The sequence below is a fragment of the Ascidiella aspersa genome, chromosome 6 (genome assembly GCF_963924565.1).
Source record: "Ascidiella aspersa chromosome 6, kaAscAspe10.2, whole genome shotgun sequence".
In the NCBI taxonomy this organism is placed as follows: Eukaryota; Metazoa; Chordata; class Ascidiacea; order Phlebobranchia; family Ascidiidae; genus Ascidiella; species Ascidiella aspersa.
The window spans coordinates 17131649-17203737 of NC_139452.1; the positions used below are offsets into that span (position 1 = coordinate 17131649).

The 72089-nt window shown below is 36.6% G+C and overlaps 2 protein-coding genes, 1 non-coding gene and 1 pseudogene across 4 annotated transcripts; all 4 read right to left on the reverse strand.

Annotated features, from left to right (window-relative positions):
• Window positions 1-1685: 1685 nt before the first annotated feature.
• On the reverse strand, window positions 1686-16932 carry LOC146140529 (sprouty-related, EVH1 domain-containing protein 2-like). The gene is made up of 6 exons (XM_083393125.1): window positions 16647-16932; window positions 9817-9973; window positions 9157-9325; window positions 5723-5772; window positions 4902-5288; window positions 1686-4248 (listed from the first exon to the last, which is right to left on the reverse strand). Exons 1-6 carry the CDS (start codon window positions 16682-16684, stop codon window positions 3325-3327), a joined length of 1725 nt encoding a protein of 574 aa, XP_083249251.1. The 5' UTR covers window positions 16685-16932; the 3' UTR covers window positions 1686-3324.
• A 5784-nt stretch (window positions 16933-22716) lies between these two features.
• Window positions 22717-22791, reverse strand: Trnaa-ggc (transfer RNA alanine (anticodon GGC)). Its single transcript has one exon. It is a non-coding gene; the product is annotated as a tRNA-Ala (tRNA).
• An 11741-nt stretch (window positions 22792-34532) lies between these two features.
• On the reverse strand, window positions 34533-45103 carry LOC146140531 (uncharacterized). Of its 2 annotated transcripts, none has more exons than XM_083393140.1 (6): window positions 44683-45103; window positions 36244-36428; window positions 35935-36183; window positions 35391-35552; window positions 35107-35205; window positions 34533-35036 (listed from the first exon to the last, which is right to left on the reverse strand). In XM_083393140.1, the coding sequence occupies exons 1-6, from the start codon at window positions 44759-44761 to the stop codon at window positions 34890-34892; spliced, it is 921 nt and encodes a 306-aa protein (XP_083249266.1). In that variant the 5' UTR covers window positions 44762-45103; the 3' UTR covers window positions 34533-34889. The 2 variants fall into 2 exon arrangements, with proteins under 2 accessions (XP_083249266.1, XP_083249267.1); XM_083393141.1 differs by having other exon boundaries at window positions 35107-35243.
• Window positions 45104-49128: 4025 nt separating this feature from the next.
• On the reverse strand, window positions 49129-50101 carry LOC146140532 (transaldolase pseudogene; annotated as a pseudogene).
• Between the last annotated feature and the right edge of the window lie 21988 nt (window positions 50102-72089).

The window sequence follows — 72089 nt, forward strand, 5'->3', positions numbered from 1 at the left end:
AATATTTTATAATTTTACTATTCAACTAGAAGAGCCACAAAAAACCTACCGGAGAGCCGCATGCGGCTCGCGAGCCGCAGTTTGCCCACCTCTGCTATAGTGTTAAGACCAACGACATAATAAATCCAAATACGAAGTAGCCTAGTATTATGCATAATTAAACCTAAAATCGTCGAAATTGAACATTGACTTGTCTGAAAAAGTTTTGAACTTATCGGAAAAATATGTAAATAAAAACTGTAAAAAGGGAGGGTAAGAGACGGTTGAGGGGGCACCGGTTGGGTATTGGGCGTTTTGGTATTGACGTTTGGGCGCCCGAATTTGAACGGCGCCATAGCGCTGCTGTTTTATCACCGGACAGTTTCTCCATGTGTGAGTTTGGGTTCGAATTTGGGTTAGGGTTGAATTTTTTAAGGGATTGGGTAAAGTTTTGGGTAAGTAAAAATGTTCTTTATACCTTATTCTGGCGTTTATAGGTCTAATTCCTACAGGATTAGGTCTTCTTCCGACTGTAGGTACCGTACTAGTCGTATTTTGGTCTTATTCGAAACTGTGTATGATTCCGCCCTTGATCTTATACTAACTTCGGTCTTATTGCTGAAGTCCTTGCGCACCACTTCTCGTACAACCTTGTGGTAGACTACGTGAACCACTGGCTGATAACCACTGGGTAAGGTATCAATATCCCGGTCCAAGCAACTAAGCCATAGAATCTACAATAGGCCTATGCATATTGTGATCTAGCCATAGTAAAGTAGTGACCAACGATGGCGGTATACTCATAATAATGTAGGCTACAGCGTTGCTTCTGAAATGCTATTAGGCTACCTAAATCAGTTCAGTTTGAACGGTAGGCTTATATTATTATCAAACTGTTAAAAACTACGATTTCTGTTTCTTTAAACACAAAATAGTGTATCAAATAGGCCAACAGCAATAAACATGTTGTGTGTTGTACTGAACCGCGTTCTTAACCATCTGACCTTATTTTCAATGGTTAAAACTAAGAATATAGGATGATCCAAGACTGCCAACATCTAGGACCACCATTTTGTTTTGTGAATTCCATTTTATTTGTGAAAATCGTATTAACTAATAACTACCGTGCTGATATTATTCAAAATGTTCTGGATTTATACCTGAAAGCTGTACGAAACCTTTAAATGTGAGTGAAAAGCAAATTTCTGGTCTTCGTTTGCACTTTTCCATTGTATGTAATTAATTTCAATTAGGGATATTCGATACTCACCGAGAAAAGAGGTTAATAAAACAGCAAGTATCACGATCCGATAACAAATGATGTAATTGCTTTGCTTGAATAAGTAAAATGGATTGAATTTGTTCAAAGCCTATATTTCCAGTTTTTTAGACTAAAAAATGGTTTATCGTTAAGAAGTTGAGTTACCTCCAGTTATTAAGCTAATATATTTTCGATAAAAGGTAGAAATCTCTGCGTTCAATTAAAAAATCTTGGCTAAATTCCCTATATTAATTTAATATCGGATCGGCACCGATATATCGGACATCCTTTATTTCAATTGTTTACTGTACAAATAAAAAGTCCGATAATCGCAATTCGCAATTGGATGACAGGACCGTGAAATTTTACGCATCAATGAAATCCAGTTAAAACTTATTACTGCTAAAAAGATTTATATACATTTGAATGGAAATACTTTTTTCAGCGTTTATTTTTCACACTGCTCAAACAAGGTTCTACAGGGGCGAAAGAACGAACGAAATCATAACACAAGTAAAATGAAACTTTTCCAGATTTCGAAATGGAGAAAAGCAAATAAAAACAGCCTCGAGGCAAATACGTACCAGAAAAAAAAAACTGTTGCACTTTATATTCATTTAAAAAACGCACGTACTCATTGACAACTATTAAATTATAATTAAATTTATTACCATATAGAGTGGCCTTCTCATTTTCCGAAAATACACTTTCACCTTGATTTAAATAAAAAGGAACGAAGGAGTCGAGCACCTGTATCCCACAACGAAACAGGGGAACTTCGCGGGGTAGATAGGTCTTTGTGGGGCAATACTGCAGTGCCGTACGCGAACAATATGTCACATGAACAAAACGTTTTACATAACACACACCTTTATCATGGGCTTGTGTACTAAGGGGCCTAAAAATCATCGCGAAATCAGAAAAAACGCGGAGAAACTTGGTCAGTAAAATGCCAAAAGAACGGGCGCCTTTATGGTGGACAAAGAACACTGCATTAGTTTTGTACCACTTGACGACTGGCTGATTGTCTATTACATTAGTCTGCAGTACACGATTGTTGTATGACAACCGCGTACAATAATATGGTCGATTGTTGTTGCGGGGTAGGGAAAAAATTGTACACTTTGTGGTTAACTAACATTCACCATTCTTGTGCTGCTGAAATATCGATTTTTAAAATTCTTTAAAACAATTGGGATTAGACCTACAAAATTGCAATCAAAAACGGAATGTTCAGTAAATAAACGTAAATCCAAAATAGTTATTTACGTTCTAAAAGCGTGATTTCAAGGTGCAATTTGTAGAAATTGCTGTCCTAGGGCTGTCTAGTTAAATCTTAAAACTATGAAGGGTACCATCTCAGGGACATCATCCATTCTAAAACGACATGAAAATACAACAAGTTTACGATGTCATTGGCAACGTGACGTCACGAATAAAAACTTGACAAAATAATTGGACATAAAAGGTCAAAGGTATTCGCACAAAAAATAAGATGTCAAATATAACATGATAGAAATGCGCACGCAGGCGGCGACGTAAAATAAATACTTTTCAGTAAAATGCTTCAAATTATTGTCAACAACCAGGAAAAGAGATAAATAAAACAACATGACATCACTTCAGACTGGCGTAATTAAATATTATGACATTTTTGTAACGATAGGGCGTTTTTGGGCACTTGGAACTTTTTATATATTATAACTGTTCTTGGTTAGAAATACGTAATCGATCTACTATAACCTAACTACTTTGTAAAGAGTTTGACAATACTTAGTTTTTTGGGAAAGCCTTGGAATCCCCGACAATTTCCTTTGCATCATGTAAAACGTCAACCAAATTGAAGATTAGCGTTGAATGTACTTGAGGTAAACAGTGAGCGAGTGATAGACGCGCGCATGTGTGATGTGTAGGGATGGAACATACCATCGGGATACAGTGGTCGCTCTAATTTAGCTGGCATTAGCAACTGTTACTAAGATGGGTCACTGTGACCCAAGTTACCCAATTGAAAAATGCCAACTAGAAGACATTATTCCAATAAACTTATACTTGTCCTACCGAGCAGCGGTCAATTAAGTTTGCTAATGCCGTCCCGGTAGATTGTGGCTTGGGCTGTTTTTTGGTTGGACGTTTACCTCGTGCCTACCGCCACAACAATGACACAAGACCCCACACCGATGGCAAGCTCTTAACAGCGGGTAGACGCACAGACACGGCACGAATAATGCAAATATGCCAAGTAGGAGCCAACGGCGCCAACACGATCGCGTGCTGTTTTGTGGAGTGCATGAACACATCTCGTCCGTATGGTCGCTTGACGTGTTCGGAAGGCAGCGCTTAAGGCAGCAACCGGCACATGAAACGCAACTAATCCGTTCAATGCAGACCTCGAAGGAATCCCGAGGCGCTTCTGGGCACGAACCCGGCCTGTTCTTATCGTGGTTAAATATTGTCTGACAGTGACGACATCGCGATCGTTCGCCGAGGTCTTCTTTGCATTTCCGTCGACTTTTCTCGTCGTAATCGGATGGTGTTAGCAGCGACGGCTGTTTGAGGCACTTGTGGTCCGAGTAGCCAAATGTGGGGCTGGTCTGGTACAACAGACTCTTGGCGTGTTGGTCTGCCGACGAGTAATCCTCGTAGCCCTTCATTGCGTTAAAGAAGTTATTACCAGTTCTATACGCAGCAGTGGCAGTTCGAGAATTCGGGCCGTAATGAGCGTTCGGGTACTTAACACTGAACTCTTCCGACACTCTGTTCCCCGTCCGATACGCAGAAGGGGTTTTCGACGACGCGATTTGAACATACGAGTTAGGTTTCGTCGGCTGCAAATCTCTTTGTCGCTCCAGGTGATCAAGATTCGGCGTTTTCGTTCGTCTTGAACGTGATCCCGAGTGAGTATTCGAATCCTGGCGATGCCGTGAACGATGGCGTCGGGATGGCGTCACTGCACGACGGGGTCCGGCTGTGGCATCATTTGAAAAGTTTGGTGGCTTTTCAAGCTCCTGAAAAATAATAACGGTGTTTACGGCTAATAGTTGACAAAATGCCTCATTGTGAATATCGCCGATCTAAAAAAAAGAAACATAACTATTTTAGTTCTTGCCGCACTCATAGTCTTCTTAAATCTTTTTCCGGCCTAAAATATTCTATTGTTCCACAATTAAAAAATTAAGGAAGCTTCTGTTAAAAATGAATAACCTTTTTTTTAATTTGCTCGATTTTTCCATGCTCATTGTTCACTGTAAAGAAAAAAGGTGACGAATCAAAACCTAACTAGATCTTTATGAATCGGTTTTGAGCTATATTTTCCAAACCGTAACATAGTGAAATATATTAAGAGTGCCCGAAACTGTCAAAAGAGCGCTTCACCCCCAGCAATCAATGCCAACTTATATAAATCCGAACCAAGACTTTATAAAGCGGTTGGCATATAACTATGATTGAACCAGGGCTTAACCGGAACTTTTAAATTGCTACGAACTGAAACTAGAACTAAACCGGATTCTGAAAAAAAATCCTTAAACCCTAACCGAACCTGAAGGTGAAAAGTCAAACGATTTAAGTTTAAGCAAAAAATGACTAAAAACATTTCGTATACCACAATATAACAGTTGATAATTATTGCAGATTGTACGAAACCAAGCTTATGACTCACTTTTACCAAGTTGCCATCTTTTACCGGCGGAAAAATGAAAGGTTGCGGGGAAACTACAGGCTTCTCGGGGGCAACGGTCACTTTGACGCTAGATTGACTTGAATCATTCGGTGGAGCGGATTTATGCGCGTGGCCAGGAATTGATGAGGAGTGACGTCGCATTGGCCGAGATGAAGCAGATGGATGTTGTTGCCAAGACGACGACGAGTAAGTTTTCGGCCGGTATTGTTGAATGGGAAGCGTAGAGAGCGAGTGGTAGCACTGAGGTTTTTCTGGTAACTTAAATGAACCCGATGACGCCGAGTTTTGCGATGATGTCGAGGGTTTGAGGGGGCGCGGAACGTCAGAAGGGGAACCACCGGGAGGGATGGGTGAACCAGACGACACCTGAAATTTTCATTTTTTTATAAACAAAAATCCCAACAATAAAAAAGGGTTTCAGGAAATTTATTTTGTTGTACTAGTTCATAAAGGTGAATAAGAATTAAACTGCACAATAGGGACAAAGCTCAAAAACTAACGAAACACAATAAGCTTTAATTGTTTAAATACTGACAACTGCGGAGATATTGAATGTCAATTACAAGTACAATTTTGTCAATGCTATGTTTTGGAATTGCTTGACTAGTTTTCGGGCCGTTTTAAATAGGGTGTTGTATTTAGATAAAGGTTTAGCAGTTATGCATTTCGATATTGATAATTCTGACAACAAACACATTCTTTGAAATTATGTGAATGTTATTTCAAGAAAAAATGAATCAAATTTTTCAAAGAAAAAGTAAAATAAACCGGTACTAAAATAAATTAATAATTAAACTTACCGATTGTGGTTCATCTGAGGTCGTGCTGCTTCCGCAACTCAAGTTAATCGCTGCGAAATACAACGAAAATTAATCCGAATGTAAATACCAGTGAAAAGTAGAATGATATAGTATTAAACTCACTGGTGCGTTGCTGACACTAAAATTATTCGCGTTCGTTTACAAACATTGTATGTTTCAAAACATATCAATCCTCATAATCTTGACATATTTTGCTTGGTTTGTTCGCCGGTCGCCGGTTCGTAACATAACTTTTTGGTTACATGTGATTTGCCACATTCATTTTTTATAATCATGGTCTATTCACGAGGCTAGATGGAAGAAGGCCATTAGTTATTACCGGTAAAACTTTATTTAACCTGGGAAACGCCGTGTTAGAATTAAACTAGTAAATACCCTGTTTAACCTGGGCAACACCAGGTATTTCGTCTATAGAAAATTAAAAAGAAAGTGGAAGCTAAAAACGGGCGATTTGACTTAATTCCGCGACGCTTGGTTAAGAATAGCCAATAGTTCGGCTTAAAACACATTTCGAACAACTTAGAAACAACATTCGTAAAATAGTGCATACGCTTTTGCGAAGCTTTTTAGCGTCTAGAAGACAAAAAAAACTGCATGTGGCGAAATGGCTGTTGCAGCGAACGCTTGGCGGAACACGCGCGCTCTTCAGGAAGTGTTTATCCGTGGTGGGTGTGATTCTCCCACGAGATAAGCAACAATAAAAGGCAACCTCCAGGTCCTGTTTCATAGAACAATCGTTCGACACGAATCAATGTGCACCAAAAAAGGGTGATATCAAATCAGTGAAAGCATACTGCTCGTTGAGATGGCTGCGATTAAAATATATAAAATCGATGGCAATAGAGAATGTGTCTCTCTTGTTCTTTAACTGCTTGCAATCCATATTTTATAGACCAATACTTTCGATTATTTTGGGCATTTTACTACTTTAAGAAAGCTTTAAGAAAGAATCTGATGGACCGATCAGTTTTGTACTTTTTATGTACCGAACAGATAGTGCTGGCAAGTCGAACAGATAGCGTTACCGATTTGTTACTCAATGACATTACATTTGGTTCTTTTTTTATTTGAACATTCTAAACATAGCTCAGTGGATGCTGCTTAAATGGACCATACTGAGAAAAGCCATGGGGAAGTACAAGGCGAACAAATTTTAATAACATTTATCGTTACTTGAGGTTTCACGAAAACAAATTGTATTTCTAATGTTATTGTTTTCCGGTTTGGTTTTGGTCGAGATCAGAACTAAACCTTGATTTGAAAAAACAACAACATATTTATTCATTCTAAATGTGCAAAAATAGATGTCTGCTAAAATTAGTCCAGGACCATAAGAAGGGTGTCAGCTCAGGCAGCCCATGGACGCGGTGAAATTGTGACACAGTGGGATTGATTAAAGAATAAACAAGATAAAGAACAAAAAGAGAGAAAGGGAGGAAAACTCTATAAAGACAAGAAAGCCGCGCTGCTCCCGCGTCAGACGCTTTGAAATTTTATGAACGCCCCGAGTGAGGGACAGCCGCTTGAATTGTATGTTGGCTGTTGGATAGTACATTCCTTTTATGCAGATAGATCATTTCCTGTTTACAAGAACGACGTTTTGCCGCTTAGAATCGATACGTCTGACTTAGAAGGAGGGCGCGTTTTATCTGACGACCAGCCCGCCAAATCATCATTTTCGGGTGTACAGACGGGTGGTTAAAAGGCATCTTCTATGACTGTGACATTTATTGCAACTCCCAATCTGGGTTTCATTAAGTACAAAACACAGTGGTTAAATATTCACAATTTACAAATACGACACGTTTCACTAAAATATTTGCCATTTAGAAGCAGCATTATGTCCTTCATTTTCAATTGTTTAAATTGTAGTACAGCTCAATTAATATTACCAAAGTTTTAACATGTCACGAAAAGTGTACAAAATATAAATGTAGTGCTATTCTGACGGGTAATGTATACACTGTACAGTACACGCATGTGTCACTTAAAATATACTTTTTAGGTCAGACTTTTCTAGCGGTAAAACTTTTTAATGACGTCTTATGTTGCATAGTGCAGTGCAGTCATACGTTTACCGAAAAGTCATACTTTGTATTTAAAAATCTTTGTAATTGATTTCGCAGAATGGCATTAAAAACAGTGCAGCAAAGTACCATATGTCCATGTCAATATAAGTTATGAATGCGCTACAAAGAGGTGTATCATCGCAATAAAATACCCGTAAAAGCATGTTTATTTTTGGAGAAGTTGTTGGCCGAAATAATTCCAGCCTGTCAAAAGTGTTTACTGTACCATAACACGGCGCACGCCACGATAAACAACGTGCAGAGCGAGAGCTGTTTTCCGTTTCTTACTTCGTTGCACATGTGCAAGTCTGCGTGATAGGTGCGATTGCTGAAATCAGGATTTAGAAAGCGTAGTGCGGCATAGCTTAAACCTTTAGGAAAGACGTTAATTACAAATACCATGCAATGTTCTGACGAGTGACCAGTCATCAACTAAGACTCAGCTCAACTATTATTTTAATGGCAAAAGTTATTAAAATCATTTCTCTTGCGATAGTTGGTATTTTTTAATCGCCAATTTGGACAGTATTAATTAATATATGCTGTTATCAATTAACTCCCAGTTATCAATTTACTCCCAAACTTGTTGGGACTTAATAGGAATCAAGTCGATTTATTTAAATCACGTTCAAAAAATAGTGAAGAAGTTTATAATTGAAACTATGAAATGAAATCAAGTGGTACAGCATATTGCTTTAGCACCCTATGTGCCCGCAATAGTAAATACAGTATCAACCATACATTCACATGTCTTTCTGCGACACATTTATCATAGCGAAGAGTGGGGGGCAGCTCACGACAGGTCTTCTGGCCGACTGAATGGGAAAAGGAAATGAACGTTTCCTAGAGCATGAACTGGTGGTGGGTGCGTTTACCATATTTTTGTATCAACACATAACGATATGACAGGACGTTGCGTCACGTGCCCTCGCATGCACAGTTTGAAAGAGGCGACAATGTAATTGGAAATTCACCTGCACCGCCGACCATACCATCGCCTTACAAAACAAACTGAGGTCGCGCCACTGCCTCTAGAAAAATAGGCCGCACTTACATTTACTTAAAATGCTGGCCAACGTCGTGGTTTGTGAATTTTTTTGACATGCGATTATATTTCAGTAAGGCATTTTTCATTTATAGAATAATTAGATGAAACATTTAATAAAAACAAAAACCCTATTACTTAAAACAACTTTTTAAGTAAACTATGTTGTCAAATTAAATCAAACAAGTTTTTGACCATGTCGGTTTGATTACAAGACCGATAAGTACACATCTGTCTCTTTTGCTTTACCATGAACCAAACTTGTATTGTCTAACTATTCTACAAGTTTCAATAGTCACCTTTATCAAGGTTCTCCAAAGCCACCCTAACTCCTCGATCAAAGGAGCGGGCATCTGCAGTTCCATTAAAGGCTAGGCCCATCTTCTGGTCAGCTATCGTCCAATAATGAAATATGGCGCTGGCTTTTTTAAACGGCATGTTTATCGGAATCCTGGAGTCCAAGGTTGTCTGCAGTCAAAAAAAATTGGAGGTTGGCGTATTCTTAATGTTATCATATGCCTTTTTTAGAATTGAAATGCTTTTGACAGTACCAATTTAAGAATAGCATTAGTGCCGACCGATTTAAGAAATAACGATCCTTGTGGTTCAGCTAAACGACTAGTGTTCAGAGTTCAAACAACAAATCGATCAACACAATATTAAAAAGTGTAGTTATGGTACAATAATTTTATATTTCTAGGTGTTTTTACCTGTTTGTCTATTGCTATCATATTTTCATAATATAAACATGTTTCCTATATTAACGGTGGTACTTTCATGCAGTTATTAAATTTTAATTTTAATTGTGCGAGTAGAAGATTTGAAGCCAATACGTTGCATTCGAATATGTAACGCGGAAATGTTGGAAATTAAATATACTATATTATTCCACTTCCTCCTACATAAACAATATACAAGGCTCCATATTACACAGCAGGTTAAATTTAAAAGAAACCCACCACTTTGTCATGGATTCTATAAGCGTAAAGACGATACTCGGTGCGTATCAGATTTTCGTAAATGGATACTTTGCTGAATCCGGACCCGAGATGTGGTGACCAGCCCAGCTCGCCTCGTATCATAACGGTAGCGTCGACTCGCACGATAGGTCGGTCGCTGTTAAAGAGAGACAAAAAAACGTTACGGGGTCAATCCCATCCTGTATAAACAGTTTACGACGTCAAAATGAACAACAAAAAATAAGACAGCTAAAACATGGATTGGTTTCATCCCAAACAGCTGTGTAATGCATCACTTTCGATCCTCGCAAACCCCGAAATATTGTTTTGGAACTTAACAGAATCTTGTAAAAGAATTTGTGTTTTGTAATTAATAATTTTTGATACACCCGCCTATATAAAAATGTCCACTAGAAGTGACAAAAATGTAGCTTACTAGCAGAACTTTAACTGGGGTGTGGGGGAGACACGAGTCCATCCTCCAAAAAAAACTATATTTTTTTGCGATGTAAGGGCAATTTTTTTCTGTTTGATCCATTTAAAAAAATATTTTTAAATTAAAGGCATCGCGTACTGTTGTTCTACTGTAATATATTGATTCAGGGTCTCTTCAAAATCTAATTTCTGGTAAATTATATGGGCCGAAAATTTATTTTCGGGACATATCTTGTTTTTGCCGCTATTCTTTTTTGGTTTCCTATGGTATGTTTCAGACCGGTTTTTGTCCGAAGCTTTATAGAAAAAGTATACATCGTAGAACCTTCAAATTTTCAGACATGGCGTAGAGTGGTATGTAGGTGCTTTCTAAAAGTTTATGAGGCTGCACCCCCAGGGGCCTTTGCTTGGGGGGTAAAAACCTGAAATATTGCGTTTTAGCACTTTGTAGCTAACAACTGCCATCTAGTTACTATGTGCAATTATAGCCGTTTGCGTAAATATATTACGTCTTGGTAATATGGCCATTGTATCGTAAGCCGTAAGGAACACCTATCTGACTTTCAAAATAAGATAAACACAATGTATGTTTTTGTGCTTTGTGTACACTTTTTACGTGATTTCAATTCAGCCATTCAGGCATGGTTTTAACGGCCCACCCATAATATATACATCAAGCAACCTGTATTTATGTGCCCATTGCGACAAGTCTCCTTCCAAAGTAAAAGTTTGTGCCATCCTTACCGAAAAAAGATGCACATCCTATTGGCAAAATATTTAGTAATTGTACATATTTGGTGGTGCCGTAATTAAATCTTAAGTGCTGTGCATGAAAAATGTCGAAAACGTCACATTGTTTGTTAACTCAGTGAAAGTCTTGTAAAATGACCAGGGCGGATTGGTCATGAAGGTAAAATCGCAAATCATAAGGGGCACACGATCGATAAAAAGAACACTGTGTGACAAAGTGCACATGTCGCACACAGGCGGGGAGTCGTTGTAAAAAAGGACGATCCAACGAACCAAGATCGGCCAGGAAGCAAGGGTAGGGAGAAAATGAAGTTGGCGGGAAGTTGCGTAAGCGAACCTGGCGTGATTTGACAGCCAACAACATCGGATACCGAAACAGATTCTCTGTCAGTCCTCTATTCGTGTTTGAGTGTTTTGTGAAATTGTTTAATCCAAATTATATTGTGGTAACAAAGACATGCTTTTAGAGATTCGCATCTTCTCGATGTTACATGGGCATTAACAAATAAGCTTACAAAATAGAAATTTCTTTCGCGATATAACCTGGCATTTCTAATAAGAGTTAAAATGTCAAGCGAGTTTATGTTAAAAGAAAGTTTTGGCACCTCAAAGCTGTGATTAATACACAAAGAGCCCTTTGTATGGTATATTTTACGCGGTAGGTGTACGGTTATAATGGCGTAAACACTTTTATTTTAAGCTGAATAAGCGCTGCAAATTGTTCATATCGAAAGAAAGACGATAGCTTCGCATTTTACTGCTAAATCCTATGAGTTAATAGCTAAGTTATTGAAAAATTATTTACAAGCTTTGTTGTCTTTGGTTTACCCTGTATCTGATCGAGCTACCACTATTCACCACTTTTCACCACGTTCGGCAAAAATACTCATAACAAACTGACAATGGTAAGAAACGGTGGCCAGGTAGGTCAAGTAGGTAATTACGAAGATAAATATATGGTACTTTAAACCAGTGGTTCTCAACCGCCGGTCCGCGGACCGGTGCCGTTTAAGACAGAATACTTTCGATAGAAGCGCAAAAATTCCCTTCACAAATATTAGGCTAAGTTTGCAAAACTTTCGTTTAAAAGAGAGCCACATTAAAGAGAGCGATTTTTGTCCGTATAGACGCCACAAAACGCGTGAAATTTACAAGACAAAATAAATCAATTTTCATTTTAGTCGTTAAACATGCTAAAAATGGAGTTTGGTGGGGTCATAGATTCGTCCCTAGAAAGGGTGTATATGTTACAACTTACAACCAAACATGTAGAAAGTCGCCCTGGTTTGCATTTTAAAAAGGAGCCGAGGGACGGATTACATTGCCTAGCGGGCCGTATTTTGCCCAGGTCTGTTCTAGAATAATTTGATAAAAAGGCGAAACGTCAACCAATTAAAGCGTGTTTCTGTAAACAAAGTTTTTGAAAAGTCACTACGCGTTTTTTGAAACAGAATGTACATGCCGCTCTGGTCATATGGCGACCGGCTGCAAGTGTGACTGTCGTAATGTTTTGACTTTACTGTTAATAAAAACGAAATTGTTGGACTAAACGTTCTGCTAGATAACCTGAAAAAGACATTGTACATTCTTAAGGGTAAATCACATTACCTTTGTTCGTTTAATTTAAGCCATGCTAAACCACCCTTAACGGCTTTATTAACGATTAACGTCACATTTTGCACAAATTTCCAGCTATCATTGTTAAGAGTGTCAACCGTGTGTCTCGTGATTCGTAAACACCCGTACAGCTTGATCTGACCCGCTACTGTAAAATAATACCACAACGCACACTGGTAATGTTGCTGTGTGCTGGAAGAATACCAAACATATGGCGAACCCCAGCAAAGCTTTGGTAGACAGAAAAAAAATTAAACCGACTCAACTTAAACTATCAACGTCGCCGTCGCTGAAGAGAGAAAGCACATTTACCCTCATTTTGCTAAGTTTGAAATATACTTTAGATAAAGACATGATAAATGATGCCACTGTACAAAATAGAGAGAAACAAACGGACACATATAAGAAAGAATATCACTACGCGACCATTTAAACACACGAGGCAAGATTATATTCAACTGAATGTATTACAATATGAGGCATATGGTAGACTTTATAAACTCACTACCATTTCATACTTTTCGATAAGTTAAATATTTAACGCACGAAGGATTTTTTTTAGAAATATTGCCGAACAAGGATGCGTAAGATCTGCGTAAAAATACCATATAGTTAAATAGATGTCGAGCCTTTACTAACGCTGTTCGTCAAAAGACAATCCGAAAAATCAAATAGCGCACGTTGAATTTGCGTCACGGGGAAACCGATTGAAACTCGGTGAAGCACAAATCCGCTTGTTGCTCTAACGCCTTTATCTTACCCTTGTTAGGAACGTTGCCCACGAGTCATCAATGCTCAAAGGTGAAACGCGAACAGCTAAGTATACACCAAAACCATAAAAAAGCAGCCTACTGAAAACTGCTGGACGACACTAGTGTCCAATTAGATTGGGGAACTATATGCTACCATAGCTCTGGGTTTCTAAAACTTATATGAATGTTTTGCCCTGTATTACCGAGACTTAAACAAGGATCATGACCGGCGGAAATAAGATGATATTTTCACAATGTGATAGATGCCACTGAACGTCATAAGAATATACAACTTTTATGCCTTAGTTTGTATTTCATTTTTGTTTTCTGTAATCTAAAATGATTTTATCAATAAAAAACGTGTGACGCAAATTGGATTTGCACAAGCTACATCTCTCCTAAACTAGTTAAACGGAAACGCTTTTATAAGTGTAGAACTAAGTAAGTTAACAGTAAACTGTGAGTCAGAGCGCAGTACAAAACTTGCTTGCATTTCGGTACAGGAGAGCTACCTTGCGCGGTTGCCTTCAGCTATTGGACCACTAAACAAATATTTATTACGAAAGAAAAAAAATGAGTAAAAATACAGTCCTCTTATAAGTAAATGTCGTAACAAATGATTAAAGGCAAAACACCTAAATTGGTTTAAATCAATTGTGGCAACGTTAATTGCTTGAAATATATTTTATTGTGAACGACAAAAAATTTAAAGACACATAAAAAAACAAAGTATGTCGCAAAATTATTGACAAGCTTCGTAGCTTAAGTCGCCCAGAACATAAAATTATCTGCCCACATTCCCAAAATAAAGGGATTGGGCCGCCACGGAATTTAAAAATATTACAGAAAGTCGCACGAAAAAAATGTATTGTGTCAATGCAGTTACTTCTACAAACAAGATTTTCGCACAGCGACATTTTTTGCCACGTAAACGCTAAATTTATTGAAAACTTATCGAGTCCTTGTCAGTTGGAATTGTATCGTTAGCAAACACTGCGCCGCCGGAGTCCGGAACTGCGCGAGAACTCTTGCAATCGGAAGGGATGGGCCGAGAGACAAACAGATAAGACGGGGTAAAAGTAAACTTTAAGCGTTCTAGCTTTAACGACGCGAGTGTGTGTTTAGCTGAAAATTGTAATTATTGAATTTAGCAACACAGACAGACATTCCTTCACATGTGCGATCTTGAAAATACAATACTGTAGCATAACAAACAACAAACAAACAATCGCATGATCAAGTAGTGTTTTTGAAATAAAACTAACTATGTATATGCAAACAAGGAACGTAGGTATCGTGTTTGAGTAAGTTACATCTTTATGTAATCGTGAATTTGCGTGGCCATTTTCGTTTTACATAAGTTGCCTAATAAGCTATATTTTGGAATTTGTCAAGCAGGACGGATCAAAATACTTTCCTTGGCCCAGCACGGTGTGAAACTTAAACCTGAACTAACACACACACGTATGCGCAAACCAACACACACGCACAAACATACGTACGTCCGCAGCTGTATAGACTGCGTATATGGGTAATATATGCCTCTACATTATGTGCCACATATCCTTAGAGCTAACCGCGGCCCTGGCTCAGATTTGTGTTTGCAGTATCTTTTATCTCGCAGAGAAAGAGAGCGACACGAAAAAGTTGTTTTCTCCTCACTGTACATCTCCTGGTCATGTATTTGTACCTTAGGCATTGGCCTAGAAACTACAGTTCTACAGCGGTAAATGCTTAGCAACATGGCGGCAATGGGCTCGACGCAACAGCAAAATACACGACATATATTGGGTTACCAACATTGTTATTTGCATGTTGTGGCTTACGGATACGAACTAAACAAACTCCGCATTTCGCGACACCATTGACCGGAATAAAAAAAAAATTGTTTAATGTAAAAACCAAAAATTTAAATGGCACTAACATTTCTACAATTTTGTTATAATATTTTATTACTATTATTTTTATTTTAATAAATTGTTTTCATTCAACCATTATGCTCCAAAGTTTTCATTCTCGTGTTAGTAAACCGTTCTCATTGAACGTGGTCAAAGTCCAGCTATATAAGTGCACAAACATCAAAATCATTAGATAATAAAGAAAACTTGAAAATAGAAAATAGAAAAAGAGTAATATCAGGCAACTTGGCCGAAACAAAATTTCAATAAGGTAAAACGAACAAGTGAACTGCCACCATACCAATCCCTTTTAATAGTCGCAGTATCAAAGACGCATTTTTGAACATATAACGCGCATGCCCGGTTACGGGAGACGGGGAGCGGGAAAAAGCGTCAACGGCAATTTCCTGCGCTGTCAACTACAGTGAGGCGCATTAAACCACCCTTCCCTTGTTTGCCAGTCGGGCCGAAACGTGTCTGATGATGTGACGTGTAAGCCCTTCGAAGTTGGACCGAAATATCGAATTCATGTTTTTTTAATTTAAAAAGATAAACCATGACACTACACATATCGACGTTTGTTAAGATGCAAGTCTCTGTATAGAACAAACAGTTTCAGTTTTTTACTGGACTTCAGTCACCCATAAATTACAATTCACGTAACTAAAGCAAAACGAAAAAACAATACCAACATGGTATGTTGGAATGGGGATGTCGCTACATTTTATTAAATAAATTAAAGCATAGCAACGCAAAAAAACGTGTAAGCGGCCAGTACGTTGTACGTGTTTGCATATGCCGCGGGCCGCGGCCCCAGCAGAACAGCAAGTAAATAACGAGAAAGGTTTATCACTGTTTATAGAACACTTTATTTTACTTTTTGGTAGAAGAAATATAGGTTAGTCAAGGGGTCGCATGTAACTGGACCAGGTAAGATCGTAAGAGCATATGGAAATTGCACAAAATATTTTATTAGAAATACATTTGGTAGGTCACGTTTGTAGGTTAAAACAGAACCAAAATGTTTCCATTATCCTAGTAACAGCCAGTTGTTATTTGGTTTAACTACTTTCGGGCAATAAACTTATAAAGCAGGTTGCTGTACGCATTTTACCATGCCTTATTACAAAATAAACCAACAACAAAAATACTATCTGCGTTTCACGAACAGAAACGATGCATTTTATTCATTTTCCTAAAACGTTATGTGGATTACAGCACCCGTCTCGGGTCTCGAGCATGTCATTGGCGGTTAGTCATTGGAAAGAAAAGTTGCCATTTCACAAGTACTCGGGAACTGCACTGCCCTTCGTCAGTTATCATTATTGAAACATATGTTTCACACTTGCAAGTTAATTTTTATAATTTTAAGACTTACTTCCAATCCATCCTAGCCTCGTTGGCTCTAAAGTCCATTTTACCAGCATGGCAGGGGAACAAATCGTGATGGAGTTCAGAAACGGTAACTGTCGAGGTTTAGACAAATCAACCGGCAGTAGTGCTGATGTGTCGCATGTTTTTGATGTGATATTGCCTTGCTTCAGGTAACTCTACTCCGAAGTTTTACGTATGTCCAACAGTTGAGGTGTTGTCACATAGTAGTCCGATTTATTTAAGCATACCAATAAGGTCACAGCCGTAACCTACGAAGATTATTATAGGCGCAACCTGCAAAATACACAATTAGTCTGTTATTTGTATACCTTTAAGAAAATCATTCACAAGCTAAAACAATACAAAGAATATTCTTGCGCCCAAACTTTTCTCATGATAGTCTATGGCTTACTGCTGAACTTGTTTACACGGACAAAGTTAAACTCGTTGGCAGTTTGCTTACCAATGTGATACTAGCACATCAGCAGCCACTCGTTGTTGTCGGCTGTGCACTCAAAGCGCCATTTTCTGCTCACCTCGTGGCGTATCTTGCTGTTCGGCCAAATAAAGCACTTTCATTCATAAATCCTGCCTCGCGTTTGCGTACGCCATTGAGCGTGGCGACAACAGTTTTTTAGGTCTCGAGCGGTTTCCCAAACGTGACAGAAAGATCGTTTTTACGGTAGTACGTTGCGAGACTAAAACATGAACGGCGGATGTGAACGCGGCAGTCGTTTGAAGTGCTATATGCAAAGCACAAGCACCGCAAATACGAGGAACAAAACGTTTTCCCGGAAATCCATGCTAAGTAACATGGCGTACGGAATAGAGACAAAACTGAGCAAAATTATAAAATACAATGTGACACATGTAACCAAAGTGGGCGAAATAATAGTGTGATAATAATAAAATAAAGTACATCAGATATGACCATCTAAAACTTGAATTATTTCAACGAACTCAAATTCAATACATATGATCTATATAATATATACATAAAATAATTTCAAATTCACGTGAACTCGCTTAGCACGAGCAACTTTCTGCTGCTTAACGATTAAATGCCTTGCCGCCGTAGATTCCTTCGCGTAGTCGTCCGTAGATATTACTCGACTAATGACCGGGCTAATAGCATGGCGCTCTGTCATCCGCGTCTCCCTGAGGCAAAGTAAAGCGGAAGTGTCGGGCGGCTGATCTGGTTAAACTGCGCGCTTCGCCACACGGCCGACATCAAAACTGACATTTTTGACGGCTCACTTGCCGCAAACGCCACCAATATATGGCGTAACTGTGGGCATGAAACGCAGCACGCGAGGAACCGTAACGATCGTGAAGCTGCTTTAAATACCATCACTGAGTGCTGCCTCTGTCCATAAAAGATCGGTGAGATAAGTGAAACTACAAGTTCCGGTTATTGTTTAGTCCTATTCTCATTAACTAATTTCCGTAAAATACGTTATTTTTAATTATTGTTGTACTTTGTGCACAATCAAAAGGTGAAACCTGGTTAAACGTATTTCATCCTTTGATTAATATTTAGGCATTAAAAAACAAAGATTATATTAAAATAAATATATTTGAAATGTACATCTATATTTTCTTGCAATAAAATTTACAACTCAATACATTGCTTTGTTTATTAAAGTGTCAACTATAACTATGATATTATTAATTGCCTCACAAGATAGCTGTCGAATTATTAAATACCAAACCGCAATTAGAATTAAAAATACCGTCTAATCACAACAAAAATACGTCTATTTAGGTTCGGCGTGCCAAAAAGCATACACGCGGTCGTTTCATTCACAAAACGGCTAACACACGTTGTGAGTTTATGAATGGTTTTACATTCTCGCTTAGGGGCATTGCACTGCGCACGGTAGTAGCGATAATATTCGCACTGGAAACTTTCTAAACAGACATGCAATCTCGTTTGTGGCAAATCAACACTTTTTCAAAACGGGATATCCACTGGGGCCTAGTCACGCATTTCACAAATATTTTAATTTTGAGATAACTGACCTTGACAATACAGACAAGAAATGACGACACATGCTACCTGATACTGGTGAGTTAGGTTTTGTATTTGACAGACACCTCTAAGGAGCAACCAATACATTTCAGATGTGACATAACGAGTAATGCCCAAAATACTCCATCCATTAAAATATTCGTAAAAACCTGGCCGCACATAGCCACATGAAATCTGTTTAGCGATTAACCCATTAGTACATTGCACAGTAACAGTTGCGCAACAATGATTTAAAGACAAAACCTTCCTGTACGAGTTTCACACAATCCAGGCATTGTTTGGGACACTCGGATTCTTGCGAAGGAACCTTAGACGATTCTGTTGCCATCTACTTAAGCAGCCACTTCAGCCTTCCACCCCGACAATTTTTGGCGTCGAGCAGTCGGCTTACTAGCACATATCTCGCAAAGAAATAGGCCTGGTTACAAAATCGACCAGGGATTATTATAACACTACAAAAATAACTTAATAAACTGTAACGTCAATATACTCTTACCTTTTAGAAAAACAAAAGACTAGCTTAATATGAAATTTTACAAAGTAATTTTCCTAACAACTTTTCAAAAGTTAGTCAACTTACAAAACACGCATCGGCGTGCTAATTTCCTTCATAGCATGGACAAATTAGGATGCGTACCTATATCAAAAAACATCAGTACTGCCATACTACTCAAGCCGCCGAGTCATCGAGCTACTCGCTCACTCAACATAATTTTGTGAATGTAAACGGAGACGAGCGCCGGTCACGTGACAGCAATGAACGGCAGCGATCGATCAAACACTGGCTCGCTTCCGGGGCGACGAAGCTATACATTATTCAATGGCAGCGTTTTTCGCGCCTGTATCGCCAAGGACTTGACTGCAGTGTATCTTCTGGGACTAAGTTAGAAAATATGTTACAGTTAAATAAATCTCAAAGGGTGCTTTTTCGGAAACCAAGGTTTAGGCACAGTTTTGTAACGTTGCCATGATTCTATGTGAATATATATGTGAGTAATCAAAATAGGTCCAATCAAACACTTTTAAACATCTAGACCAGTCAGATTTTAATCATAAATAATTACCATAAAATAAAACTAGCGTTTTTTGCACAATACAAATGTTACCTATATTATAAAATCAATAAAAAAAAACTACAGCAATTAAAAAAACTGCCCCTTGTAATGAGTGAAGTAACTGAAACGTTTATAATAAGTTGTTAAAAAGTTATTTTAAATTAATGATTATGCAAAAACATGCGAGAACATTAGTTAAATCAGTGTGCCCAACCTTGATATGGCTGCAACCAATTTTATACAACCCGCAATTTTGGTAAAATCAGACTAGAATCATATTAATTTGGAGAAGTTTTCACATTTCTAAACAATTGTATCAGAATTTGCTGAGAATATCAAGAATATCAATTATCAAAACAGCTGGTTTACTGAAGTAAATGATATTACCACAGCAGGTGCTTTTGCCCATTCTATACTATTTTTTAGTTTATATTGTTTGAGTTTTTCTTTTTTAATTTGTCAGTTTAACAGTCTGCCAGTCGGTCAGTTTAACTAATAGTCCAAGGCGACCCCCCCGAGACAACCTCTTGCGACAACAAAGGGGTCTCAAACCCCAGGAACCACGAAGTTCAATGAATGCAAACAGTTTTTCAGCAAACCATATTGATTTTATGTACTACCGTGAATAACTTACAACTACACCATACTCATTCAAATAATTTCAAATGTATAGTTTTAACTTTATTATTAATAATTTCCTAGTCTTTATTATTATGACACAGATTGGAAAACATTTAAGTTGAGCAAAAAAGTTGTTTTTTAATTGGCACAACTTATTTATAAATAGCTGTCTGAAACTCAATATATATGAGTTACACAAAGCAGACACTGTTTTGGTATGAAAAATCAATGGTAAAAACATCAAAGAAAAAAGTGGAATTAATGTAGTTGTTACTAAACAAAAAACAAACTCCTGTTGATACTCAAATTGATAGTGTAACTATATAAAGTCATGTACAAATGCAAATGTTATCATATTGTTATCTCTGCTGGAAAGTATGGCAGATCTTAACAAGATCTTGGAGGTGCACAGCCCCAAAATAAGAGTGACGAGGTGCAAATAAGGTCAGAAGGACACCCCGCTACTAGAATGTATGTGAAAATTTGGTGCATATTTATTTTGTGGGGGTCCATGTTTAGTCTGTAAAAAAAATTGGGATGTACTTTTTTTTTTAAATGAAAGCACAAAGGTTTTTTCAATGAAAGCACAAAAGGTTTTTATACCCAAGGTATGTAAGCTACACAGGCCCTATTTAAAAACAAATAATATTCATATACTTATTGAGCTACATATATACACAAAACTTGGCACAGGTGGCAGCCAATGAAATTGTTGATAATTGTTTTGCGAGATTTGCCAAATTTAAGTTAAAATCATTAAAAGAATACAACATTGGAGATATCCAGTGTGCGGTTTATGCAAAATTTGCATGCACACCTGAATTATTAAATTGCACCCCTAAACTCCAGAAAAAGGTTGACTTGTGAAAGGAACTAAGGTGTGCATGAAACCTGGATTGCATCTACATAACAAAAAATTGGAACTCCACAGTAATTTTTCTTCAAAAAATACCATAAAATGCAAACAGGTAAAATATCAAATTTATAAACACAGCTCATGATTCCATCTATATCTAAATGTGCCATAGGCTATAAGTAACTGTAAAGCTAAACCAATGAGTGAAATAATTCATAAATCTTTTAACCAAAAGAGCATGACCAAACATTAATGTATTCAAACGATTATTCAAAACATTAATCAAACAATTTTTAGTAAGAGTGTAACATTCCTTAAGTACAAAAGCACATTTGCTACATACAAGTAAATAACTAAATTGCCAGAAGGGTAACTATATAAGCACAGAAATATTTATTTTCTAGTCACTATATGGGACCCCAGACTTATAATATTGATAAACAAAACAGTGATTAGTGATAACTGTACTTATAGAAAATATTTTAAATATAATACTGGACAAGACTTTGAGCTGCCTATCGCATTAAGCTTGTGTAAATGTGAAAGTAGGTCAACAGATTACTTTAACATATACAATGGATTTCTGGTAGTTTCAAATGCTTTTAACCGCTCTATTTACCCTACTTCTGTGGATTAAAATACAACGTTCGCCTAAATAGCTGCAATACACCGAGCGGCTGGGCAACATAAAAGGAACACAACCGTAAAGCAAGGCGATTTTTCAATGGGCTCGTTTACATTGTGTGGGAACAACAACAGCAATGCTGTTAACAAGTACATACTGCCGCAAGCGACCTAGTAACAGACTTAGACCACTAATTCAAAATGTGGATAATTTCAATTCAATTCTAATATTATTTGTAAATGGCTTGTGGACCTAATTCGAGTTCTAATTCTGGTTTTGCCAAAAATGCTACTTTGTTCAACAACGTTTTTAGTATCTTATTTTTAACAAAACATTTGAATTAGTATTCTTTGGTCGGAACAGTGTATATATAGCATACATTACTATGAGAATAAATTGCGATTTGAACTAAATAATTGTCATTATCAAAATGTATTTCTAGTTTAAATTATACAGCGTTGACATTGAATTAAAATTGTGTCAACCGATAAGCTCTCGCCCGGAAGAAATAACCTGCGCTAAAAATGTCGGTATGTTGTCTGCGAATTTCTGTCCTGCCTAATTTTTTTCAATCATTGCTAAAATATTTTTTTCGGTACGCTAACATTCATTTCGGTGTTTTAGTTTTTAGCATGAGTCTTGTGTGATCAGTAGGGCGATTATTATTTGACTTATCAAGAAAATTTAAATTTGTTATAATTTACATGGTACAATGAAACATATGTACACACATATATGTGTGCTTTCAACTGAGATCTAGCCCTTCTGAAGCTGCTTTTTGACCAACGATAACGGCTTACGTATTATTAGTACACCGAAAAGCCATTGCAGACTCACCGAATCTGTCGATAAATGATGCAAGCAGAGCAGACTAGAAAAACAACTAGCCTGCAGTGAGGTTCGAACTCACGACCTCCGGTCAAGCCGGGACCGTCGCTCTACCAACTGAGCTATGCAGGCTCAGAAGGGAACGAGTCGAGAAACAACCATACGCCAATTTACATGGTAGGTCAAAATTATTTCAAGTCAAAATCGACTAAATCGCAAGAAATCCAGACGCTGACGCTGTGGACAACGATCAGCTCAAGCAAGCTTTACTAAACTGTTACGATTTGAACGAAGTAGTAAGTTTCGCAGTTCAAAACCCGAAATAGGTGAGAGTCCTTCCCAGTTTGCGGTGCATCTGCAGAATTACCTGCAGAAGTGGGTAAAGTTATCGGGCGCAATTTTTGACTCGGGCGATGTGAGTGAGCTATTCGTCAAAGAGCAATTTCTAAAGTTGTGTCCTAAAGAGTTGTCGACTTACCGAAAGGAACAGGCACCGAAGTCCTTGGAGTCTCTATACCAGGGCCGGATTAACCAATAGGCTAATAAGGCTATAGGCCCTGGAAAAATTCGGCCCTCAATTTTCACCATTTACGTTCTGTGCTATTTACGTTTTGTGCTATCACTTTTAAGAGGAACACACAATAAAACCTAAAAAGCAACAATACCGTACCTAAAGCAGAAAAAATTATAAACTCATAGAATAAAGACCAATGACATAAAGCTTAAATACACAGATTACTGCCCAGTACAGAATGAGATCAAAATCGTCTGAATAAGACTTAAATCTGTCAAAATACGTCCTAAATTCATCTTAGCGTTGTCTTAAATGGGCAAAATAACACCTGAAACTGTAGGGAGAGAGTATGGGTCGATCGGGCGCTGCGTTAGGTCTGGCATGGGTCGTTTTGGTGTCGACGTTCGGACACCCTAGTTTGACCTGCGCCATTAAGGCGCTGCTGTTTTTGCATTGGATTTTTGGCCCTGTTTGGGGTTATTGGTGGGTAATGGGTGGGGTTAGAAAATGGATAGGGGTTAAAATTATTAGGGGAGTTAGTGATGTACTTAGGGGTGAGGTTTGAGGATAGGTAAAGTGCTGTTTAGGCCTTATTCTGGCTATTTAGGTCTTATTCTGACGGGTTTTGGACTTCTATTTCGGTCTTATGGCTGGAGTCCCTTTTAAGCATAGTAGTGATGTTCTTAGAGGTTTAAATATCGATGACATCATTCATAAGGTTGGTCCACACTAGACTCGTCTGGCGTTGCGGAAGTTGAAACTGTACAACTTTGACGCTTTTGGTTCGGTACGAGGAAATTCGCCGTTAACACTGGCAACCGTTTAAGTGTGATCTGGACAACGCTAGCGTTTTGCGACAGACGCTAACGCTAGAAGCAAAAGGGATTTAGTGTGAACCAACATATACGTATGCTAGCTGCAAGGCAAGGAAAATGTAATTTTCCATATAAGCTACATTGTAATAGGGGAGATGTGGGACCAGTGACTCGAGAGCTGTTTTCCTCTTTCCATTTAAAATCGTTTTTGAGGATTTGAGACAATTAAACGATTTTTGAGGTAAGAAGGAAAATTATGTCATCTAATAGAATTTGGATTTTGTTCTTGAATCTAGAACAGGCTTTCTCAATCGTGGCCGTCGGCCCCCTTGGGGGGCCACGGGCATAACTCTCTAGCTAGGCCGTAGTTTGCAAAATCCAACTAGGCTACACAAGTGTCTTTATTTATTAAATTTGCCTGTTAACTTAATTTTGTGATTTTAATTATGACCTTTCTTGTAACGTATTGTAACTCATTTTTATGACACGTTTTTTGATTTACTCGTAAGTAAGGATGTTCAAAGTAAAATGTTGTATCCTTTTATTACGTTTTTTCGCGAAGTTTTACGTACGTTTGCAAGTGGCAAGATTGGGGGATAAAGGTCTGTCCATTACTGTGTTGCTTTATATGTAGCTATTGTCAGCGGTTTTTCGGGCAGCCAATTACTTGACGATAACCTTCGCCTAATCTTCAAGTTTCCGTCAAATGCTGTTGGGCAAGCAACTAACTTGTTATGCCTGGTGCAGAGATTTCCCACTTTCCTTAAAGAGTTTGCAAAAGAACATTCCATCGTAAAACGCGCAAGGTATGCTACGGGGTTACTCAATGTCAACTTTTATGCCAATATTCAGCTAGGCCAATGTAATTCATCCGGCCCGCCGCCTCTTCGACAAACTAGACACGAGTCCTTTTCAAATAGGCCTATTTTTTACTTTTTGACTATACGTTTTCGCGCTTCTTGCGAATGTTCTTTCTACGTTCGGTTTGTCTACGTTTTAATGCTGTCTTTTCAAGTAGATCTGCGCTTAAAAAAAGGTTAACAAACGCTGAATAGATTAACTATTAAGGATATTGCCTTTCCTGAAAGTAGTTTTATCACACTTTACATAAGTAGTATGGATGACTAGGTTTGGACTCGAATTTTAATTTGCGCCAACACTTTACTTCCTCCGTAAACGTAGTTAAACACATATTTAGGTGCAAAAGAGATCCGAGACCCGCCTGATTGACAGTTGTTCTAACATTGTAATATCACAATTCTTAGTTAACATTTTGTGCGGCCCGCGGAGGACTTTCTGAGATTGGTTTTGGCCCGCGACTAGAAATAGGTTGCTGCCCCTGAGCTAGCTTATGCACAGCGTGTTTGCCAAACAATAGTAACGCATTATTAAAATAAAAATCTAGGAATCATCAAGGCGAATGTAGTGAGAAAACATTATTCGAATACATAAAACCTCGTGAGGAGTCCTAAAACAAGCTTTGCAATGACTAACTAAGTTAGTTTAATTTAAAACGACTGATTTGTTAAATAATTAGAAAGTAGGCGCACTTATTCAACTTTTCTCTTCTCACATTTTGAATTAAGTGCTGTGGTATGTTGAAGGGTAGATTAAACACGTTATGACCTCAAAATCCTGTTTTACGAGGTAAATAAAAAACCTGCAGATGCAAAATCGTCAAAAGCGACCTACTGGTCCCACAGCTCCCCTACAATGAGTCTATGACACTTAATTACATTTATTACATGTTTTTATATTATGTTTGTGTTATTTTGCAGTAGCCTAAATTTGTGGCTTCGTTTGCAAAATTAGGCCCTTCCCTAGAAAATAGCCTTAGGCCCATAGTACCCTTAATCCGGCCCTGTCTATATACCCAGTGTTGCAGAGCAGTTCCAGACGGCACACAACCGTGAGTTGGCCCAGGACGTGTGTCAGTGTGAAAATTGTCAAAGGTATAATACTGAGAACAGACCCACGAGAAGGTGCTTTATAAACGATAAGATAGGGCGTCTAGCCAAGGATTGCAATTCGAGCCGTGGAATGTTACACAGTCAGATCACGGATATAACTTGCCTCTGTCGAAAGGTTTAGTTGGCGATAATACAGTGACTGTATCAAGAGACCCGGTTGAACAGGTATTCCGGTTGATAAGAAATTTTCTGTTCGAGATGACCTTTGTTCGAGATGACCAAATTATTGACACCTCATCAAGCTGGCCAACGGCTCTGTCGTGGCCAACGGCTCTGTCGCGATCCTTTGCATGATCTGTGCATCGAAACATTCAGGGCGCTAGAGAAGCGGAAGACCCTGGTCCATTGTGGGAAGAAGCGAATGCTGTCCCAACGCGTTTTTAATAGAGACCTAACAAGGATAAAGAGAAGCCGCTAGTGGTACCAAAATGTGATGAATGGCCTGTGACGGACAAAGCCGAATTCGAAAGGGCACAAAGAGAAGACACGTCAATTGTTAAACTAAAAGACGCAGCGGACGTAGTGGTTAAGAGGGAACAGGCAACCAAATTTGTAGAAAAAGACGGACTGCTATACGAATATTTCAATACCCGAAACACAGCAGAGGAGAATGGATGAAACAACTTGTTGTGCCAAGTATAATCTAAAAGAAAGCGTTATTAAGGTTGCCCATGATTCCATTATGACCGGGCATATGGTTATTAAAAAAAACACTCGACAGGATCTGGAGGAACTTCTTTTGGTCTGGCATGCGTGACGACGTAAAGCGATTTTGTCGATCGTGCTACATTTGAGGACGGCGGAAAAGGGCAGTGTGATGAGGGGTCTCTCTGCATACGATGAGTTGCTGTGGATTTCATTGGCCCTATTCATCCTCCCAGTGAAGAGGGACACAGATACATACCTACGTTGGTGGATTACGCGACGCGATACCCGGAGGCGAAAGCGCTAAGGAATATAAACGGCTGAAACCGTGGCAGAGGCACTGGTCGACATGTATAGTCGATTGAGAATTCCTGACGAAGTGTTGAGCGACTTAGGAACTCAATTTGTTTCGGAGTGTATGCAAGAAGTGAACCGCTTCCTTATGATGAAGCATTTGACGACAGGTCCCTATCATCACATATGTAATGGGTTGTAGAGAAATTTAACGGAACTTTAAAGAAAATGCTCAAAAGGCTGCAAAGTTCCTCAAAAATCAACGGGATTTTTACCCACTTAACTACTTTACGGGAGGACGATTCGCCAACGACTGGGAAAATCTGAATTAATACAAAAATAAACACAGTGCCCTCTATCGGCATTTATGAGCAGGTACATGTACTACATTTGACCCGGTCTTAAATTTGTTTTGCACCAAAACATCAACTTAAGACTTACCATTCCTGTTACAGGGGGATATAAAGTTTCTTTTCATCCAGTTTCATTAATGTACTCGAAATGATATTTAAACGTGACATGGGGACCCCATTAAGGGTGAAACATTTAAGATCGGTTTGATCGATGTAGGGGAAGGCGGGGCAAAACGGACCCCTTAAGGGATAAATGATATATTACGAGTTTCACAAAATATTTTTTGATGAATAGGGTATCAACTGAAAGGTCTTACTGAAAGTTACTCCCATGCTAAAAAAAAAACTGAAAGAAGCATACCTTCTGAATAAATTAACTTTTGTTGTCTATTTTTAAACGGGGCAAAACGACCCCCTGGCGGGGCAAAACGGACCCCACTTATAAAATATAATTTATGTGCCTTGTTGTGTGGAAATGCCGGATCAAGGATTTGTGTTCAAGTGACGAGTAGAAATTTTCAGAGACATTGTCACAAGTTACGTCACAACGTGACGTCATAATTTAAGTAATGGCCCAGCAAACACAAAACGTTATACAACCATTTTACAACGTTACCAATTGGTTGTAAAGTGGTAAAACGTCGAAACACAACAGAGTAAATGTTAAATATTGTTTTTTTCCCGAACGTTGTTCTGTTTTCCAAGCTAAAACTAATGTCCCAACGTTATTATAACGTGAACATGAAGTTTTTAAAAAACCGAAAAATACAAACGTTTATGTAACGTTAAAACAAGCGTTTAAAAATCGCAAGTCCTGAACATTTATTAGGACGTCAACGTTGCGTTTTTTATGACGTTATTGTACTTTAATAGGCAAACATTTAAATGCAAATTTTTAAACATTTTTTCCATAACGTTTAAAAGTCGTACATTTTAAAGCTATTTAATCATACGTTAACGATAAGAATTTAATTACGTTATGTCAACGCTATAAAGCAACACATAAACAGTAGTTTTTATTTTTATTTTATATTACGTTGAAAAAACGTAACACACTATAGGTTTTACTAAAGATCCCATTTAACGTATGTGATTAGACGTTAATGTTATAAAAAACGTTGGGTAAACCTTAATAAATAACTTTAAATGAATATAGCTTTGTTATAATCGTTAAAAACATTTAAAATCCGTACCTTTTTAACAGAGTTATTTAAACGTCTGAGTGAGTTGTGAATAAAATACCGTTGCTTAAACGTTTATATGTAACTTATACATTTATAAAATAAAGTCATGCTTATATAAAGTTATACTTAAGACCTTATTTTACGTATATCGTTCAACGTTAAAGTTTGAAAAAAAAAACGGACTTTATGTAAACCTTGCTGAGTAATGTTATAAAATTTAATATTATTTTAATTATAAATACCGTTTAAAATCCGTACTTTTTCAACGGAGTTATTTAAACGTTTAAGTTGTAAATAAAATACCGTTAGCTAAACGTTTACATGAAATTTATAAAAGTATAAAATAAATAGTCACTCTTATATAACGTTTTACTTGGACTTATTTTACGGATATTATTAAACGTTGGAGTTTTGACAAAAAAACGTTTTTTAAACCATCGTAGGAAACATTTAAATATATTAGCTTCATTTTAACGTATGATAAACTCTTAAAAACGTTTTGCTTATGATCCTATTTAACGTATATGATTAAACGTCTAGGTTTTGAAAAAAAATGCGTTATTTAAAGCGTTTCAACAAAGAGATTTAAACCTCTTTGTTCCGAAGTAACATTTAGAGGTGTAGCTCACTTTAATTTTGGAGCAATTACGTTTACAATCCTAACAGTTGGAATCGAGTTAATCTTACATTTAAGGTGCGAAGAAAACATTACCAAATTGATTGTTTGAAAAAATATACATGCCATATAAATTGTATATTTTCTTATTCAAGTGATTTGTCAAACAAACACTTATTTGGTAAATTTATGAAGCATATTGCATATATTCTGACAATAGATACATGTTGCTGTATTTAAAGACATTATATTCGTTAACTTTGCCTTGACATCAAACCAATCACATGTAATTTTTTTGTGCCTCGCGGAAAACAGCGCTATTGGTATGAATGGCCTGCTGGCTCGCAACGACCTCCCATCCTGTCCCGCTTCGCTACCGCGCATATAATTTTACTCCACACGACGTCCGATTGGCCGATATGCGGATAACATCATCACAATCGAGTTTGAACGTGTTTTGCGCGAACATTTAAACTTTGAGGAAGTGCAAGTTAGGGCAGCTTCGCGCTGTTTGCTATCAGCGGCTTATCTTATTCGCCTAAAACTTAGACTTTATTATCAAATATGTATTTAGGTTAATAGGCTAAGTTGTATTTCTTAGCTTCCTGTACAGGTTTCTATAGGTAAAATGGTGCAGTGTTTGATGAATATGATGAATTTTGTGATGTTTATGAAAATATTGCAACTAGATCTAACGTTTGAAACAAGCTTTATTATATCTGTGGAAAGTTTGCATATCTGGGATATTGACAATGGATATATCCGCAAAAAGTGTCATTAAATACAGATTGTTCTGTGCAATTTGAAGACTCCTGGACATTTTACATGTTCCTAATTAAGTTGGCTGCTAATCAAGGTAACGTTGTAATATTTTTTAATCTTTATTTACCTAAATAGCATACTTAATAAATTTATTACATAACATGTATGCTTTTTATTCATTTTATATGAGCAACAGATTTTTTAACACTTTTAAGACTTTATTTTTATATTTGAGTTGTGCCCAAACCGCTATTATAAGACACATGTTCATTGCCCCTTTTGCACGTCCAAAATTTTTACCCGCACAGCATCCCTATAGCATTTACTTTTCTTTATTTGGCGGATCCAAGCTCCCATTTTTAGTAACAGGCACAAAATGTCACCGGGATAGAAATCATGGGATGCCTTCACAAACTATGACAAATTACTTCATTTACCATATATTTTTTAATGTAAGCGTAAAGAATGCCACATTTGTTCAACTTTTACCCACAAGTAAACATTAGGATTTTTGAATATTATATTTACATGCAGTTTAAATATTGAAAAATATACACATTAAAAGCAATTTTGTATTGCACTATATATTATAGATTTTAACTAAAATTTAAGGCAGATCTACAGGACTGCTTAACAGATTACGTTTATAACCAAGTATACATCACAGATTACGTTTCTTACCAAGCAGCACAAAAGGCTTAAACAAAAAAATGCGTTAATTGTGTTGTGTGGCACTTTCTTAATAGGACAAAATATATTTGACAACACCTAGTTATTTTTTTGCGTATTTATCAGATGAAATGGCTTAAAACTGCATTTTGTATATCTAACAGATATATATTTCTGAATTTCGTTATTTTATTTGCATTATAAAACAGAGTTATTTTTAGGAACATCGAGATGCCAGTATCCAGCAGCGACATGTCCTCATCCTGCACAGCAGTAGGCTATCCCCTACGTGGGATGAATCCGATTGAAAATGCCATTGATAAAGATTCGTTTGGGCGAGACTAATAATGTAATAAAATTTTGCAAACACAACGTTGTGAGTACGTTTCTGGTAGTCTACACATTTACAACTTACAACATTTTCGTACAACGTTATAGGAAAGTCAGTAATAAACGTTTACGTTTGTAATTTTTATCGTTTTACAAACGTTAGTTAGAGTCTACACAATTACGTCCATACAACATTTCCGTACAACGTTATAGGAAAGTCAGTAGCCTAATAAATTTGTGTGTTTTACGTTTATAGAAAGTTAGAATTGACGTAATATTTATCGTTTTAGAAACGGTAATTAGAGTCTACACAATAACGTCCATACGACATTTTTGTGCAACGTTATAGGAAAGTCAGAATTGACGTAATATATGTCGTTTTCAAAACGATGCTAGGAGTCTACACTTTACGGCAAAACAACGGTCCGGAACAACGTTATTGGTAGTTTAAATAGTCTAATAAAAACGTTTTCGCAACGGTTTTTATAGCTTGAAAATAGTTTACTAAAGTAAGCCAAAACAAACAAAATAGCACCATACTAAGTACTGGTAGTATTGTCACTCTTTATAAGTTGCATGGTTATAAATAGGCCGTACCGTACGTAAACTGCCTTATATTTATCTTAATTTATACCAACTCATAAGTATTAAAACAAATAGCAATCGAGCATTTTTACAACAGATATTGGTAAAATTTCTGATTGTTTGGCCTTCCTACAAAACTGATCTAAACATATAATATAACGATTTATTATTTAATTTTATTCAATTTCCAAAATGTCTTACTGAAAGGCTAATCAAAAATACAAACAGTGCAGTTTTAGGCTAGTAATAACATATAAACTTGTGAGGGGTCCGTTTTGCCCCAACACTATTAGTCGCATGAAAGCCTGGTTTCTTTAAAATCGTTTAACTTAAAACGCCAACTGTTTCGGATTAATAAACACACCCTTACCTACAAATTATTTAGCAAAAAAACTCCGTCTTTACTTGAACTTTACTAACAAACGCATCATTTTACTGCGCCATCCTTATATCCATATCCCCCAAACACATTTTCTTCCCTTCCTGGTTTGTGCGAAATCGAATCAGTTTGATTTTTGTCGACAAACGTTTTTTCGACGATAGTCACTGTTCAGAAAACAAATATTGACGCTGGCAATTTTTGTTAACGAGAAAGGTGAGGGGTCCGTTTTGCCCCGCTTTCCCCTACTCGACATGATATTTCAACCGAAATTTTGGGTTTGTTTTAGCAACCGATCCGTTAGAAATTAGTGCATTTATAAGCAAAAAGGTCTACGACAAATAGGGCATCCAATGGCAGAAAAGTCTAGACTTTTAGACCTTGAGGTCTTGGCAATGCACTAATTTGGAACTCCTGGCGTAGATAAATTGAAAATATTCGCTTAACATTCACAAAAGATTACTAAAAGTGTGAGATAGCATTAACAACACTTGACCCACCCTAACCCAAACGCTAAACCCTAACTCAAATAATGTGCGTTAATGTAATAGTTTTTTAAATGCTGGTGAAAAAGCCCAAACTCGGGTGGGCATAAGATAGTTTCTCGTCTATGGGACCATAGGATTGTTACGTCACAAATTGAGGTATTGGAGCCTAAAGCGTTTATGTAATTATTAATTCAATGCACATTATTTGGGTTAGGGTCCTGGTTAGCGTTTGGGTTTAGGTAGGTCAAGTATTATTAAACTTAATCTTTTGAAGCACAACGTTAAAAAAAAGTCGAAACTTTTTGATCCTTTGGATGCACTTTGTCGTAGACCTTTTTGCTTAAAAATGCACTAATTTCTAACGGATCGGGTGGTTTTAGGCTAACAGCCACCCTTTCTAAACGCACCAAATTCATAACTTAAGACCGGCCTATTGGGGGTCCACGTGGGGCCCTTGAATGCTCTAAATAGTCAAACCTTTTGTACTCAACGTGCTATTTAAATCTCTGCTTGCTCCCGGGTTATATTAATGTCTTATTGGTTGGCTACCCAGACAACAACTCAAACAGGATATTTGAAATTAAGATTTGTCGACAGGTGTTTTGTAAACAAAAAACACAGTCCCCCAAATTTCTCCAGCGGTTTCCCAAATTTTGGACTTGCAACTTTTTGGTATTTAAATGAAACACTTGCGGTCTCTTAAAACTACTTAGCGGTCACCCAAACCAAACCTTAATAAAAACCCTGGACTTCAATATGTGATAAGATAAAATCTTATGAACGCCCTTTATTGTGGTATTGCCGCCCCGAAATAAACAAAAGGCTCACAATGCCACCCGCCCACAGCGGAAGGCACCGCTCATGTTAGGAAACACTGTCTTTAGCTATCCAGCTTTTTCTTGAAATATTAATATGAAATGAGAAAAGTGATATTAAAAATATTTCAAGTTTTCAGGAAAGGAAATATTTAAGTAAACCGACAGCGTAGGCTTAAGCGATATAGGCAAAATCAGTTTTGAACATGACAACTTTTTAACTATACTTTGCCTAATTCAAAATGCTCTTCATTTCCAATATAGGCTACTATGAGAGAAACTGCGGCTGCTTCATAAACAGCATAAAAACAAAGAACATGTGGAGGTTGGAGCACTATAATCTGGACCAGCTATAATAGTGGTAAAATCTGACGCACACACACATGGAGTTGGTTGTTGTAAAAAAATTATGGCATTAATTGTTAAAATGACTATATCAGTGCTCTTCTAACGGTGCACCCTAGGAAGCACCAAAACATGCATGGGCACCAGTACGAATATTTTCTGGACAAAGTGGTACACGAACAAGTCGAATATTGTACAAACCTTCAACCTTCCGAATAAAATGAAAAAAGTTTCAACTTCCAAGAAAGTATAATTTTATGCAGAGTTGCTATACCTATAGCTAGTCCTAAAAGGTAGCCTACTATAGGACCAGGACAGAAGTACCGGTAGTATTAGATTTGGATATTTTAGGCAAAATAATTATTTAACTGAATGCTTTTATACACAGTATCTGGTAGCTTAATTTAAATTTAGACCTGCCATAATAAAAAAGTAGGCTTAACGTATGTAAAAGGAGGCTAAAATCGCGCTGAGCGTAAAATACATTGTATTCATGTAACTTACAAACTAACTCGTTGATGGACCGGCTTTTGATAAATAAAGAACCACTGGGTTACACGAACTACCAGTTATTTAGATCAGAAATTTTCAAACTTTTATACTCTTCGATCCCTTTGGAATTGTCTGTTTCTACCCGCATTTTTTGGAAGTAACGTGTACCTCCGGTGTAATAGGTTTTTAAGTTGAATTAGTGGTGAAATCAAGCCAACTTTTTGGTACATAGTATCAACAGACGGCCATCTTCTTGAATGTATTTAAAATAGGTTTTCAGTTGCACATATGTGCACTGCATCGAAAAATAACCTTTGGTTTCCCAAGGTTACTACTGGTTTTACACGTCCGTTATGACGTAATTTTGTAAAGTCATCTCCGAAAATCTTTATGCGTTCCAGAACGAAAACTATTTTACTTTCCCCCATACGGAAAGTTCAAAATTTGCATGTCGAAAAACAAAGTAAATTTGTATGGATGTAACTGCTGGGTAATCTAAATTTAACGAGGATTATGACGGTATGTAAACTTCACTGTTTGGGCATAAGATTCAACCCACCCCACTTATAGGTTGCGTGCTACGTTAGTTTAGCCACCACAATGTAACTAACGTACGGTATATGATTTATTGAATATCAAACAGAACGACAATTAACATGTTGGACCAGCTAGAAGTCTTGTATTCAGTATACATATCATGAATAGTAGCTTTCGTCCAGTACGTAACGTAACGTCTTGGTGAGGTAAAAAACAACAATAAAGGAAGTGTTGGTTTGACATTGGCCAGTTTGTTAAGCCTAGTTCGTACTTCAGTATGCAAATAGCTTTCTAAAGAAGTAGTCATTAAAACAAACCGGACATTTATTTGTTACAACACTGCTTAGTAAATATAAAATTGAACAAAGTGTCATCAAACTTATTTGACAATCAAAAAAATGTTGTATCTACTGTTTGATAGGATTAACCTAATATATTTAAAAGCTTGAATCATTATGTGTAAGTGCACAAAAGATTTTGTCCAAACTTGGTCGGTCAGAAGAGTTAGCACCGCGGTATATCATTCGAAAAACCACTGAATTTTCAACATCATCAGTTTTCGACAAAATAAAATCACCTCCAAGCTAAAAAGGAAAGTTCAGGTTACTCGAGACACTTTCCATTATTTAGGCTGTTTATACAATCTAAACATACTTGTTGTGGATCATCTTGAATATTTTCAAACATTTTGGGGATGGGTTCATTTCTGGCCATAGCCTCTCCATAGAAAAATAATGCCTCAGTGTGGTACACCTAATAAAACATGCGGTTTTAAGCAGGTAGCAGTGTACCTAAACATAACAGTTCAGTAGTTACAAATACAGTTTTCAATAGTGAGTGAACAACAATGCACATGTACTCATAGAAAATACACTGCAACATTCTTCTATCTTATATCGGAGTATAAGTGGGAAGAAATGAAAAACATTTTTAAATACCTTTGCTATAGATCTAGGAAGACCAAGAGCTGCATAAATCTTTCGATCAGGATCAAGAAATAGTGAGAATCTACAACCGGTTTCATTAAGCCACAATTTTGCTCCTTCAATGACACCAAATGATACAAGAACAACATTACAGCTTTGAGAGGTCAAGTCATTCTATTAACAGTAATTAAAAGAACAAATTAAGGAAAAACTATGCTTTATGCTTTAATATTATAATATTGATATTGCATATTTCTTGAAAAAGTGTCGCTTCCAATCTAAATGATCAATTATAGCATAACTAAGTAAGTTGAACTTGACAAGTCATGTTTGGCAATGTAATTCAGTCAGAATTGGTCTTAACATTATAAAATTAAGTTGCCCTTAATTGTTAATTAACACACATTATTCTGTAGCACCCTAGTTTCTTGGAGAAGCACTCCCTTGATCCAAGACAATAAGAAAGAAATAGCTTCAAACAGAGCCATCTTATATTTTCCTTTATGTTTCTGTAATTACTTATGAACGCACAAATCGCAAAACTTTTACTACTTACATAAGCCTCAGCTAATGCCTTAACATGGTTTCGTCACGGAAGTCAGGCAAAATGGCGCAGAAGAACAACCAAGCAATATTTTTCATTATTTGGAAATAAAACTTGAGCGTTTAATGCTTCCGTAGCTTCCGTTGCTACATTTTGAACAGAAAAGTCAGGAAAGACATCACCAGATTTTAGTTGGGTGTCTTGTATTGTACAAAATGCCACTTGATTGTCAATTTTACATAAAAAGGCATTCCATGCATCCTGAGTAGAAGCAATAATGTTAAAGGAAAACAAGATGTTTAATATCAGGTTAACATGTACCTCAAAGGCAAGAAAGTCATTTACAATCTCTTGTACTGTCAAGTCTCTATATGAATCCTTCAATTGCAATTCCAGCTGTTTCCTGTTTCTTACTTTTAGATTTAAGCAAAGGTCACGGTAAATACCAAGAAGTCCAAGCAACATTCCCAGTTTGGTTTCAATAAAATGATTGGCAGATTTACTCTCTGTTCAAACATAACTTAAGATTAAAAATAAGTGAATAAATAAAAAAATGCAACAAATTATTTTAAAGTTTTAATACAGTTGCGACAATCTTTAAGTCAAAAGTATATTGATCATAGTCGCTATAATAAATTACAATAAAATAATCATCAATTTGAGAAACATAACCTACTCACACCTAAGTATATACACTAGTAAACAGTCATAGAAGTCAAATATTTTTTAAGGAAGTGTGGGTAATACTTTTCGATCTTTGGGTTAGATCTAGGTCAGAAACATTTTTAGGTAATAGAGCCATGAAAGCTACGTATTAAATTGTGATTTGAATGGACTTTACTTGTGAACAGCATGTAACTCTCCGACATACTTTTTGTGGCTCTTCTAACATACTTTTTATGGCTCTTGAAATAGTAATACATAAATTGTTAGAGAAAGCTTATCTAAACTATGTGTTGTATTTAACAAGTAAAAAATAAGACAAAATGTATTATATTTTCATAGCCAGGCTTTAACTAAGTTTATCACTCACTATGATTTAAAATTGTATTGTGAATGTTTCGAAGAACCAAACTAGAATGATATTAGTCTATTACAATGACTTTAAAGAGCAATGCATACAATTTTGCTGTTTGCAAGCTTTTGGCTACTAATTTTTATTATATACTCAGTTTTTTTGGTTAAAATTGTTCCTTTTATGACCGATTTTAACAATATGCAGTTAATATATGCCTAATTTGTGTACAGGGGTTGGCTACCATATCACACCCTGCACAAACTGTGTTTTTTGCCATCTTTAAAAAAAAAATTGTGCCTTGTGCGACTTTTAGATTTTTTTAGTTTTGTTTTATCCTGCTTGGTTGACATTTTTTAGTAAAAGGCTCTTTGAATACTATTGCATGTTTTCTGTCTATTAAACATGAACTTATCTTTAAAAGTATGGTGGCCTTTTTTAATTACAGTTTTGGGTCATTCTATGATTAATTTAAAGGGCCGGAACCCAAGTTCTTAGATTTTCTTTATATTTTAAACAGTTAAAGAACTTGAAGAAAAAATAAGATTGCAACAATTTTGAGCGTTTTGTGATGAGCGGTTGTGAAGATATGATGTTTTGAAATATTTAACCACTAAGTGGAAATAGGTCGTTTTTTGGTTCCGCTCGAGTGCTTTTATCTCTCTGGAGGCTTTATTTTGCAGCAAAAGCCTGTAGTAAAATGCTATTCCACCATTTATTGGGGTGCTGGTTTCACAAATGATGCTTAAAACACTATGTGGTTATTCCTTCTATATGAAAATTGCATTTGAAGTTTTATGACTTCCGAAGACTTTTCCGAAGCTCTCTGCAGTATTTTTTCAATTTTTATGTTGGCAAAATAATCTTTAGACAACATAGTATTTGGACTTTCTAAAGTGGTTCTTGGTATTTTACAATTAGTAATTGGTTTAATAGTGTACCCAAGTAATTGGTTATTGTCACAAATTTAATTATTGTAGACCTTTTGTGCCGAACCAATGCGTTTGGCCGCGTAAACTGCCGTTCAAGTGTTTTCCTAGGGGGAATAGGACATTGTGTGAATTTCGCAGCCTCGGTTTTCTCAGCGCTGCATGATATCTTTGTGTGCGATTTCGTTTTGGATTGCTTGGTGTAACATCATTATTCGTCGGGTGGATACTGAGAGAATCGGACACATTTTGAGCACAGTTTGCAATTTCAGTGGTTAGAGACAAGCTGTAGCCTAATGCGAGCACTTGGTGTGCATGGTTATTTGCCTTACTGATTATCTTTCTGTCCAATAAACGTCTTGCAAGTCATTCCTATCCTTAGCAGCTACTTTGGGGATGGTGTCCCCATCTAGTCTGCGACAGTTATGAAGTTTCATATTTGAGCACTTTATTGGGTACACTATGCACGGATCTGTAATGTAGCTTGATAATAAATTTCAAAGCCCTAATAAAAAATTTTCAATAACAATTGCGTCCTGCCTTTTATAAGTGATGCTTTGATTTGCTTTTCAGCCACACTAACTGAAGATGATACAAGTTTGTATCGATACGTCTTAATCAAGATGCTTTCGATCTACTCGACCTTTTTGGCTTTGAAATTTATTATTGAGCACTTTATAATTCAATAAAAAGTGATCAAACTTTAAAATGTGTTAATACGCTGACTTTTGCAACTTTACATATCAACTATTGTACAGACATACAATAACACATTGACTGAAATATTTCTATTCAACATATTGTATAAAGTTCTAGAAAAACAAATACATACAAGTAATAAGACAAAGTATGAAACTTCGCAGACATTTATGACAACTGGATACATTTTTTTATTAATTACAAATTTTCACTAATTGAAAATTTATTTACTAGGTATAAAAAAAATTTAAATAAATGGTTTGTTTCACAAAATAAAAAACATAATATTAAAGGCAGAATTTTTCAACCGTGTCATTGGGCCCCAGGGGCAACAGGCATGTCATATTTTAATTTTAGCCAGTTAAACCATTTTTTTTGGTTTGCGTTATGTCCAGAGATGTTTTTCGAATTCATTAACAAAGGGAGCACAAAGTGTTTAGTGCTAATGGAAGGTAGCCACGACACATATAAGGTTGAGAACCACTGGTCTGAGGCATCAAGCAAGACCCTTTAAGCAACTTTATCTGGCAATATGTCTAATAATATTTATATTTTATACAAATATATTGATTAATTACTTTCTAGACTTCCTGTAAACTATCCAGCTATTTCTAAATATAATTTCTTTAAATTCAAGATATTAACTGTTAAAAAATTATTACTATACAAGCACCTATTTCGTTCTCATCCACTTGAAATCATACCTATCCAACATAGAGAGTCATATTGACATGTCACAGAACCCATTAATTTACTTTGTTAAAGCCATAAAAATTAAAAGTGCCACTATAGCTGGAGTCTGAAATTATGTATTGTCATCTGGTTTGTCTGGGGCCGAAGCGATATACTAATGATAGGATCTTGTTTCAGGAATAGTATTTTCCACCTTTTTGCTAACTCCTTTCATGTTGCTTCAAGTAATTTGCTGGAGTCTTGCTACTTGGTTAATTCCACCAATGCTAATTTTACAGTAATAAAAAACATTGTAACATACAGCATTTGATTGAAATGTGAGCATTTTTCAATAAGTCTTGAACAGGGCCACCAACTCCATCACTAGGAGATATTTGTAGCTGAAAAAAAAGATATATTCCACTTTGATTTCAAAGTCCACTGAGCGACTGCATAGATTCATGAAGTTTTATAATTTTTTTAATCGCAGGGAACATCCATCTGAATAATAGCGGACTTATAGCAAGAGGTATTCGGATTTTATTAGGTTTCATTTTATTGGCCTTGATATGATGATATTTGCTATATATTGAATGAAATACTGCGTAAATTCAAATACTGGAATTAGGGTTGGCAAGCCTGTCAATTGACCGGTCAAATACGGTCAATTGACCGCAGTTCATTTAACCGGTCAAATACTAATATTCGATTCAAATAGTGTAAATTTTTTAAGAGTTGTTTTGTGATTTGAGTTGTTAATAATCTTGATTGTAACTTTTTTAAAGAATTCAAATATCAAATTGTAGGGTTTACCTGATGCAAACGCATGTTCTGTGGTAATAACAAAGTGTTTGTAAAAGTAAAGTAGATTTATTTTGTTTAGAACTTTAGAATAAATGCACGTATATGATGAATCGCGTTTGTCATAAAAGGAAACACTAGTTGGGGTATACCACAATCTTAGGCTACTTAAAAATTTAGAAGAACCAAATCCCTTGTCTTTAGTGAATCCTGGTGATGATTTAGAAAAATCAGATAGTGACAAAAGTTGTGACGAGGAGTAAAATACTTTTTTACCTGATGCATTTACTTGTTGTTAACTTTCGTTAATAAACTTGGTGGTTGTAGTAGTGGTAAAAATTGCTACAGTAACTGCTACAGTATTGCTATAAGATGGGCATGGTTTTGCAAAAATTCTTATTGATAGTCAAAAATAAATTGTTTTTGTTTTACAAACCATTGTATCTGAGCCAAAACGTTCAAATATATTTATGTTAAAATCAAGGTATATTTTTAACTTCAATTGCATTATGATAGTGTTTATAGTATTTGACCAATATTTGACCTATTTGACGAGTATTTGACCGGTCAATTGACTGGATTTTATTTGACTGGTCAAATGCCCAACCCTAACTGAAATGCAACAGATCTACACAGAGTTGCATTTCAGCTTTTGAATTTACACAGTATGTCATGGAATACAGATCTATCTACACATAACAAAATAATCACCCGATCCGTTAGAAATCAGTGCATTTCTAAGCAAAAAGGTCTACGACAATCAGGGCATCCAATGGCAGAAAAGTCTAGACTTTTAGACCTTGAGGTCCTGGCAATGCACTGACTTAGACCTTTAGGTAAACTCCCGGCGAAGATAAATTAAAAATATTCATTAAAAGTTCAGAAAAGATAACAAAAAATATGAGAATAGGATTAATAACACTTGACCCACCTAAACCCTAACGCTAACCCGAATCCTAACCCAAATAATGTGCGTTATTTTAATAATTCTTTAAATGCTGGGGAAAAAAGCCCAAACTCGGATGGTTTCTCGTCCATTGTATTTAAGATTATTACGTCACAAATTGAGGTATTGGGGCCTGAAGCGTTATAATTATTAAATTATCGCACATTATTTGGGTTAGGGCGCTGGTTAGCGTTTGGGTTTGGTTGGGTCAAGTATTGTTAAACTTAATCTTCTTATGCACATTTGTTAATGCAAATTAGTGCATTGTCCAAGACCTCAAAGTCTAAACGTCGGACTTTTTGATCCTTTGAATGCACTGATTGTCGTAGACCTTTTTGCTTAGAACTGCACTGATTTCTGGCGGATGGGGTGAACTAATCTACACGTAACAAAATATCTGAGAAGTTTTGTACATTGTCTCATTGTATGTACTTCTTTTTCTGGAATCTTATACAAAATGTTAAATAGAAATATCTAAGCCAATGTGTTATTGTAGTTATGTCTGTACAATAGTTGTATGAGAGGTTGCAAAAGGCAGCGTATCAGTACATTTTAAAGTTTATCACTTTTTATTTTATTATTAGAGGCATAAATTTGAAACTTAATAACCAATTACTAATTGTAAAATACCAAAAACCACTTGAGAAAGTCCAAATACTATGTTGTCTAAAGATTATTTTGCCAACATAAAAATGAAAAAAAACTGCAGAGAGCTTCGGAAAAGTCTTCGGAAGTCATAAAACTTCAAACGCAATTTTCATATAGAAGAAATAACCACATAGTGTTTTAAGCATCATTTTTAAAACCAGCACCCCAATAAATGGGGGAATAGCATTTTACCACAGGCTTCTGCTGCAAAATAAAGCCTCCAGAGAGATAAAAGCACTCAAGCGGAACCAAAAAACGACCTATTTCCACCTAGGTTCAAATATTTCAAAACGTCATATCTTCAGAATCGCTCATCACAGAACGCTCAAATTTGTTGCAATCTTATTTTTTCTTTGAGGTCTTTAATTGTTTAAAATATAAAGAAAATCTAACATGGGTGGACAAATTTTAAAAAACTTTAAGTTGAAGATGGAATGACCCTTTTGCCAACTCAAAAAAACTATAGAAGTGCTTCTCTTCCTGAACAAATTTTTATTCACTTTTTAATAAAACAAAACAACAGGATATCGCAGGGGGATAAGACATTTTTGCATAAATGTATACTGTTTATGCAATATGGTATTGTATGTTGGGGCACCTTTTGAAACACTGAAAATGCAGTGTTTAATTTTTGTTCTTCGGGTGACATTTTTCTGTGGTTTTCTATGCAACTTCACAACTGTGGAGTTAATGCCCTAACAACATGTTTGATAAAATCGCTTGGTGCAATTGGGAATGCGTATTGGCATTTTTATGTTGTCTCACTGATAAGTAATCCAAAAATATAGAATTGCCGTTGGTATGATAATCACATAATTTCAGAAGGGGTGCAGGACAACTACTGAAGAGGGTCCATTCATCTATGAATTACGAATTACTTAAGGACCCAAATAATGTTGAATTATTGTCTGATTGCTGGGATTTAAAATAATTGGTATATACAAAAATCTAATTCAGGAACCCTGAGCCTATATCACCTTTCAATTGATTATTTTGGATTTTTTATGAAATTGCTTACAATCTTGTGAGCCATTAGTAAATTGCAAAATGTCTACACAATCCCACTTTAAGAGGATTCTTTAGATATTGGTCAATAAGCCTTTTAGAAAATCTTAACTTCCATTTCATTAAATGTACTCAGATATTTTCTTCAAATATTTAAGTTTCCAAGTGGAATGTCATCTGTGAGAATATTATAACCATGTTTATAAAGATATAATGTAGAAAAACATCTTAAATCAAATTAAAATTGGAGATAAAAAAAATAACATTAATTTCAATACAAAATTTTGGTAATGTTTTGAAAGAAATCTTTCCAGTTGTAAAATTGCTTTAAAATTTACCTGTGAAAGAAAGAGTTTATGTGAAGACCAGTGTAAAGCACAAAAAATAATGATAGCTTTATAAAGGTATAACAAGAAAATAATTATAAACAAAATGAGTTTTAGAGACTAAGTGAGGCTGTCAGAAGCAGAGGGCTGTAAAACCAGATATAAAAAAAATGATTATTCTACAGATGATGGTTCTTCACTTTATAAGTTTGGGCAATCACGTTCCATAGTATCTACCAGTTACTTCACGATACTGCAAGACTTTGATTTTAAAAATTTTGTTTGTTTACACTGAACAAAATACAATGTTTTTTACTAAGATCTCCTTGATTTAACAGTATAGCCAAGATTGTGTTAACTTGAAAGATTTCTTTTAAAAAGCTACCAAACTTCTAAATTTGCTTTATTGTTTATATGTTTTTTCTTTAGATCTTGCCTAAATTCTTAAGTGGAATATCATGTTCTTTTTAATTTTTGTTACAAGGATTATAGCTTAAGAATAAACCTCATGATTAAATCTTTTTAAACCTAATTATAGATTTTCACAGACGTTTAACTCGGAAATTAAAATGTTTGAAACAAAAAGGAAAATTCCGAGTTAATTTGAACGAAATAGAGGTAGAGATGTTTTAAGCACGGCTGCAGAGTCGGGAGTCGGGACTCGAAGAGTAGGTTTGTTTTGCTGGAGTCAGACTCGAGTAGAACCACATAAAACTAGCGAGTCCCATGTCCGACATGCGCAGTACCAAATTTAAATCTGATATGGTCGCCAACTGGAAATTGTAAAGGTGGAATAGCATACGGTGGAATATATTCCAACCATGTATTGTGAGTGAATAAATTATATGACACCCCTATCAGTGGATTGCTGAATGTCCATGTTATTTTTAGCTTTTAAATTGGCGGAAGGCTGTATAGTCAGGACCGGACTCGGGACTCAACAAAATTGCACATTTGACTGGAGTCGTACTCGGGATTCGGACTCCGTTTTTTTTTTAACCGACTCCGCAGCCCTGGTTTTAAGAGGCACTTAGTGACTAATCCCATAACAATTTTTTAAGTTGGCAAAACTTTTACTTTATATACCTGGGCTACATTTTTTTCAAATACAGCTCAAAGACAAATAATAAGTAAAATTGCTAATAACAAATTTAAATATGAATAGATTATAGGAAAATATAGTTTAGTGAATGACCATGGCCTTGTGTCCGCTAAAGGCAAATCATTGCATAAAAACCTTGGTAAGTAAGTTCAACGACCAAAAATTACATCCGGTATTATTTAGCATGATTGTTACAAATAGATTGATTGCATTATAAAAATTACAATAGAAGTTGTATTTCAACAATTGTTTCAACAAAGCCAGCTTAGATTTATCTGCAAGCCAGATACGATCACCAAAAAAGCCATGTCTGTCTTGAGAGCCATAGGTTCCTGACTACTGGGGTTATATGATTGCTGGTAAATGAGGAAGCAATTCTACAAACTACAAATAGTAGCAAACAGAAAAAACTATTTACATTTTATTAATTCTAGTTATTTATAAGAAGCATGGGTATGTCGGGATCACCTTAAAGGGGTTTATAAAACACAAAATGCTAAAGAACCACTTGCATAATAATAATGCTAATGTTGTAGTGCTTTACTGTTTTCATAAATATGAACCCCAGATATAAATATATGAAATAACATGCAATATAAGTGTATAAAACAACCTACCAGTAAATGCATTCTGAACCCTTTCCAGAACTGCTTGTGCTTCCAGCACACACTTTGTAATACTTTCTACTAAGAGCATGCGGCTGAATATTATACACCAGATAGAAAACTATAGTACCAACAAGACACAAATTAAAAAATAAGAAATTTCTTTAGATAAATATAAATATGTTCCACTTTAACAAAAGGTAAAATTCTTAACCCTGAACAACTGTAGTCCACTGTAAAGCATTTTTAAGGGCGGTCATAACCCATTTAATATTAACCACTGATGTAGTAAAATATTTCAAAATATTTGACTGTGCTTTATATTTCTGATAGTAGCACTTCCATTTTGTTGATCAAAGTTTTATTGGGCCACATCCATTTAGTTGTCAAAAAATCACTTGTTGTTATGCAAAACTTTGAATATTGTTTAATGTAGTTGCTAAGGTGGCGTGGGTGTTTTGTTGATATTTTTTTTCTGAGTTCCAAACAATTCATCCCAGTCTACATCTTCACCAGTAGAATGTTTGCCAGGAGGTATTCTTGGCATTATACTCTGCATCTTTACAGTGAAATCTTTCATGTTTTTTACACCCATCAAAGCACATACTGTAAAACAAAACAGGCCAACTCCACCTACAGAATACACTGTAGCATGTCCCAAGGCACGCATAGCCAAGCGACTTCCACTCTCCATTTTAACATGTGAGTTGATTCCTTCAGCAAATTCTTTGCTGCTGCCATGTTTGGATTTTGCTAACATCATGCCAAAGCCGCTCAGTGAAGCAAACCCTGTTAACCCAAAAAGAAACAAAGCACTTTGGATTGGAGTTGGGCCATTATACTTCCGATCTTTGTTGGAACTTTCCATTGCTTAAAGTTACATGTGTTGTCTGGTAAGCAGTGGTGCAGTAAGCCAATACCTATATCTGTAACGAACCTTTAAAGGCAACTGCAGAAATATAACATTAGTCTATGTGTGACTATGACAAAGCCAGATTTGAACCATTAGATATTACATAGGAAGATATTTATGCAGCAGGTATGTATGGTGCCTTTAGAGTAAAAAAAATCCCTCGAAACGCTCCTCACCTAATGCATAAATGAGATTTACACTATGCGCAAAAACATGCTTTTACGTATTTCCAAGCGCTGTAAATTTCGCGCCTTATTTTAGTAAGCCTAAACTGTGCAACTGGCGTACATCTTTATCATAGTTTTCAAAAAATGGAGTTTGCACGCTTTTCCTGCAACTATACCTAGCAGGGTTGTAACTACAAACAGTTCAGCCCAGGGCTATGGAGTCATTTAAAAGTAACCTGCGGTCAAAAAAGTGTATCCTGAGTCCAGTCTGCATTCTGTGTCCCTGTCTAAAAATATGGCAGATAGCGAGATCTCGGGGGTGCACAGCCAAAAAAATTGGCTTCACCGGGTGCAAGTTGCAAAAACGTCAATAGTTAACCCCCGGCTGGTAAGGCTATAGCTTTTGGCTCTGGAAAAATTCAACCCTTAATTTTTTTTAAGGTTAAATTTTTTTAAGGCTGATAGTCATACAAATCCAGTAACAGTATAGTACAGTTTTTTGCTTAAAAACGAATGACTGATTTGAGTCAATATGTGCCTTGTATATGTGAGTTTTTGTAGCTTGTTTTGCAAAAGTAGGCCCTTCTCTAGTAAACAGTCATTTTAGGACTACAGTCCCCTTAATGTGCCCCGGACTGTAACTAAAGGAAAGTTAAATGCATATTCATTTTTGGGGGGTGCAGGTTTAGTCTGTTGAAAAAAGTAATCGAGAGTTCACTTGCCATTGTGGTATGGCAGTCTAGGGATGTTCAAAGTAGAATCCCAAGGTATTCTAGAATAATAGGTTTCTAGAATAACGAATCCAGAATAGCGAATCCTAGTATATTTTTATTAAATTATTTATCCTCGATTTTGTTTGGGGAAGGGATTAATCTTAATCTACCCTACAGGGCCCACAATCACAGCAAAAAATAGCTCAAACAATTTTCTAACATGTGAACATTATAATAAAAAAAACTCTCTCATATGTTTAACATTCTTAACAAAGTTCTGTCATCTTAAGCCGTTCTGTAAACTGTAATATGTCAACTGCCCAGGTTGTGTTCAAAACTTATATTTTTGCCAAAAGTGAGCAAATGCAACACTGCACATAAAAGTCTTAAGCAATTCGGTCCTGATTTTTAAAGCATTATTAAGTATTATTGCTTCTTTTTTGACTAACATGATCTGCTATGCAGTCATATGATGTACTGCAAAGAATACAAAGTTATTATTGACATAACGAATTCTTGACAATTACGTGGTACATAACTGCATAACTTCCCTGAATATTGGCCTAAAGTTGACCTTAAGTAACCCCATAGCGCATTTTGTGGACGGCCAGCACGTTTTGCAACGCTATGTTACCTTTGCAACTTAACGCATTTAGGGAAATTGCAAACTCCACACCAGAAACTACAAGTTGATCGCTCGCCCGATTGACACTAACGCTTGATTGACACTTAATTATTAGACGAACGTTATCGGGAGACGCGGTAATTGGTCGCCCGAAAAAACCGCTGACAGTGCACTACAAGGTTACATTTAAAGCAAGCACTGTAAATTGGTCGCCGCGGCGACAGGCCAACTTACCACATGCGTTTGTGCAATTAGGCGCAACAATCCGCGGTAAAACATTAAATTATATCGGTTCCAATTACCCGAAATAAATGGCAGATTTGGATTCGAATCCCATCTGGATTCGAAGCCAAGGATTCGATATTCTACTTTGAGCATCCCTATATGGCACGCCCGATATTGTTTTATAAAGAATTTGTGTAAACACGTGAATTACTATATTGAGCACTTCAATTTAAAAAAAAGTTAAACTGTGGTAAAGTTTCCAATTGTTGGAAATAAGACCACAGTTGGCGAACTGTGGAGCTTTTCGCATTCATTCGATTGGAATAAAACTATAGCGGCCTGAGTCACTGCTTTGTTATATCGTGTGTTTCTGAGATTTGTGAATATACTCAAAGGGCAATATCTGCTGAGTGAAGTGACCTTGTCTAGAGTTCAAGAAGTTAAGGACAGGTATTTTAGCGGCCTGTTTCTTTTGAGTCAGATACAAGGACGTGTAAGCGACTTGGGCAGCCGTCGGCTCTCGCATAAAGAGTCAGCGCCTTCTTAAACGTAACTACACACCTACATTCGGTAAATTCTCAACTCAAGACAAAACTGACCAAATTATAATTTGGCGCTGGTTTAAAATTTTACCACTGTTTTTACAGTAACAAAGCCAGTTGCAAAAACTAGACCAGTGCCGCAATTGACTTATAGGGGTATCTATTAGGGTTGGTTTGGTTCCTCTCGGAGAATGTTTCGATGGAAAATTCCCGCGAAATAAGGATCCCGAATCTCAGGAATTTTTTTATAATCCCGGTTATTCGGCAACATAGCAAAACTTAAACTTGTCGTTTTTGTATGATCTAAAGAAAAAATACATTACCAAACCTATTGTCGCCAGGTTGGAATGTAAGGCCTGCTCGGGAGTTTATCACCCGCACACAGTTTCCCACTTGGCCGCGGTCATAGCCGCGCACTTTATGTAGGCCTACAACCAACGTAAAATTCAGCCAGGTGCAAAAAATCGCTCTATTTAGTCTAACTAACGATTTTCAGTATAGTACTCTATTTTCAGCTGCAAAATCGTCTCCCCCGCGCAAAATCCAAAGTTTCCAATCTGGTATTGTGGTTGCCCGAGTTCCTTATTTGCGCTTACCAGCAGAAAAACTGGCGCTCTTTCACTTATGTACGTGAAAATTAATAAAAAAAAACTTTCTTTAAATGCCGCTTACCACAACACATATTGTTTGGGTTAGTGTTTGGTTGAGGGTGGGTCAGTTATTATTAATAATAAACATAATATTACTTGACCCACCCTCACCCAAACGCTAACCCGCACCCTAACCCAAACAATATGCGTTGTGCATATTTATCGTGAATATATTGATTGAATAATCGCATACAAGTTGAGAATGTCAGAAGGAAATTGCGAATAAAAGTTCGTATTAACAAGAATTGAAGGTCACTAATGTACTGCAAGTAAATGGCAGTAACAATATGTGCAACGTACATTTCACAAAAATGTGGACACAATAATGTATCACCTTTATTCAACACAAATTCTGAAAAAAACAGTATTCTAAAAACCAAAACACCATTTACTTATGATCTATTAATACTCAAAATGCAACTTGGGTGCGACTTTATTGTGGGACAAGTTACTCGAAAAAACATCAAACATCTATAGGCAACTTATTTGGTCATGGACGGTTTATACAACATTTCTACCAAATAGTAACTTTATTTAGAAAGTTTAGAAAGAACGAAAAGGAACTTAAATCAGTGATTATTGGAGGTTGAAGGTAACTTCAAGTTGCAACCTGTTGCTCTCCTTTAAGCTGAAATCTTCTCTCTGATCATGTTTTCGAGCTTGATTGCATCGGCTGCAAACTTCCTGATTCCCTCGGCAAGTTTTTCGACGGCCATCGGGTCTTCGTTGTGCAGGAACCGGAACGAAGCCTCATCGAGACTGACCTTTGGTTCTTCGGAGCACTTTGCTTTATCTGTTGACAATTGTGGAGTGAGGTTCTCGGCGTCATTTTGCAGCAGAGCAAGCAACTTGGGAGATATTGTGAGCAAATCGCATCCCGCCAAAGCCTTGATCTGGTTTGTGTTGCGAAATGAAGCCCCCATAACCACAGTTTTGTAACCGTACTTCTTGTAGTAGTTGTAGATCTTCGTCACACTTTTAACACCTGGGTCTTCTAGTAATCCGTATTCCTTCTGTCCAGTGTTCTTGACGTACCAGTCGAATGTTCGGCCAACAAATGGAGAAATGAGTGTTACACACCTCTGTACAAGCAACTGCCTGGGCAAATGAAAATAGAAGCGTCATGTTGCAATGGATTCCTTCCGCTTCCAATACTTTTGCTGCTTGTATTCCTTCCCAAGTTGTGCTCAGTTTGATGAGAATCCGTTCTTTTGAGATGCTAGCTTTTGTGTAAAGTTCAATAAACTGTCGCGCCTTCGCTACAGATTTCTCGGCATCAAAAGAAAGTCTTGCGTCAACTTCGGTCGAAACTCGCCCTGGAACTGTTTTCAAAATTTCAACTCCAAAGTTAACGAATAGTTTTGTCATCGCTGCATCCACTTGCCCATTTATGTCACCTGCAGATGCCACGCCATGCTTAATCGCATCGTCCACGAGGGATTGGTACTCGGGCATTTTTGAAGCGGCCAGCAATAGTGACGAGTTCGTTGTTGCATCTACCGGCTTGTACTGTGCGATGGCTTGAATGTCTCCTGTATCAGCCACGACTTGGGTTAAACCTTTGAGTTGTTCAAGAACAGACATTTTTGATGTTTTAGTTAATTTGTTTTTAAAATAATTAACTATAGGCTTAATTCGAATGAATATGCGTTGTGGTATGCGGTATTATTTTGTTTTGTTTTTTGCATAACTTTTCACGTACATAAGTGAAAGAGCGCCGGAAAACTTTTAACATGCGTCCTTTTTTTTTTTTAGATAGCGAAAAAAACGAACAAGAAAAACAAATCAAAATAGTGAAGCTCTTATAGCAGCCACTTCGTCATATTGTGTTTACACAGAGAATTTTTGTTTTAATCGATGTGTCGTAACGGAAAAATTTCAGTAAAAATCTATGGCCTAAATTCTTTGCAACCCTTTTCAATCTTTGCGTTCTTCTTGCAGCCAATGTGCAAACGATAAACGGAAAGTTTTCGGTAAAATTCCGTTACCTAGATTTCTTGCAACCACATTCTAATGATGCGATATCCTTGCAGCGAATTTGCAAAAATTCAAATTTCTGACACCAATTTTTATGCGTCAAGGCATTTACATCCGTTTTAGCATATGTTTTCAAAACACCGCGGTCTGAACATAAATCAGTTTCCCCCGTCGTGTGATTTCAAACTGTTGTCATTTAACTGAAGTCAGAAGCTGTTTCGCAATCGCGTTTTGACGTAAAATTGTATGTTTCGCGTCAGAAAGAATTGTGAAAACGGCTTGAGTTACGCCCTTTTTGTCACGTGATATTTTGTTAAGTATTATAAGAATTAATGACGTAAATCTTTCTTTATTCGCAGAAATTTTGTTAACTGATTTTCGTCTATAAATAGCGTGTTCAATCAATATAAAAAGGGCTTTTACGGCTTTTACTCAGACAGCAAACTCGAGTGCTTTTGTGACTGAACCAGTATCACCCAGTACTGCCTAGTGCAGAGAGAAAATACTGAGACAGCAAAATTGACTGTTCATGTATCTGAACTAAAGGAAAGAATTGGACCTGTCTGGCCTCACAAAGACAGGCCATCTCAAATCTTGAAGGAGTGTGGTCGATTCATCTTTGCAATTATATAAATGATGACTCATTAATCAGACTCACCCCCTCACTCTCAAGCAGCTAACGACCATTTACTTTTGTGTTTTGTCATACTTCCTCTTTTTAAAGCCGAATATCGCTCGGAAGTTCGCACAGAAGATAGCAACAGTAAAAGCGTAACATAGTCGGGACAGTGTCGGCATATTTACATTGATAAATAACATATCGCGCGCATAAAAGGACACAATTCACAAATGTTTTGCACGGTTCGTTTTTGTGCACTCCAAAGAGTAATTGCTCGCGGGAAAAAGACACGATATTGGGAGTTTAGTACTTAACCACGCACTCACGTTTTCCCAGTATAGACACGTAACAGGACACAAATAAAACAAGTGGTACAGGGTTTCCGTGGCCTTTTTGCAAAAAGTACATTGGTTAGATTCGGTTTTACCAAACGAATAAAGGGAGTCATTTGTAACAATTGCGCCCAAGTTAAACTTTATCTGAAAGCTTCTCAGTTTGTTTTCGATTGTTGAATTGTAGAGGTTGCGGTAAATTTTTTCCCATAGCAGACGTGTACTCCCGCAATTTAAGGTCCAGTGCCATTTTAATTGATCTTTAGGAGGAAAGAGAATTGTTGTTTGTATTTTTTCGTAAACCGATACTGCTGGATAAATAATTTTAATGTTGGGATTCTATACGAATGGGACGTTGTTGCGCTACCCGAATCCCATTCTTCTGGGAGACTCGATATTAATTTTATGAATTGGACAAAATCTGTGTTGTTAGGTGTAAAGTTAAATTTATTTACTAATGTGTCATATTGTAAATACTCGCCGTTTCTATTCAATAAATCCTGGTGAAAAATTATATTGGAATCTATAAGTCATGGCATAAAAAAAACATTTGAGCGGAATTTTACTTTTTAGTTTAGCCAAAGCGGACGTCTGTTTGACTTTGGATCTATAATTTCCAAGAGTTGTTTGCACGCCGTTATTGCGCAACCTAACGTGTTCGCATAGGAAGTATACGCCTTGTGATTGCATTGTTTGTTCATATGTTCCCATTAAGAAGCGCTTCTAATCTGTTACCTTGGATAAAGGGGCCTTCGATTTGTTTCCAATCAGCTTCCGCGTTTTCGTCAAGTAGTTTAGAGATCCATTTCGTATGTAAGGCTAACAAGTAATTATCTATATTGATCATTTCTGCCCCCCATTTGCAATACTCGCACTCAAAGTCTCTCTTTTTACCCTCTCCCATTTGGACCCCCATAAGAATGTAAAGAGGATTCGTTTAACTTTTGAGATAAAGCATTTGGGTATATTAACCGGGACAACACTCATTTTAAAGGTTAAGATTGGAATCATGAGGGTCTTGATAACTGTTATTTTTCCGAGAAGAGAGAGACCCCTCGCGGACCAAATATTTGATACGATTTTAAATTTTTTCAGAAGTGGTGTGAAGTTTTTTTCAATTAGATCGGCGTCGTTACTCGAGCTAGTGGTAATTTCCACGCCTAAGTATTTGACAGTACCTGATGGCCATAGAAGTCCACTTTGTTCCATGGGTTTGTGACAGTTTTCACGATTTGTTCCGATAAAAAAGGCGTTTGATTTGGACATGTTGACCTTGCAGCCTGACATTTCGCCGAAGTCGTTGATAATCCGAAAGACTTCTGTAAAATCCTGATCACTACCCGATAGAAATATTGTAGTGTCGTCAGCAAATAGGGACACTTTAAATTCTTTGCCATTGATTGTGATGCCGTTTTGGCGGCCCTGTTTTAACACAGCGGCAAGGCATTCAATGCACAGGACAAATAAAGTTGGAGAGAGAGGGTCTCCCTGGCGTACGCCACGTTCAACGTTAAACGATTTTGATAAAAAGTTGTTGTTAACAATTACGCACGAAGGATTTTGGTAAAAACATTCGATCAATTTAATCATCTTGTCCCCGAACCCGAAAGCAGCCAAGGCTGTATATATGAAGTCCCAGTTTACCGTGTCAAAGGCCTTGAACATGTCTAAAGACAGTATCGCGCCAGGTATATCGTAATAGTCGGCGCAGTCAATGATATCGAACAAAAGACGAATATTAGTGCCTATGTATCGTTTTGGAATAAAACCATTTTGCGCAGGCGAGATAATGTCGTTTAGTACACCTCGGATCCTGGTGTTAACTACCTTTGAAGCAATTTTGTAGTCTACATTCAAAAGCGTTATCGGTCTAAAATTTCCCGGTTGAAGATGATCTTTCTAAGCTTTTGAAAGTAGAGTTACCACTGCTTCTGACTGAGAAGCTGATAGCCTACCTCTATTTACTGTATGTCGCCAAGCTGCCATATAGACGCATTTGATATTGTCTCAAAATGTGATATAAAACTCTGCTGGAAAACCGTCTAGCCCAGGGGATTTATTTTTACCCATATTGCAAAGAGCAGTGAAGAATTCCGCTTCTGTTGTTTCCGCTTCTAATAGTTTTGATTGTTCTGCCTTAATTTTTGGGAGATTTAGTGTTTTTAATTTTGAGGCGATTAAGGTTTTGTTCAATAGATATCCGTTTTGTTTGTAGAGTTGCTTGTAAAAGTCAACTAGACCGTCCAAAATGTTGTTTTGGTCAGTTATTATAAAAAAGTCTGTTAATACCTTTTTTTTCGCAATGCCTTTTTTCCAAATTTAAAAAGTATTTTGTATTTTTCTCGCCCTTCTCTGCCCAGCGAGCCCTACTTCGCGTTATGGCGCTTTTAGTTTGGCGCAGCATTAGTTGGTCGAGTTCCGATTTAAGTTTGGACAATTTTTCGTGCAAGGGGCCTAATTCTGTTTCAGAGTTCTTTAAAATAGCGTCTTGCGTCTCGCCAATCAGTTTTTCCAAATCGATTTGCTTAATATTTAGCCCTCGTTTTAGTTCGGCCGCATATCTAATAGTTTCTCCCCGAACAACTGCTTTCAAGGCGTCCCATCTTACATGTGTGTCGCTTTCGCCTATATGGTTTTCTGCTTTATAATAAGTGATTACCTTTCTTATTTTATCCTTGTAACGCTGGTCATTTAATAGTGATGTATTAAATTTCAAGTAGCCTCTACCGCGTGGTGCTGGGTTAATGTCAGCCCCTAGAGTTGCCATATTATGGTCGGACACTATACCGGGGACTATGTCTACATTTTTAACGTTTTCGACGAGAGATCCGTCAATTAAAAAGAAATCTAAACGCGATGATGACGCTGGTAGTTTCTGAAGCCTTGAAAACTTTTTAACGGTTGGAAATTTGTGGCGAAAAATATCTGTTAGTTTGTAATGTGTCATATATTGCAAAATACTTTCTCTTGCTTTTCGGTTACGATGTTTTTTACTTCCATTTTGATCTAGGACATTGTCCAGAACTAGATTAAAGTCCCCTCCCATGATTATTGGGGCATCGGAAAAGCTGTCAAGTATGTCGAATAAATTGATGAAAAATTCTGGATCGTCCTTATTCGGCGCGTAAACATTAACAATTACTATTGGGGTTGCATTTATTGTAATTTCAACCATTAAGTATCGACCTTCTTGGTCTACCCGTGTGCCTGAGACGGAATAGGATAAGTTTTTGTCGATTAGTATTGCCACCCCTCTACTGCTTGAGGTGCCGTGCGCCCAAAACGCTTCCCCCCCCATTCCATACCCCATAACTTTTCGTGCTTAGCACTACCATGGGTTTCCTGCAAAAGGGCAACATGACACTTTTTACGACGTAAAAAATTAAAAATCGATTTTCTTTTCATAGCAATGTTTAAACCTCGAACGTTGTGTGAAATAATATTTAAAGACATAAAAATAGTATTTAAACGCGTTCGACACCAATATCAATGTCCCACTCGTACTCCATGCCGCAATCACATCTAAACGCTTTATTGGGACCCATAAGACAGGAATGCTTTTTCCCGCAACTACAGTTGACTATCTTATACCTGCAATGGGTATTACTACACGCTTTACACATGGTAACCTTAGGTAGCGAGTTAACAGTAAAACAATTACAAACAACAGCGTACCTTTCGCACTGTATGCACTCAAGCACATCTTCCTTCGTCTTGTATTCTGGCTGGAGCTCATCGCAGCACGGCATACGTCTCAATGTCCCTTCGCATGAACATTTAAGATAGGTTTGATCGATGTACTCGACATGATATTTAAACCGAAATTTTGGGGTTGTCAACAGACCCAATTCTGAACCCACTAAATTCATAACTTAAGACCGGCCTTTTGGGGGTCCATGTGGGGCCCTTATAGGCTCTAAAGTCTAAATAGTCAAACCTTTTTGTACTCGACATGCTATTTAAATATCTGCAAGCTCCCGGAATAACAGCATTGTTCCCTCATTAAACGTACTTTGTTAACTGCCAATAGGCACGCATAACTAATTGGTGACAACCTATGCAAGTCGTAGTGTAGCCCAGTGCTCCGCAACCGGTGTGCCGGGAGATCATGATAGGTGAGCTGCGACGTTCGCGGAGGTGTAACTTGCGGGTTTAAGGATACTTTTAAATAATCAGTCGAATTACCGCCAAAAAATGTAAATCTTATTAAGGCAGGTATTTTGACCTTTATTTAGGAAGACAACAAATTTTTAATTTTTTTTTGTTTATCTGTTTTTTTTTATGTCTCTTAAATATTTTTTCCGTTCTAAACCCGAAAATGACTTCAGTTTATGCGTAGTGTTAGCAGTGACGTGCGGTCACGTTCCTAGATGGTAAGGCACTAATTTTAAGCCACGCCTTTTTTTAACAATCACAAAAACGGTATCGTACCAACAAAGATAAAAAAATTAGCGGCATGCTTTCACGTTTATTACAAAAATGAAAACAAGAAACAGGGAAAGTAGAAAAGGCGATTTTTTTAAAGCAGAGCCTACGGTAGCGTAGCCAGCCAAAAAATTAAGGAGCTGTGGTCTGGGGAAAAAGTTTAAACTTTTGTTGTTTAGCTTTTGCCATTGTATGAACTGCGTATCGAACACAAATAAATACGCTAGCAAACCGTTTCGAGCCAGTGGGGAAGCCAGCCGAAAATTTTTTGGGGGGCCAAAAAGTTGGAATTTTTTGTTTAGCTTTTATCATTGTATTAACTGCTGTAACGAACACAAAAACAATGCTAGCAAACCTTTTCGAGCAGCAACTGACTAAGTGTTAACGCAATACTCAAAAAAAGTCAAAAACTGTCTAAAAGTAGTAAAACTACATATTGTATAGCAAACGTTATATAACTACATCGTTTGTGACGTAATAATGCATGATAATTGAAGATCTGGCATGCAGTTTAATAACTTGAAGCTGTTACCTCACAGAGATAAATAAGTATTTACAATTAACAAATTAGCAATGACACTATACGATTAAAAGTCCATTCGTCGCTTTCCGCCAGCAAGGCTCGTTACAACTTGATCGATCTTTTCATTGATCCTTTCACGGTGACAATGAAGCACACATAAATCTGAGAGCCGATCGGAAGTCATCGCTGAGCGTAACCATGTTTTAACGCGTTTCATACACGAAAAAGACCGCTCAGCCTCAACGGTTGTTGCAGGTAATGCCATGATAATTTGAATTGCGGCGCTAACGCTTGGGTAATCTTAAGCGCTCAAATAAAGCTCCTTTAAGCATTCTTCGTTGACTTTAGGTCCCAAAGAAGATCTCCACAGGCTTACTTCGCTATCAAGGTTATCCAAAGAGTACAAGCACTCAATCTCATCTATTTTTATTGGTTTATTAGGAGGGAGAATTGATAGCAAAGCGAAAAACTGTGGGTTTTCATTGAATCGTTCCCTGAGAGAGCAGATCAGACCATCGATGTATGGGAGATATACTGAACGATGAAAATACTGTAAAGCCAATTCAGCACAGACGTTATTACGATAAACCTGTACCTCGACTACTCTGGGCATTGTCAGCTCTTTTATACCAGCTACTTCACAAGATTCACTATAAATGTTCGACGAAATGTTAAAGTCCATGCGTTCTTCTTCGAGAACGCTCTGAAGAGAAGAAATAAGGCTCTTTACAGATGGAACACTGACTCCGACACACGGCGTAAGTAACACTGGACTTCTCTAAAGCAGATTTTAAAGAAAACGCCTTTGCCCTTGTTTCACTGCTTGCCTCTCTCATCAAAAATACAAGTGCATCAAGTATACGCTTGAAGTTCCATTTAAAGATTCGGATGCTCTTGTACTTCTCGGACCATCTGGTTGGGGAGAACAGAGGAATGTTAATTCCCAAACTTGTGCGCCTTTTAGGGCTCTCTCTGAGAAACGAGTAGTCTCCCTGATAATATCACAGGTGCTTCTAATGATTTGAACTTTACTTTGGTCATTGATGACCAAGTTTAAACAATGAGAAGCACAGTGCACAAATATTGCGCGGGGGTACTTATTGTGAATACTTTTTGTACACCACTCACGTGACCTGCCATTGTTGATGCGCCGTCATAGCCTTGTCCAACAAGTTTTTGGACATCCACTCCTATCCTAGAGAGATGGTCTAAAAAAAGTTGTGAATGGTGTTCGATCACAAACCCAACATCGTTTGTTTTCCCAATTTCATAGGTTTGTTGATCCTCAGGAATAGAATTACTCACACAAGGTGATGTAATGAGTGTTTCCACACTTGGCGTAGTAGTCTCAATTACTCCTTCTGACGACTGCTTTTTTTGGCAGGACTTAAAAATAAGTCTAATCTTGCTTGTTTAACTTTCGGCATTGTTTATTCTGACGTATAGAACACTAATAAATATGATAGCAAACCGTTTCGAGCGGCAACTGACTAAGTTTTAACGCAACTCTCAAACCATTCAAAGAGTAAAGACAGAATGACTTAAAAGTAGTAAAACTGCATGTATAAGTATAGCAAACGTCATAATAACTACATTGTTTGTGACTTACCAATGCATGACAATTGAAGGTGTGGCATGCTTGTAATCAACTGTTGCGGCATTGCTCATAAATGCTACAAAACAAATTATTAAGAGTAAAAAATTTATAAATTTTTTTTGGGAGGCCATGGCCCCTGTGGCCCCCCTGGCTACGCCTATGTTTCGAGCAGCAACTTACTGAGTTTTAGCGCAATACTAAAAAATCATTCAGAGAGCAAAATCAAAATGACGAAAAAGTAAAACTACATCAATAAGTAGCCTATAGCGAATTTAATAATAACTAAATCGTTTATGACGCAACAGTGCATGACAATTGAAGTTCTGGCATGCCTGTGATCGACTTTTGTGGTACTGCAAAACAAATATTATTAGGAGTACGCAATATTTATAAATTTTTAGGGGGTCATGGCCTCTGTGGCTGAGCCTATGACAGTCACATCCACTCCTTTTTTTACCAATCTCTTTGAAAGTTGCGTGTTATTTTTTTGTCCAGTCGTATGATGCAAACCTTTTAAATGGGAAACAGATTTGCCTTTATTTATGACTCTAACTTTAGATTGATTGAAAGTGTAAATTTTCCTCCATTTTAGTTAAATGTTATAAAAAAAAACAATCCTTTACACTGTAAGAAGTCAATGTAGAAATGTTTCATAGCTGGGACGTCACATTTGAGGCATGCCTCAAATCCTCGCTAAATCGTTTATTATGTTTTCCGAGAGAATTGGGAAAGAAAAAAGCACGCATAATGCAGTACATAGAACTTTTTGGATCTGAAGAGAGGCACAGCTTGGCACTGCCTCTTTTCGCGTATTTCAACGATTTTGAACGCTTTATATGAATAACGCAACAGAAATTGGAAACAATAACGCTTTAGGTATAGAAGTGTAAAATTTGCGAGAGAAGGAGTATGGACTACACTGTAGTCACTGCTACAGGAATCCATTCAAATTAAAGCACCCAAAAACATGCAATATGTACTGTACTTTAGCAAATAATATATATTCTGTGATAAACATCTCTTTAATATACATTTTGCTTTGCCAGATGTTGGCAGGAGAGGCACTGCCTCCCCTGACCGCACGTCCCTGAGCGTTAGCCGTTTTTGAGTAATTCACAAATTTCTATTTAAAAAAAAACACTTTTTTCTGCGATGCAATATGCATTAGACCAGGGGTTCCCAACCTTTTTACGTTCTCGCACCACTTGGACGCTCTGTACTGCCACGCGTGTCACTTCTTGCAGAACAACTAATTTGTTCGAATCATATTTTAATGTATTTTTAGCTTACAACTTGCATTATTCAACGCTATTTGTAGATTAAACCATAAAACAGTAGATAGCAATCATTTGGCATATTTGATGCCCGTCGCCCACTGTCCCACAGCGTTGTACGGCTTTTTAAAGCAACTGCTGTCCTCCTTGTTGACAATTGACATGGCCTGTATTTTGAAGATCGTATTTGGTACGTTTCGGTCCCCCAAAACACCTTAAAAAAACACTGGTGTTATCTAACGAAGAACTGTTTTTGTTTATTCGTTCTTTCGTGGAAATGATTGATAACATTTCGGTATTTCTTGAGATACAAGTGGGTCATTAAAAAACTGTGGTGGGTCACTTCGTGACCCGCGGGACAGTGGTTCGCCATCCCTGCACTATATAAATGAGCGGATCCAGGGGGTGGAGGCACGTAGCCACGGCCCTCCAAACTTGATTTTTTTTTACCAATTTTAAGTACTACGTAAAGGCAAACGTATTTTATCATAATTTCTACTAATGTTGTTGCGTGACAAAGGCAATCTCATTTTATAAACGCGTAAAACTGCCCTTTATATCGAAAGGTTGGTTTGTGAGCAGAAGTCACAAGTAGGACGTGTGGTTACATGTAAAATTTGGTATTATTGTGCCAAAAACAAAAAATCCGACTGTGAAATAGGCAAAACGAACAATGTATACATTAAGATACTGAATTATTGATTTATGTGTACTAAGAATATGTTTTTAGCGAAATTGGTTGACCTGTAAGGCTGTAACTACAGAGTGTGTTGTCCCTCATTGTAGTAAAGCTACAACTCTTTTCAGGTTTAAACTGCAAGAAATTGCACAATAAGGTTGAAGAACACTGGTTTAACCTTTATCACATTAATTTGGGGCTTATAAGCAGAGAGTTGCCATACCGTGCTTATTTTTAAGATTTGTGCTTATTTTTGAATACAGTGTTTAGGAAAACACTAATGTGCTTATTTTAAGAAACGTGGCTATTTTAGAGTTGTGTGCGTAGTTTGTCTTATTTTAGTTCTAAAAGTGTTTTTTATAAATTATTTCACTATGACGGAGGTGTGAGAAACTTCATTTATTTATATTTACCAAGGTATTTGACCCAGATTATAAAACAATGCATTATATTACATCATAACAATAGATTGTAAAAGTAATAAGCTGCAGTAATCAATATTATGCGTTTATAAAGCGATATTGTGCAGAGCCACATAGACTTCGATAACCATGGATCATGAGTCACATGCTGCTTTTTATGTAGGCATATAGCGGTCACTGCACAGTACAACTTACCTAAGTCGTTGTCAATTTGTTACGTGTGTCTCTTGACAGTGAACAAAGTAGGTTAAGGAAGAGACAACTAACTTAGTGTCTTTCTAGTTGGCTGCCACGATATACAAGCTTAAACAGTAGCCTACATTTGAGTTTTGAAAACCTGTAGCTAAAAACTGTAGCTGTAGCGTGATTTATGTAGTATAATTATTGATATGATAAAATTTTATGAATAATGTGGGTTTGGCGCTCCCTAAATCAAGAAACTCACAACACCCCCAGTAACTCTTTAACGTCCAAAGGGGGCGCCCAAGTTGGGAAACACTGAGCTATAGAGGCTATGGAAAAACAGGAATTAGCGCCCACAATGTTACGAAAAGACACAAAAAGTTTGGAATTACAGCAAACCATTCAAGGAAATAATTTTATTACAAGCAAAACTTTATTACAAAGCAAAATGCCCCTAGCCTAAATTTTATTACAAGCAAAATGCCCGGACCCAAGGCGCCAGGTCTCTTAAATAAAAGTTTTTATTTTTATTTTATGACGGTATTCCTAAAAGCTTGGATTCTACCCCCGGAATCCTGGATCTTGCCCTGGTCATCAGTAGCGTGCTTATTTTGGGGGTTTAGCGTACTTATTTTCTGGTCTGAGCAGATGGTAACCCTGCTTATAGGACATTAAAATCGGCATGCAGCTGTCTTCAAGTCACCGAGGCAAACCGTTTGGCATTTCCGGTTCAGGTTCTGTTCGGATTTAAGGATTTCTTCGAAATCCGGATTAATTAGTATCGGTTCGGAGAAATTTAAAAGTTCCGGTTAAACTAAATTTATTTTCAAGCCAGTATATAAGTCGGTTGGGATACATACTTGTTGCTTTAAACCAAAAAATGTGAGTCAATAAATCCAGCAAAAATAAAATTGTACCTCGTATTTAATCTCAAGTTTCGTGACGTAATAAAATCGCAGCTTCTATTGGATTTCCTAGAAAGGTAACGTTTCATAAAAAAATTAAACTTGACTCTGTAAAATACAAAACGTCATGCTGGAGTAAACCGCTCTTTTGACGGGTTAGGTAATAGGTTACGGTTCAGGTTGTTTCAAAGTATTCGGTTTATAGAAAGGACCGCCGTATGTCGTTCATGTGCCGTTGTAGGCACTTCGCTAATTGCGGTAAACTGTTCCGTTTTTTAGTTGCAGAAGATTTATTCTTGCTAACCGTGATTCAAATGCGGGCCGTGAGTATGTATTGTTGTTTGTCTTGTGTTGCGCCCCCGCCGCGACCTGTGCACTGGGGCCTGGCCCCTGACCCCATACAGTTGCCCGGCGGGACGCAACCGCGCGAGTTCTTGTTGTTTGCAAAGGCTTCTGGTCAGATATGCTACCTGTCATAACCACAACTAAAATTCCAATCAAAAGTATATTGTTACAACGAATTAAAACGTTATCAAATAGCATTAGTGAACGTTATTTTCAAGTTAATGTGAGACAGACAGCCACCGCCTATTGCAGCGACTGTCGGCTAAAACTAAAAAAGACTTCTCTAGAGAAAAGCTCAAAGCCGCTAAGAAACGACATGTATATAGCCAATACGTAGGAAAAAAAAGAACACGAAAGTTACGTCATATTTGGCCAATAAGACTGGCCGGCACTCTAAAACATGGCTTAGGCATTACAGAGGCCATTCTAAGGCCAATTTGCAGCGGGAGTCAGACGCCAGCAAAACAAGTGGCTTGTGTCACCCCATCCGTCAGAAATCAGTGCAGTTCTAAGCAAAAAGGTCTACGACAATCAGTGCATTCAAAGGATCAAAAAGTTCGACTTTTAGACTTTGAGGTCTTGGACAATGCACTAATTTGCATTAACAAATGTGTATAAGAAGATTAAGTTTAACAATACTTGACCCAACCAAACCCAAACGCTAACCAGCGCCCTAATCCAAATAATGTGCGATAATTTAATAATTATAACGCTTCAGGCCCCAATACCTCAATTTGTGACGTAATAATCTTAAATACAATGGACGAGAAACCATCCGAGTTTGGGCTTTTTTCCCCAGCATTTAAAGAATTATTAAAATAACGCACATTATTTGGGTTAGGATTCGGGTTAGCGTTAGGGTTTAGGTGGGTCAAGTGTTATTAATCCTATCTCATATTTTTTGTTATCTTTTCTGAACTTTTAATGAATATATTTAATTTATCTTCGCCGGGAGTTTACCTAAAGGTCCAAATCAGTGCATTGCCAGGACCTCAAGGTCTAAAAGTCTAGAATTTTCTGCCATTGGATGCCCTGATTGTCGTAGACCTTTTTGCTTAGAAATGCACTGATTTCTAACGGATCGGGTGCTTGTGTTGCAGAACGTGAGAACACCGCCTGCAAGACTGACAGTTATAGATTACGAGATTAAAGGTTACATGTCAAGTTTAAAACGAGGCGAACTGAAGCAGGAAAACACAGGAATTTTACACACAACAATACGGAAAACTTTGCAACACCAAATATGCTATTATGTAACTGAAGAACATATTTGGCAAACGAAAGCTGAAACGCGTAATCTAAAGCCCTATTTAAAAATTCGTAAGATAACTTAATGAACTCTAAGATTTGGCTTATGGCAATTAATTAATTTGGGTGTTTAAGTGTTGATAAACACGTAACACTTGTAAAGCTGTTCAAAGTAAATTGCTAGCTTTCTTTTATCTGACTTTGATCTTTATCTTAGGGGTATATTTAATTGAAACCCAACGTAACTGCTTCTAAAGCACCCCCCCACCTAACATGGGTGGACATGACATTTTGGGTTGGTAATGATATAATCTTTAATTGTGGGTCGAATTACCGTAATGTACTTTTTATCCAACAAACTATTGTTAAGCTTCCAACAACCTGTTCCGTGCAGACTTGCAGCTAATTTAATAGAGATTGTCACAGTTTTGTGGTCTGACATAATTTTCTGGACGATGTCGGTGGTCAAGATATCACACATAAAAGTTTGGGAAACCAGGAACAAATCTATACGAGTTGCTACCTTCTTGTTTGGTGCAAGACACGAAACCCGTTATGTAAGCCTATAGTGTTTTCATATGCGCTCTTATAGTATAGCGTGAGTTGCGGTTTGCCTGCTGTGGCCCTGTACTCTTATCTAATTTTTCCTTGAGGATAACGTTAAAATCGCCACCTATTATTAGATCAGGGTTCCTTGGTGTCATTAAGTTAGAAAATACGCTGTCAAAGAATGTTGGACTGTCAACATTTGGGCCATAAATGTTAGTTAGTGTTATTTTTCTATCCCCGAGCCGACTTTCAACTAGCAGGGCCGGATGAAGGTTTTCATAGACCTAGGGCTGTATAGCAGTCAGGGGCCTATTAGTCATTTTCATTATGTTTATTGTTCAAACCATAATTTACATGAAATAGCATTGTTTTAATCACTTATAACTAGGGCGATTATTTTTTGACCTAAATATTAAGAAAATTTGGCCCGAAAAATTAAAATTTTGACAAATTTTGACCTGCAAATAATTTATTTTGAACAAATTTTGAACTGTTAGAAATACATTGATTTAAATAGCCTATAGGCGTCGTTATTCACACGTTTTTTAAACCGTATATTGCTCTAATGAATATATAATACGGTTAAAATGACGTTGAATATAAATTAAAACTAGTTTTTTTTTTTTTCATTTTGTAAACGATTTATGTGCATATTTTTCGATTTTGGGTTAAAAATGTTTTGATAAATTTTGAGCTAACGTATAAATTTTGACAAAATTTTGAAAGTCAAAAAAGAATCGCCCTACTTATAACAGATTTAACTAGACGGGGGTGCGGATGTTGTATGTTTTGTCAGGGGGTATATTTTCAAGGTTTAGTGTTATTTTTTCTAATTTTAATTTTTAATTTTTTTTTTCAATTTTTATTTTTTAATATTTTTATTTTTTATTTTTTAATATTTTTATTTTTTAATATTTTTATTTTTTGTTTTTTAATATTTTGTATTGTGTATTTTATATTATAAATTTTATATTTTGTTTTTTATTTTCCTTAACTTGTTTCTGCAAGCAAAAACAGATATGGGCCGAAAATTTCCCCACTTAACTTAAGCCTTTGATGCGAAAGGGGTTCAAATATGGCGTAGATTTTGGGGAATGATCTAAACATGCATTTGATCAATGTAATTTACGTAGATAATGCGTACGGTCATGTTATTACATTTTGGCCAGCTAGCATATTTAAAAAGCAAATATTATCATTCTCTTTAAATGATTTAACGTCTATGGTTGCTATACTTTTGCCAATTTTACTCAGTAAATTTTTACCATTCCTTGGTCCGAGCAATCACTGTTGAAACAGAGTTCAAATCTGTATTTTTTTTCAAACCCCTTTCAAAAAAATGCATCCCCAACCCTTGGGCCCAAACCACAAAAATCTACAAGATTGTTAATCATTTTTTTATCTAAATTAGAATTAAGTAAAACCAACAGTTTTTTTATAAATCAACTTTTTGTATTAATTTGAGTTTCTTAAAAATTTAAAACGTTCTGACGTTTCCGGCCTTTTCATGTCCCTTAAACCATCGTTTTGTTTATCAGAAATTATGTAAAAAATGTTGCAACCCTAGTAAATAGTATTCCACGACAGATTTTGTTTTGTTGACATGTGAATAAAAAATCATTTATCATCTTCATTATATAAATGGATGATTGATTTTACCATCATGTCAAAATCATTGCGGAGTTTCGTCAATTACATTTTTTCTTTAACTGTGAGATTTTAGTCTAGAATTAATTAGAATGTTTCTTACCGTATTCTGCATTTGTTTATTCAGATAAAAAATTAGATTGCGCACCCAATTTTAATGTGACGTTATGCATTCCGATGAACTGGTTATACTGCGAAATATAAAGGCTTATGGAAACATATTAAACAGTTTTCGTAATTACATATAACATCCGATAGCTAGGGATACGTTTAGTCGTTTAGGGTTTGTCTGTATTTGTTTGGGATACTGATGGCGGTTTAAAGCAAAACACAACGCTTTGACGTAATCTGTTTTGCTGCAATCAAAGTGCCCCTTTGTCATTTATTAGCGCGAGACAGCCTCCACAACCTTTTCCTTTTAACCTATTATGGCTATCGAAATTATAGTTCAAAAAGCTGTACACAATGTTGAAATTGTATACTACACACTTATATGATCTTATCCAATATTCGACATTTGACATAACTTATTATGCCAGGCCTTTGCGTTTTAAATGTTAATCCTAGTAATGGAGATTGTAATGTTTCTTTGAAGTGCGTGTTTTGGCTAAAAGTGTAAATATTTTGCTCTGTACATTTATAAAACATTTAGTGCATGTTCCACTTGTAAAATTGTGGTAAACTCGTTTAGTTCTTTTGAAACAAGAACACATGCTTAACCCAGTAGATAGGTTCTGTTTTGTCAGGACTTCTTTATTACAGGGCCTGATATCGACTAGGTTTCGTCGTTAAACCTGTTGGTGCTTTAACGAAATTTCAAATACAACAAACAATGGTGGCATCATATTCAAAGACTGAATTCGTTTTATAATTGCCCAATATATTCTACCATTGCAAGCGAAAAGTTTTGCAGTTTTGGGGTAATTAATTTTTCCAGTTAAAGTTCAAAATTTTAATCCTTCCTAATCCTTACGAATCAATAAATAAACGTTGTTGTGTAATTGCAAGCGCGTAAAAGTTTCCGGTTTTGATTAAGCGTAGCCTAATTCTTTTCGTTTAGTATGTTTTACTATTCATTACGTATTTTCGTTCTCCTGTCTGCAGTGGAGGTCACTAGAACCACATCACTGCAGTTTGTACGCGACATTAAACAGAAATCAGATTGCGTTACGCGGTGTCTGTTTAGGGCGGCCTGACATCAGTTTCTAGATTTTACAGCCAACCAAAGATCATTTCGCAACAAAGCAGTAGAAACTACTCCCCCAGACTGTAGCTGCGATATACACGTCAAACGTTTGTGCGCCCAACTGTGACATAATGGATGAAAGACGCTTATAAGTTGTATCATTATTTTAAAAATGATTTTCCTAAAATCCCAAGAGTGCAATTGACAAATCATGATGATATTACATTTGAAAATCCTTTTCCTCTTATTTCCCTAAATAAACATTTGAACCAGAATAGGCAAGTTTGTTGAAAAGGGCCGCATGAGATAGAATGTTGAATTTTGTAAATGTTATAGAATTGCGTAACGATTCCCTTAAACGAGCTAAATCATACTAGGGCAGGGGTGTCCAACCTTTTAGCGCTTGGCGGCCGCATTGACAGTCTTATTTTCCTCAAGGCCACAAGTTAAATTTTTTTAGGGGTGACTCGAAAAGTTGTCAAATCGTAACGGCATAACATAATTAATCTTAAAAAGATGTTTTGTTGTCTAACGAACTGGTGGAAAAAATATGGAGCCTAAATGCAGTTTGATCGCGCGAAGCGCGAAAAAAAGTGCGTTTATTAGGTTTGGATTTGGCAAAACTTTCAATTTAATCGAAATGGGCTTAGGCACATAAAATAATCGCATATTGTTATAAACACAAGCATTTATGTAAGAATTGGATTTTATTAGTAATGCGGCGCAATATGCCATGATATAAATAACACTTTTGATATTAACGGATTTACTTCAAAGGGACTAAAATACAATAAAACAGATAGAAGAAGTTCGCGCGAAGCGCGAAAAAAGTGTGTTTGCATTGAAATTTGTCAAACGTAATATTTTTTGGGACATGGCCAGGTGCCCCCTCTGGATCCACCACTGCTCTAATGCTCTTAGCCAATCTAATGACCAGCAATGATAGACGAATGTCTGGCTGGCCTATAAAAAAACCGTCTAATTTTAAACCTGTCTCAAAGTTCCAATTTTAGCATTTTTTTTTCTATACTGACATTTGTTTTAAATTTCGTGCAAGTTTTTATTACATTGCTAAAAATAAAAAAAACAAACTAAAAGTATATGTACAATATTTTTGAATACGGTTTCCGTTTGTCCGCAACCCATTTGTCAGCATTCCACTGTTCAACAGTAAAAAAGTGCTGATCTAGTTCTGAGGCATGCGGATTTAATTGCAAGTCTCATTAAACTAATTTGCCTCGGCAATCAACCTCGCTATTGCTTCAATAAGTTTTGCTGTTGTCTGATTACAAATCAACAAAGTTTGTGTTGGCTATTATGGGCAAACCGGCTAATCCCGGCAAGCTGATCCTGAGAACTGGACATTTTATTTTTGTAAGCAATCCTTTTTATACACAAAACTTAGAAGAGAAATTTTCTGTGCGAGAAAAAGATTATGACGCAGCAATGACACGGCAAATTGTTACATTATCTAATATTAATTTCGTCACACGGGTGTTGGCTTATCGCCTTTCTCTCTCAACTTATCTCCTACAAGGAAGTTAGAATCTGACCATATTAGTACACGAAAAGCGGCTTCTAACTGTAAACACAATTTCAATCATTGTTTTGAGATGCGGCTTATGTGCCAATTCTCAAAGCGGCGATTTAAGGTCGAACACTCTAGTACAATATAAGGAAGGATATGCGTCACGATATAACATTTATCATGTGTGAAACAGCCGAATGCTTTGTTCTCATAATGACAGCGAGTGTTTGGTAAAAGGCGTAAAAAAAGTGACAAATCATAAAATATTTGATAAATATACAACAGGATGTTTTTGGTAAGGATGCGTTATGACAATTTTGATAATTAGACAAGAAATAATAAAGGGCGCATGTTTCTGTTGTTCGTTAATTACTTAAATCGATTAATTAAACACGTAAAAATGGCCACTGCCACCACAGTTCAAAAGACAGCCTCAAACCTAAACGAAGCGGACGTAGAAATATCATTCGCGCGAAGCGCGAAAAATGTTACGCAGTTACCTATAGTTAAAATAGTCAAAAAGTATTTGTAATGGACTCGTGTTTAGTTTGTCCAAAGAGGCCGCGGGCCGGATGAATTACATTAGCGAGCCGATCCGGTCCGCGGGCCGTAGGTTGCCTACCCCTGTCATACACTGATTTCTTTGTGCATCAATCAATCAATGAAATCAGGTTTTTTTAGCGCACATAAGAATTCTGTTCACGGAGAATGTTGCGAAGAGCCTAGCTCACTGATTTAACTGCAGTCCCTTAAGTCGTAAAAAATTCTAATCTCCATTTATCATATCAACCATTAACGCATGCCAGCACGGTCACGGCCGCCAACACATGCTTATTAAAATACGTGTTAACGGCCGCACAATTTTTCATCTACGGCCGCAGGACACCGTTGTACTAGGGCTACAAGGTTATACAAGGTTAGCTTTTAGTGTAAATCCATACAAACCGTAGCCTCTACATACCTACATACGTAGTACGGGTTTTTTAAAGTGATGTGATAGATTAATTTCAAAAATATTATGAATTTATTATATTGTGTTATGCTTAATGTATTATTGATTAAACTTAAAATACACAAATATAAAGGTCTATAAAAACATAATGGACAGTTTTCATAATTGCATATAACAGCCGATGGTAGGAAATATGTTTGAGTTTCGGCTGTAAGTATTGCCATACTTGAGTCTGGCGTCCCAAAGCAGAATGTACTCCCTTAGCAGAATCTGTTTTCCTTTATCGCGTATTAACGCGAGACAGTCTGTATAACCGGTGTCGTTTTAACCAGATCCTTATTTTAGGAAATATTGCCACCGCAAGGTAGGAGTACAGAGCTAAAACCAATTTTACGATGACGTCATATTTTGTTTCCAATTTCTACCCCCAGCTGAAGGCCCCTAGGTAAATAGACTTCTAAACCCTTAAAGGCTCATCTACATATACGCCTCCATCTTGTATGGACATTTGAATTCTTTCCAAATTATAGTTTTCCTGTAAAACTCTGGACAAAAAACGGTCTGAAACAAACCAAAAAAACTATAAAAGAACTAGACGGGGTTGCGGTTGTTGTATATTTTGTCATGGGGTATTTTTCAGGGCCTTATTTTCATCGGTGATTCAATAATTGGGTCATTATAAATAAAGTTCTTTACCAGGATAGTTTTTGTAGTATTACGTATTATACTTTGGTTTATTCGTTTTACGCTTTACATTAAGTTGTACTTTCTGTTGTCTTGTTTCTGCAAGCAAAAACAAATATGGGCCGAAAATTTCCTGCCTTCACTTCTGACGTAGATGCAAATATTTTTACAAAACAAAAATTCCTATCGATTTTTCCCCCTCCCCCCAAACCAAATAAAACTTATTTCCCCCCTATTAATAAAAAAACTGCAATCCATTAAAAAAATATTTTTGATTCCCCCGAAACCAAAGATAAACGATAGACAAAACTGACATTCTCCACCCGGGAGTAAATATTTCATTAACAAAACAATATTCTTAATTTTGTTTTCAAACGCCCTTCAAAAAATGCTACCCCAACCCTTGGGCCAAAACTACAAAAATCTACAACCTTCTTCATCATCTTTTTTATCTAAATTCAAATTTGATTGTTGGGTTGTTTAGGCCTGAAAAACAAACAAGTGATTCGTAGTATCATTTTTATGGTTTACTAGCGGTTTGATTTACATAAATAGCATATTGACGAACACTACAAAAGGGAGATATATTGCTAGATATTACTGTCGCTAGGTAGGCGTAGAGAGCTTCAAATAACTTAACGTCACACTATTTTATTGCGAAAAAATACCGCTCATAATTTTGAACCTATAAACCAAAATTACATAATAACAATAAATTTTAAAGATAAAAGCCGAATATGTCTAGTTTTAAAGTTTAACTTTATGAGTACCAGATTATAAACCCTCAAAACTTTTGAGGCACAATTAACAAAACCCGTTTTTAAATAAGAACAATGAACATGGTAAAAACAATTAAAAAAAACATTTTCGCGCTTTGCGCAAAAACACTTAACTTAAGCTGCTTGTTTGCGGTCTGTTTCGCGTGACAACAGCAAGTTTCTTAAAGTTTAAAAATCTTATGACGTTTCCGACCTTTTTATGCCCCTTAAACCATCATGTTGTTTAGCAGAGATTATGTAAAAATATCGCAACCCTAGTAAATAGTATTCCCCAACAGATTTTGTTTTGTTTACTTGTGAATATAAAATCATTATATCATCTTCGTTGTATAAATAGATGACTGCTTTTAACAATATAGACAAAACAAATTACATTTCATTCTTAAAACTGTGAGATTTTTGTCTAGAATTCATTAGACCGTTTCTTGCCGTATTCCGTATTTGTTTATTAAGATAAAAATTTAGAATGCGCAAACAATTTCAAGATGACGTTATACATTTCGATGAACTGGTTATACTGCGAAATATAAATGCTTATGGTAACATACTAAACAGTTTCCATAATTGCATAAAACATCCGATGGCCAGGGAGACGTATTGGTTTTGTCTGTATTTGTTTGGCATACTGGCTTCTGGCGTTTTAAAGCAAAATACAACGCTTTGACGTAATCTGTTTCGCTGCAATCAAAGTGCCCCTTTGTCATTTATTAGCGCGAGACAGCTTCCAGAACATTTTCCTTTAAACCTATTATTGCTATCGAAATTATAGTGCAAACAGCTGTACCAAATATTAAAGTTGTACCACACTTATAATGGATCTTGTCCAATATTCGCCTATAACTTATGCCAGCCTTTGCGTTTTAAATGATAATCCTGGTAATGGAGATTGTAATGTTTCTTTGAAGTGTGTGTTTTGGCTAAAAGTGAAAATATTTTGCTCTATGCATTAATAAAACAATTAGTGCATGTTCCACTTAATAGATTGCGGCAAACTCATTTAGTTCTTTTAAAACAGGAAACGAAATTTCCAAAACCACCAAAAAAACTGATTTCGTTTTATAATTGCCCATTATATTCTACCATTGCAAGCGAAAAGTTTTGCGATTTTTGTGTAATTAATTTTTCCAGTTAAAATTCAAAATTGTAATTCTTCCTAATCCTTGCGAATAATTATATTTTTATGGTAGTAAAGCAATAAATAAACGTTGTTGGGTAATCGCCAGCGCGTAAAAGGTTCCGGTTCTGATTAAGCGTAGCCTAATTCGGTTTGATTATTATATTTCGCTATTCATTACGTATTTTCGTTTCCATGAGGTGCGTTGGAGGTTACTAGAACCACATCACTGCAGTTTGTACGCGACAATAAACAGTAATTATATTGCGATACGCGGTGTCTGTTTAGGGCGGTCAGGCATCAGTTTTAAGATAATGCAGCCAACCAAAGATCAATTTACAACAGAGCAGTAGAAATTCCCCCAGACTGCAGCTGCGAAAAAGACGTCAAACGTTTGTGCGCCCAACCGTGACATAATGGATGAAAGACGCTGATAAATTGTATTTTTGTTTTAAAATGATTTTCCTAAAATCCTAAGACTGCAATTGACATATCATTGTGACATTAAATTTAAAAAAAAAAAATAATAATTTTTCAATTGAAAATCGTTTTTTAAACATGTAAACCAAAATAGACAATTTTTTTACAAAGGACCGCATGAGATACAAAGTTTACT

What these genes read in the sequence shown, in the direction of transcription:
- LOC146140529 (XM_083393125.1), bottom strand. Translation starts at nt 16,684, where the DNA reads ATGGACTTTAGAGCCAACGAGGCTAGGATGGATTGGAA. An exon ending in ATAGAATCCATGACAAAGTG is followed by an intron (nt 9,326 to 9,816) that starts GTGGGTTTCTTT and finishes TTTTGACTGCAG; the next exon opens with ACAACCTTGGACTCCAGGAT. An exon ending in CCTCAGATGAACCACAATCG is followed by an intron (nt 5,289 to 5,722) that starts GTAAGTTTAATT and finishes TGAAAATTTCAG; the next exon opens with GTGTCGTCTGGTTCACCCAT.